The sequence below is a fragment of the Mirounga angustirostris genome, unplaced genomic scaffold (genome assembly GCF_029215605.1).
Source record: "Mirounga angustirostris isolate CCGP_5_RB_7025 unplaced genomic scaffold, mMirAng1.0.hap1 SCAF_4, whole genome shotgun sequence".
NCBI classification, from domain to species: domain Eukaryota; kingdom Metazoa; phylum Chordata; class Mammalia; order Carnivora; family Phocidae; genus Mirounga; species Mirounga angustirostris.
The window spans coordinates 176637266-176707389 of record NW_026991712.1 but is presented as its reverse complement, the minus strand read 5'-3'; the positions used below and the strand labels follow the sequence as shown (position 1 = coordinate 176707389).

General features: G+C 56.9%; 2 protein-coding genes across 2 annotated transcripts; both read right to left on the bottom strand.

The window, feature by feature from the left end:
* Positions 1-14699: 14699 nt before the first annotated feature.
* TAS1R2 (taste 1 receptor member 2) lies at positions 14700-32332 on the bottom strand. The gene is given in 8 exon segments (XM_045895503.2): positions 14700-15206; positions 15208-15614; positions 16922-17045; positions 24925-25134; positions 27531-27757; positions 27760-28303; positions 29778-30060; positions 32151-32332. Coding segments are annotated over 8 exon segments (2484 nt in total).
* Positions 32333-40328: 7996 nt separating this feature from the next.
* Positions 40329-69066, bottom strand: ALDH4A1 (aldehyde dehydrogenase 4 family member A1). Its single transcript, XM_045898578.3, has 15 exons — positions 68908-69066; positions 59633-59726; positions 58962-59054; positions 53766-53813; positions 52839-52994; positions 51301-51450; positions 51141-51215; positions 49877-50064; positions 47542-47615; positions 45280-45476; positions 45058-45105; positions 44078-44230; positions 43266-43387; positions 42429-42547; positions 40329-41787 (listed from the first exon to the last, which is right to left on the bottom strand). Exons 1-15 carry the CDS (start codon positions 68967-68969, stop codon positions 41675-41677), a joined length of 1692 nt encoding a protein of 563 aa, XP_045754534.1. The 5' UTR covers positions 68970-69066; the 3' UTR covers positions 40329-41674.
* Between the last annotated feature and the right edge of the window lie 1058 nt (positions 69067-70124).

The window sequence follows — 70124 nt, the reverse complement described above, 5'->3', positions numbered from 1 at the left end:
AGGCCCAGAGGAAGCAGCCAGAAGGGCTGATGGGGCGGAGGAACCGTTATGGATGGTGCTTGGCGGATTATGCAGGGAGAATCAATTGCACAGGCTGGTGCCTGCCTGGCACAGGGACACAAACACCGAAATGTCAGGCCTGTGATCTGAGAGCATCCCCCAGCAGCCGGCAAGGGAGTGCACGGCCCCACGGGTGCAGGCAAAGATGGGGAAATGAAAAGAAACCCCAACACCCCCTCATAGAAACGGGGCATCCCAGATGGCGCTGGCGTGGAAGGGCCAGGAGGATGTGCTTTCCTGAGCTCTTGTGCACGCAGATAGCTCAGCTCCCGAAGACTTGGGCAGGGAGAGAGGGAGCCTGGGCCAGAGATGCAACATGCGTCTGCAGATACATTTTCAACACGCAAATCAGGAGCAGGGAAGAAAGAGGAGAAACTGCCAGTCGCCAACTCCCTGGGGCATGCTGGAGGGTGAGGGAGGCAGATGGAGGGAAAGCCCGAGGGGCCTGGCCGCACCCCTGCCCCCCCGGATGCCACCTCTCTGCTGAGCTGGCATGGTGCCTGCCTCCCAGAGACAGAAGCCTGAAAGCACATTTTCTGAGCACCTACTCTGCGCTGTGAACTTGCCCAGGTCCCATTTGAATTTCTGGCTATCCCTTCCCAAAGCGAGTGTGATCTGCAGGGGGAGACGCTGCGGCTGGGAGAGAGGAGCGGCCCAGGCAGGCCATCTGGGTGATGAAGGAATCACCACCACAGCAACAGCGAATGCTTCCGAGCCCCGACGCCGGGCCTGGCATCGTCAGGAGCTCCCTCCAGGAGCCAGCACATCGAATCCTCACCCCGTCTGATGCTTCGGGAGGCATCACCGGCCCCACTGCACAGACAGGGAAACTGAGGCTGGCGGGGCAGTAACTTGGCCAAAGCCGCCCTGCCAACAAGAGACGAGCCGAGGGTGGAACTCCGTGCGGGTAGAGGGTCTACACCTGCAGCCCTCAGCCTCCGGATCCACAGCGGCCAAGGAAACACGCCAGGCCTAGGAAAACTGGCTCCGGAAAAGAGCTGGAAATCCCAGGACACACGGACCCACGCGGAAGCAAGAGACCAGGGGGAAGGCTCGCCCACGATCCGGAGCTCTCAGCTGCCGCATCTCCTGCGTGTGAGGCCCGGCGGTTTTCACGGGCCCCCCGCTTCTGGGGAGCTCTCCTCCTAGGTTTGGGTGTCAGAGTTCTGCCTGCTTAGACCTTCCCGTGGCTTCCCCCGAGACCTGCGGCTAAAATCCCCAGAGCTTGGGGCGCCCGGGAGGCCCTGCCCCATCTGCGGCTGCTGCCTGCCCCCCAGCCCTCCCGGGGCACTTGCTGCTTCCTCTGCTCCGGCCTCAGCCCCTGGCCGCCCCCTGAGCCACCCGCCCCGACCCCGCCACTGCCACAGTCCCAGCATTCGGTCTCACGTGTCTCGTGCGTGCTCTCTCTTTTCTCTTCATCGTCTCTCTTGCGTACCGCCATGTGGGCTCAGGCATGCAGGGAGCGCCTGTGTCCGGCTCCCTGCTGTGGCTCCAGCATCTAGAACCGTGCCTGGCACGTAGTAGGTGCTCAATAAACGTCTGTGGAAGAAGGGGGATGGGCAGTGCCCCACCAGTTTCCTGCGTGAGGTCAGGGCTCAGCACAGGGAAACCGAGGCTCCCGGAGGCTGCCCCACGATGGAGGGCAGAGGCTCGGAGGCAGTCTTGCCACAGAGCGGGGATCCTTCTGCTGCCCCGCATGCCTCCTATCCACGCCAAGTGCACGGGCTCCTCTCCCTCATCCCCCTGTGCCCTGACACCTCCCTTCTCACCCACCCCTGCCTCAGGCCGGACGCTCAGCAGCACCACAGCCTGCCGGCTGGGCCAGCTTGAGGCGGAGGTGATTTTGTGACAAAGTTCAGTGCCGGACCTTTGTTCAAGACCCAGCTCCATCACTTCCTCGCCATCTGCTTCCTGGGAAGTACCTCTGCCCCCCTGACCCTCAGTCTCCTCATCTGGAAGAGGCGGAGTTTAGGAGACCGTCAGGGGAGAGCAAGAGTCCAGGGCCCGGCACATCCCCTTAACTCATAAGCACGATGCCGCCTCTGCCACCACTTTCATCCCTCCCAGGTCTGGGCCGGGGTCTTGGGGCACCGGGTCCGCCTGCCTCAGCCCCACTCTCCTAACAAGAGGCTCATTTGTCTTCCCAGCCTGTCTGTCCGCACCCTCTCCATTGCTCAGACGCCGTGTTATTCCTTCTGGGCTGCTCGTCCCTCAGCCCAGCCTGGGGCTTGTGATCCTCACGCTAGCACACGCACACAGGTGCGTGCATGGACAGCCGTGGACGCACACGTCCGCACACACAGCTGCAGAGCTGTGCCCGGGGGACGCAGTGCTGGAGTACTCACACAAACACAACACCCACTCACACGCGTGCACACGCAGACACACCTGTGTGCCCACGCCCGCCCGCCCCACCTCTCACAGGTGCACGCACACACGGACCACAGACGTGAGCATCTGCACACGCGTGCTTATCCACAGGAACGCACACGGCCACCGCCCTCCTTGGAGGCCTCCTCTCCCTCACGCACCCCCAGCCTGGCAGACCCGCACGCACGTCGGTTTCGGAGAAGCGCACGCGTGATCCGTGAACACAGTCCGAGGGGCATTCGGCACCACGCAGATAGGGGTGAACAGCCGCGTGCGCTCCATGTGTCCCTGAAGGCGCGTGTCTGCACATGTCTGCACAGCCATGCTCCCCGCTCAGCAGTGTCCCACCAGGGCCTTTCCCCAGCGCAGGTGATGGGCCACAGAGGGTGTGCCCAGAGTCTGGGCTCGGGGTCTGAGGAGAGGGGACCCCAAGCCCTGCCAAGCCGGACGACCAGTCCACCTGGAGCCAGGAGCCCCAGAGACCAGCCGCTGCGAGCCCTCCGGTTGCCCAGGACTGGGGTCAACAGCACCATCTGCTGTCAGCTTCTGGAACTGTCCTTCAAAGGGCCTCTGCCTGGCCCTCAGCTGACCTGGGCCAGGGTCACAATCCTGAGAACAAGCTGGGTTTGAGGGAACACCCTGGAACCAAGGCCTAGAATAGGGCTCATCATCAGAACCTTCTGGGAAGGTTCGTACCCAAGCTGGGCACCACTCCCCTTTTATGAATGGAGAAACTGAAGCCCCAAGTCAGGGAGTGATGAGATCACTGGTTGTCCCGGGAAGAAGGGCATGGCAATTTCACAAAGGGAATGCTTTCGGGGCGCCTGGGTGGCTCAGTTGGTTAAGCGACTGCCTTCGGCTCAGGTCATGATCCTGGAGTCCCGGGATCGAGTCCCGCATCAGGCTCCCTGCTCGGCAGGGAGTCTGCTTCTCCCTCTGACCCTCCCCCCTCTCATGCTCTCTCTATCTCAGTCTCTCTCTCAAATAAATAAATAAAATCTTTAAAAAAAAAAAAAAAAAAAAAAAACAAAGGGAATGCTTTCTCAAATTCTCAGACTCCTTTGGGGGAGCCACGTGGTGGTGCCGGCAGGCTGGGGTGAGACCGCGGGGGACACTCTGGGCTCTGCCCTCGCAGGGAAGGCCCACGGTGGCCTCACCCAAATGGGTGCACACACAGTTAATCCCCATGAAAGGAACAGCAGAGGTGGGGGAGCCCGGCAGGAAACCATGCAAGGATGAGGGATGTGCGGAGGGCCTGGCCACAGTCCCATGGCGCGGGACACTGGCCCAATGCAGGAGGTAACTTGGTCCCCCGCTCTGCAGATGGGGAGCCTGAGGCCTAGGGGTGGAGTGGTTCCCGAGGTCACAGGAGCCGATGGCTGGCTGGGAATTGGTCCAGGTCCTCTGACTCCCAGCCCAGAGCTCTTGCCTTCTACATGGCTGGCCCCTTCCTTCGCTGGGGCTCAGAATCACCCATTCCGGGGGCGGGGGGCTCTTTCCGCATCCCTGGTGGCCATGGCTGAGTGAGGCCCTGGAAGGCTCTGGCCGGCCTCCCTCCTAGACCAGAGGGCTCTGATGAGCCTCACGGTGCAGGGGCCCGGAGACTCGGCGGCCTCGAGCAGGTTCCTGAGCCCAGCCCTAGGCCAACCCATATCCCTGTCCCTGGCGGCCTCCTATGAAGGGGTCGATGTCACAGGCTCTCGGGGGCTGAGGGATTCCTAACATCAGTGGTCAGATCACGGTAGCTATTTGTTGGGGGTGTGGGGCCGTGTCCCTGCACGTGTACCCTTCTATCCCACTTAGGGACCAGGAAAGCAAGCCGTGGGGAGCTGCAGTAGTCTCCTGCCCGTCCAGCACCCCTAATGTCTGCACCAGGACTCAGAGCTGGGACTCTCGCCCCGAGTCCAAGCCCCCCCGCCCCCGGCCCCCTGTGCCAGACACAGGCCAGGACAGCGCTTGCGTCTTTGAATCCATTCAGCAGGACTGGCACCCCACTGCGACACGGGTACGCAAACACACAGAAGTTCATTAACAAGTATTTATTAAGCACCTGCTGTATACCCAGCACGGTCCCACATGCTGAGGATACAGCAGAGAATTAAACCAACAAAACTCCCTTCTACTGGGAGACAGACAAACAAGATGAATCAGCGAAAGACACACCCCGCCAGATGGTGATACAGGTCGTGGAGCCAAGCACAGCATGGAGGCAGGATAGGGAGCGTGTGTATGGGGTGCAGGTGTGACCCTACATGCGGAAGAGGCTCAGGGAGGTGTAACTAAGGAGGGATTGTTGGAGCAGGGACCCAAAAGAGGTGAAGGAACCAGCCAGGTGGACGCACCTTCCAAGCTGAGGAACTAGCATGTGCAAAGGCCCTGAGGTGGGGAACCATGTGAGGTTAACGTGCTCGAGAAATAGCAAGGAGACCCATGTGGCTGGAGCAGAGCGAGCAGAGGGGAGAGCAGGAGGGAGTGAGTGCAGAGGGTAACAGGGGGATCAGGTAGAGCCTTGTGGGCCCCCATCAGGACTCTGGCTTCCACTCTGATGGAATGGGGAGCCATTCTGAGCAGGGCAAGTGGCAAGCCCTAACTTAAGTCTCAAAGGGCACTTTGCTGTTTTGTGCTTAACAGACTATAGAGGGAGCACAGACAGAAGCTGGGAGACCAGTGAGGGGCTGCCCAGAAATCTGGGGGAGAGCTGAGGGTGGGTCAGTCTGGAAGAGGTCATATTTGTGATCTGTTCTGAAGGTAGGCATGCACACGCACACACACACACTCGTAAGGGAAGCCACAAGTGGACCCACCCACAGCTGTAAAGGGACCAGCTACACCAAACCACTCGCTTTGTCTCACGTGGTCCTCAGGTGATCAAACTGCACCAGGGCAGAGGCCCAGACAGGCAAGCTGACGGCAAGCCCAGGCAGGGTTACCAAGGGAGCCCAGTGCGGACTCCCTGCATAACTGTTGCCCCAGAGGCAGTCCTGTGCCATTTAAACCTTCAGCTCTTGCCCCATCCCCTCATTACCTAAGTGGAGAAACTGAGGCACAGAACGGCAAAGGGATTTGCCAGTCATTCAGGGAGTCAGGTCCAAGACACAGTCTCCTGGCTCCCCACCCAGTGCTCTCTCTCTCTCATGCTGCAAGCCCAAGGCCTGCCCCGAGGACTGTGGTGACAGAGGTCAGGGGTTTGGTCAGGCCTGCCCACCCTTTTCCACAGAAGGAGGTTGAAGTGGTGGCTGGGAAGGAACAGCTTTGTCCACCAGACTTCATCCCTACTCTACTCCATCCACGTCTGCTCTGCCCCAGCCAGAATCTGGATGGATCTTCTAATGACCCAGATCTGACAAAGAGCAAAGTCTACACCCTGCTGGTATAAGCAAAGACAAAAGAAGTGACCTTGGCCTTTGGCCCCTAAATCAGAGGCTTAATGAAGGCATTCAGCCAGAAAGAAAAGGATCAGCATTAACATGCTCGTCACCACCACCACCACCACCACCACTACCACTGCCACCATCACCAACATCACCAGGACAATCACTGACATCGCCAATACAGCTAACCCATCACCGTCACCCACCACCATCACCAACACGACCAGCCCATCACCATCACCACCAACACCAATACAACCACCACCAACAACAACAACATCATCAACACAACCAACCCATCACCATCACCACCACCAACACCAATACAATTACCACCAACAACATCACCAACACAACCAGCCCATCACCATCACCATCACCAATACAATCACCACCAATAACATCACCAACACAACCAGCCCATCACCATCACCAACACCAATACAACCATCACCACCATCACCAATATCACCAGGACAATCACTGACATCACCAACACAACCAGCCCATCACCATCACCACCACCAACACCAATACAATCACCACCAACAACATCACCAACACAACCAGCCCATCACCATCACCACCACCAACACCAATACAATCACCACCAACATCACCAACACAACCAACCCATCACCATCACCACCACCAACACCAATACAACCATCACCACCATCACCAATATCACCAGGACAATCACTGACATCGCCAATACAGCTAACCCGTCACCATCACCACCACTGTTACTACCAATAGCACGACCATAACATAAGCACTGCCACCACTGTCATTACTGCCACCATCACCATCACCCCCAGCATAAACGCCATCATGATAGTCATCTTCATCATCATCACCATCCACACCTTGTCACCCTTTCCACCATCCCGAGTGGACCTGAGTTGGGTTGCACCATGGAGCTGAGGGAGCGCCCCGCAGCTGACACTGAACCCAGAAATCTAGCTGGAGAGAACGAGGGGGCTGAGTCCCAGGCCCTCCCCCCATGGAAGGCCAGATGGCCTGGTTCGTGCAGAGGGAAGTGGAGCTGGCAGGATCGGACAGCCTAGTGCGGGAACTAGAGAGTAGAAGCCGCAGAGAGGACCTCTCCAGTGCAGGGGTCAGGATGACCACAAGGAGGAGGGACTAAGAGTCTGAACAGCTAGAACACAGGGGACAGTGGTTCAAATGGAGAGAGGAGAGCAGCCCCCCAGGCGCCCGCTCATAAGGCAAGGGCTCAGAGTGAGGGGCTCCTCAGCTGGGGTTCAGCAGGCAGGTAAGCCTGCCCCAGGGGAGCGAACACCAACCTTGAACCATCATGGCTTCCCACTCCTGTCACAGCCACGGCCAGCACCATCACAACAAACAGCCTCGTGATAGCACGACACATCCCATTATCTGGCCACGAAGCCAGCCTCCCGAAGCTGGTTGCTGCTGCCCGTCCGTGGCCCCTCTCCCTTCTTCCCTTGATGGCGCGCTCCCTCGTGCACTTGATGGATGCCCTTGCGGGTTCTTCTCCCGGGAAGCAGAGCCCGAGATGGACATTAGTGGGCAGGTTTACTGGGGAAAGGAGCGGGGTTGAGCCCAGAGAGAGACCCGGCTGCAATGCTGGCTCAACAAAGGTCTCGGCAGACCCCACGAGGACCTCTTCACAGCTGTCTTGCACTGTACCTAAGAGCCTTGGCCTTGACGTTCCCTGGTATTCCAGCAGCACCCAGTCCCTTTCAACTTAGACCTGGATCCATCACCAAACAGGGACCCAGGACGCCCTCGAGCCTCAGTCCTCTCATCCGTAAGGTGGGGATAAGAACCCCCCAGTGGGTGGCTATGAGATTAAACGGGATGATGTGTGTGAGATGCTAGACACAGCCCCGGCTCACAGGAAACACTCATAAATGGCACCCACCATCACCGTCGCGGTCGTTCTTCCTCTTCCTAAAACACCTGTGTTGACCAACACAGGAAAGCCGTGCCTCAGCGCCTCCCTGGGCCTCGGAAATGTGCCTGGTGAGGTGGGGGGCCCGAAGTCCCACAGCTAGAGCCTGCGCCTTCATGTCGGGTGACCCCCCCAGCAGGTCCCACAGGGAGCAAGGACCAAGGTCCCCCCCCCACACACACCCAGCATCTCTTTGACTCCTGGATGTCCCAGCCACGGCCACCACCATCAGGAAGCCGCCCACCAGAGAGCTCCTCCCTCCTCCTCAACGTCGGAGCTCGTGTGGGGAGCGCTGGGCCCCCCTCGTCGGTGCGGGGGTCAGAGGCAAAGCCGCATCTGCCCAATGCTTCAAAGCTCTTTGACACTTGTTAATGTCTTCCCGCTTCCGTGCAAGAGGGTCTGGTTCGCATTAGCACCCCAGGCCCCGAGGTGGTCGGACGCAGGGCTTGGGCTCCGTCCAGAAAGTGTCAGACTCCGCTGGGGCTCCTCGGACTACTTATCTAACATGGAACATCGAATGGTTTGATCTGCCAATTAGGCTCCCCCGGAGCTGCTAACTGGAAGCAGATGAGCCTATACGTTATTGTATGGAAACCCTGCATGGCCCTCTCCCCTCCAGAAGCCCTCCTCCGCCCGCCCTCCCTGCACACACCCCCAGATGGCAGCAGGTCTGGGGGCCTCCTCGGGGGGCCTGGGGTGGGACACCTGACCAGGGAGGGTCGGCCCCACCTCCGATTCCCAGAGTTGGAGGACACTGCTGTTGCCGGGATGAGAATCCACCCACGCGGCCCCCAATTCCCAGAATGTCTACAAGCTGCCGCCGCCAGTTTCCTCCATCCCAGGGCTTTACGTAGCAGGTCAGCACTGGCCACGGGGAGGTGTGAACAAAGGGGTCCCTCGGCTGGCCCAAGCCCACCCACAGACCGCTTCTCCAGCCACTCCCACCCGCCCCAGGATTCGTCCCGGGCCCACCTGTCACCAAGGATGGTGCCCCAACTCCATGGCACCACGGGTCCAGGCCACCATCCTTGCTCAGCGGGACCTGGTGGCTGACACCCAGGGGGCCTCCCGCCTCCTCTCGCAGACCCACGTTTCCTGTCTCCTCCCTTCAAAAGCTGTTCAAGCGTCTCTCTTAGGACAAAGTCCAAGTTGCTGACAATGATGGTAGCTAACACCTGACACTTGCTCTGTACCAGGCATCCTGTAAGCATTCTCGTGGGGCAGCTCATGTGCGCCCCTGGGCGGTGGGCGCTGTGGCCATCACCCCAGTCTATAGAGGCGGGGAGGGGTGTCCGTGAACCCCAGAGTCACGCAGCCAGAAGTCACTCCCTCCGTCCTCTGTCTCTTCTCTCTCTGCCCCATCTGTCTTCCTCCCTCCCTCCCTCTCTCTGTCTCTCTTTCCCTCTATATCCCTCTGCCCCTTCCCCTGTCTCCCTTCATCTCCCTCCTTGTGGTGTCCTGAGTCCTCCGCTAGAACACGAGCTGCCTGGGCACAGGGACCGTGCTCTGTATCCTCCATGTGCTACGAGGGCCTGACCCTAGCAGTGCTCACGAACCACTGGTTGAGTAAATGAATTAATGAGTGAGAGAGAATGAATGCACCAGTGAATGGCCCTTCCAACAGCCTTCCCTTGCTTGCGGACCTGAACCACTCACCCTGACCATTACCTCCCTCCCCTCCCGACCTGCGCCTGGTTCTCCTGGCTTCCGTCCCCGTGATCTGTTATAGTTCTGGCCCGTTCATTGACTCATTCACTCAACCAGCATTTGCAGAGAGACTTCTCTGTGCCAGGCACTTTTCTAGGTGCTCGGGATGCATCGGTGAACAAAACAGATGAAACTCCCTGCCCTCAAGGAGCTTACGGTCTACTGGGGGAGAAAAACAACACATAAGCCAAGGAGGTAAAACGTATAGTATGTTAGTGGTAAGTGTTAAGGGAAAAGGCTAAGCAGGAGGAGAAAATAAATGAAGGAACCAGCCACGTGACAATCTGAAGAGGAGCATTTCATGAAGAAGGAGCAGCCAGTGCAAAGGCCCTGAGGCATACACATGGCACGTCTGGGATGGTGAGGAGGCCAACATGGCTGCAGAGGTGTAGAGGGAGGGGTGTCCACAGCAAGGTGGGAGAGGTGGCAGGGAGCCCTGTGGGTCTGATGCCAGCACAAGGACCACGGCTCTTCATCTAAGAGAGATGGGGAGCCCCGCTGGGCAGAGGAGGTATAGGAAGTGACCTAGGTTGTACAAGGAACAGCCTGCACATTGTGGGGACCAAGGCAGAAGCAGGGAGAGCAGCTAGGAGGCTGTTGCTGGAACCGAGGCTTACCCCAGGACTGGGGTCTCTTCTGAAGGTAGTCAGGCGAGACTGAAGTTTCTGGTCTGAGTGGTGGAGGGGCTATCAAGTCCGCTACAGACCTGTCCTTGCCTGGGAGGCCCAGCTCCAGCTTTCTGCCTTCCCTGTCACCCTCTCCCTTCTCCCTGCAGCCCAGCCACAAGGGAAGAGCACACTTGTCCTGGCCTGGCCCCCAAGCCCCAGACTGCAGCCAGCTCCCACCAGCTCCCACCAGCTCCCACCAGCTCCCACCAGCTCCCACCAGCTCCCACCAGCTTGGTGCCCTGCAAAAGGCCCCGGTGTTTCCCTGCCCAGCCAACAAGCGCCCAGCGCCTCGAGCAACAAATGCATCGGAGGGGACATGACAGCTGAGACAAAGGCCACACAGAGAACAGCCTGTCCCTTGACTCAGGTGGTCCCAAACCAGAAAGGTATGTCAGCAGGACCAGCGGAAGTTGAACTCAAGCAGCTCAGGGAGTACCAAAGATTTCCTCTGCCCCAAGGCAGGGAAGCCTTCCTTGGGGAGGAAGCATTTAAACTGGGCCTTAAGGGGTCAAGGTTAAGGCCAGCAGGGAGAAGAGAGAAGGGAGAGCTTGAGCATAGGTGTGAAGCCAGGCCAGTGTTTGGGGAAGAGCCAGGAGCCCTCCGGAGCCACTGGGAGGTGAGGCTGGAGAGGTGAGCGGGAGCCAGATTTCAAAGCACCTGACTGGTACAGGAAGGAGGCCGGGCGGTGTCATGTAGGCACCGGGGAACCACGGAAGGGGTCCAAGCTGGGAAAGCTTGTGACCGGGACAGGGCTAAGGGGACATCACTCAGCTGGACTGGTGTGGGAAGGATGTCAGGGGCCCAGGAGAGGGAGGCTCCAGAGATGCTCTAAGAGAGATGTTTACAGGTCAGCATGTGCCCAAAGGAGAGGACTAGGACGGCGCTCAAAATAGGGTCCGAAGAGCAACTGATGACCTTTAGACCAAAAAGAGATGATCTGAAAACACAATACAATACCCCCCAATTCTCCAAATCCCAGCTCCCTGACTTACAAGCTGGGTGACCCTGAGCAAATTAATCAGCCTCTCTGAGCTTCAGTTTCCTCTTCAGCAGGATAAAGATGTGTTGGGTTGCCAGGGGCAGAGCACACAACTCCAACTACCGTAAACAGTAAAGCACATGAATGGACTCAAGAAGATTTCGGAGGGGGCGCAGCCTTCAAGCTGGATTCGTCAGCTCAAAAGGTTCCAAGGACCCCGTTTTTCCATCCTCCCACTTTATCTTCTGCAAAGTCCAGCTTCCCTCTAAGGCTGACTTGCCCTGTGGTCCCACAGGAGTTGCCGAGTCTCAGCCTTACTAGTTCCTACAGAAAGAATTCCTGTCCCAGGAAACGTCCTGAGAGTCCCTCTGATTAGACCAACCCTCGGCCTGGGTCTCCTGCTCCGCCCCCTGGAGCCAGGACAGAATCAGCTTCCCCAGAACAACATAGATCTCTCCTGGGAGAACAGGGGCTGCCAGGTAGGGCGGGAGAGAAGAGGATGCTGGCAGGCACCAGCACGTGGCCACGGATGCTCACGGGTACCCATCGGGCAGGGGCGTCGTGGGGATTACAGCTCGCAGGTGTGAGGCACCGGTCACAGGGTCAGCACCCCTCGAGAGGCAATTATACTTGTTGCCACTACGTACAAAAGACCATCATGAGAAAGAGGAATGAGATTGAATCTGTGGTCCCCAAAAGATGAAACTAAGTCCATAAATAGAAATCCCAAAGAGCCAGGTTTGATTCAATCTAAGAAAAATTTCACTGGCGTCCTCCGTGAGCCTCCCATCACTGGAGGGGAACAAGAAGGATGAGGCTCTCAGCTCGGGGCAGCTGTAGAGGGAGGTGTGGAGTAGATGCCTCTGAGGTCAGTGGGATTCCAGGATTCTCTCTCTGATGGCGGTCCGGGAGGCAGAACCAGGAAAAGGAGGTCATTATCTCTTAAAAAAAAATTTAAGCCAAGGCGTCAGAAGCATGCAAGAAAAGAGAATTAAGAGCTTAAAACTCCCTGAGCCTGCCAATCTGGTCCCGAGGGCGAGGGGGACGGGGTACAGACACATCCAGGAACAGACGGCAGAGCTGCTTGCTGGAAGCTCAGGGCTGGGGTGAGGTCTCCCCCTGGGACCCAAGAGCAGGGGATGGAGGAGGGATGCACACACACAGCAGTCCATCCTTAGGGTCTTCCCCCACGGTCTCCCGCCGTCGGGCCAGGCTCAGGACTGTGGGAAGAGGACAGAGGCAAGGGACAGCCAGGAACAGCCCCTCGGGGGACCCAGGACTGGACAAGCCAGCATGCACACGGACGCTGGCAGTGGGCACCAGGAGGACAAGCTCAGACCCCCGGTCAGGGTCCCCCACGTCTAGCCCCAGCTAGCCTTCCAAGCCCGGTTCTCACACCGGCCACCCTCAGCCCCGTGCTCCTACTCAGGCTGCCCGGGCCTCCTGGCACCCCACCTTGGCCCCTGCGGTCCCCACCCGCTAACCCCACACTCAGACTCCCTGCCTTCCAGGCACTTCTCTGCCCTTCATTGCTCTTTCCAGATGCCAGCTTCCCCCAGGGTTTTCCCCAGGCACCGCATCCTCCAGCCGTCTCCCTAAAATCTGAGGTCCCCCAGCACACCACAGCACCTGCTGGAGAGACTGCGTCCCCCCCAACTGCGATCACGGCTCCCCCCACACCAGCTCCCCAGGCAGGACGTCTGGGTCCTACTCCACAGAGGGTCGTGGCTCCGGGGACGGGCTGGGAGGGGCTGGGGAAGGCTCATGACCTCTGGGAGGGCCCTTCTTTCCCCATCTGTAAAACAAGGACCCTAACAGTATGGGACTGATGGAGTTTGGTGAGGAAATAGTGAATGATGTAGCAAAGCCCACAGGGAGAGTAATTCATGTTCACTGTTGTTCTCGTCAATGGTGAGCACAAGGGTTTGTTTTCTATTTCTCGATGCCGCTCAGGATCTGGCACCAAAGGCCACGAGACAAGCACAGAATTAAAGATGCTGTGGCTCAAGGAAGCGGACGGGGGTGGGGGGGGGCAGAGTGACTTAGCTGCTCTGTCAATATTCGTGCAGCACCTGCTCTGGGTCAGCTCAGGCAAGAGAAACAGGGACTATCCCCGCCGTGATGAAGAAGCAGCCCCCAAACGTGAAGGCAGTTCTCCCAAACTGCAGGTGATTCAAACCAAGATCCCAGCACCCACCTCCTTGAAGCGTGAGAGGGGTAAGTCCAGGACAAGAAGGAGATAGTCCTGCCCTCTCTCCCTGCTGCAAACAAGCTTCGGGAAGTTGCTCCTGCCAAGGATGGTGTGGGACCAATCTAGAAACCGTTCCCAGGGGGGTTCTGAGACAGTCACAAGGTCACCCCAGTAACTGGGTCGTCAGGGAGCCTGAGCCTCTGACGCTCCTGCCCCCACCTTCCACCTGGCCACCCCGGAGCCGGTCACTCAGCCTCTCCGGGCAGCAGTTCAGAGGCCTCAGTGCTGAAATTCTGGCTCCCCACGGAGCTCTGAGAGGCCAGGTGTGACCCCCGGACAGAAGGGTGGGGGCCCCTCCTGCCATCGAGGGTGATGGGCATAGGCACAGCCTCACCCAGAACAGCCCCGTCTCTGATCTTCCACGGTGCCGAGATGGCCACACACATGAGGCCCAAGCACCCCCAGACAACACCCAGAATTTCCTGGGGGCCAAGTTAGTTTCCAACGGAGGCAATACCCCATCGACTAGAATGTGTACCATGGACATTGGGGCGTAAAAAGGAAACACAGCCTTCTTTTGATCCTGATGGTTCAAGGGACATGTGGATTTGCAGTGGTGGGCATTTATTGAGTACCCACTGTATGCACCCCACACCCATTCTCTCTGATCCTTCAATGTCCCAGCGAAGCAGCTATTGTTCCTATTGTAGAGACAAGGAAGCAGAGACTCAGAAAGAGTAAATAATTGGCCCCAAGTACACAGATCAGAAGCGGCAGTGCTGGGAGAGAAACTGAGGTCACCGATTGAAATTTTCTTTCTCCGAGGACCTCTGGAAACAAGAAGGAAACTCATTCACTTCACCCAAGTGAGGTTTATTCCCATGCATTTATGAAGCAGCCCCAATGCCCAGCCGTTACTCAGAGACGCTGGGTCGCAAGCTCTGGGGGAGTCTGGGAGGTGAGGCACGGACCCGTGGGCAGCTAGTGACTGACCCCGGGCAGACATCCCCACACACCAGCGCCGCCTCCCCCCACCAAGTGAACAGGACTGAAGGGAAGGAGCCCGAACCTGCAGACAAACCAACTGTGGCCACCAGATGGCGACTGTCAGCTGCTTAAATCCATCTCTGCCTTGGAGACCAACAGGTCACCCTGGATGGTTTTCCTAGAATGGGTGGCAGTGCCTGGCAAGCCAAACAGCTATAGGGAAAGTGTGAATATTTTTAGGCATCCGCCACCAGGGGGGTAAACATGGCAAAGAAACCTGGGGGGAAGACCAAATCAGAGCAGGGTGAGGCAAAAACAGTCAGGGATAGCATCCCTTTGCCCAGCTGGGGCTGAATAAGCAAGCCCCCCGCCCCCATCTCCATCCCCCAGGGCGGAGCCTTCCAGCCCCCTGGGCAGCCAGTGGACGGTGCTAGTCCTTCCCCATGGTGTAGCCCTGAATCATGCTGCTGAGCGTGTTGTGCTCTGGATAGAAGAGGACCATGTAGCATTTGGGACCAAAGTAGCCCAGGCTGATGCCCAGAAGGTTGAGCACAGTGACCAAGAGGTCCATGATGGTGACCAGGACCCCCTCGTAGACAGACATGAAGGTGCAGAGGGAGATGGAGGAGGTGAAGTAGAAGGTCATGCAGAAAGTGATGAACTTGGCCTCGTTGTAGTTGGTGGGCAGCTCCTTGCCCATGTAGGCGAAGCTGAAGCCCGCCACGGACAGGAGCAGGTCCAGGCTGGTGTTGAACAGCAGTGCCTTGAGGTAGTTGCAGGACAGAACCATGATCTTGGGGTCATCGGGGTCAGTGCGGGCGGTAGGGTTGGCGCTCATGGCCAGCACATTGCCCACCACGATGACCACCTTGAGCACGGTGAAGGACGCCACGAAGACATAGGGCCCATGGTAGCGCACCCAGTAGCCGTAGGCACGTTGGGAGGCACCTGGCCATCTTGAAGGTCCAGACGATCTGGAAAGAGCGCACGGTGATGCAGGAGATGCAGATGGTGAAGCAGAGGGTGAAGAAGGTCTGGCGGCAGAAGCACGTGAAGAACGTGGGCTGCCCTATGTACATGGGGACCATGGTATATGCGAGCAGCAACAGCATCAGCATCAGGAAGCACATGGGTCCCCCGGCCGAGCGAACCATGGGCATATGCAGGTGCCTCCAAAAGATCACCATGATGGCCAGGGTGCTGAGGAAGCCCAGGACGGACAGCATGGCCACGATGATGGTGGACGCCTCGTGCCATTCAGGGAAAGCCAGCCGCCGCTTGAAGCAGGAGGTGTCATTCCTATGGGACCACTCTTAACTTGGGCAGGACTGACAGTCGAATTCGTCTGCAAGAGCCCACAGCATCTCCCGTCAGCCACACCTGCCTTGCTGGCACCCACATCCTCTGCACCTGTCCCGGGCCAGGCCCCGGGGGCTGGGACGCGGAGCTGAAGGGAAACGCCTACAGTCCTAGCTGCCCCTCGCTGCGTCCCTTACATCCATCGGCCCATCAGCTCCTCACTGCAACCCGATGCTCAGGCTGGCTGCTCGCAGCCCCAGAGTCACATCGTATCTGCCGGGTAACCTCAGGAAGTCAACAGTTGGGTGCTGTTACCTGAAGAAGTCAGATTAGGTGTCAGGCTGGCCAAACTAAGAGGGTCCCTACAAAGGTCTGAGGCTCAGCCAGGCAGTCACAAAACCAGTAAGTTACAGAGGCAAGATTTGAACCGAGGTTTCCTTGACCCAGATCCTAACAATGGTAATCCCTTCCTTCCAAGACCTTACCCTCTGGTGGGATAGACATTCAAGCATTTAATCAAAGAATTCATTCAACAAATGCTTTTTCGAGCATCCTCCACGGTGGTGGGCATCTGAGGTGGGAGACCACAGACATGGATAAAACCTAGCCCCTGCCTTCAGGCTACTGACCAACCAGGAGAGGAAAAGCCTGTGAAATCATTCAACAAACTTTTGTTGAGCACCTACTCTGTGCCCTGGGCTCTGCTGGGCACATAGTAAGTACTATGTAAGTACCAATCTACTGATCGGTAGATGTCTATGTCCACTTAATTTACTAATCAGGGAAGTCATAAAAAAACTAATTTGAGCCCCAACTGTGAACCGTGCTCAACACTAATATGGACAGGGAGAGGACATTGTCCCCACCTTCCTGGAGTTTATAATCTATAGGGGGAGATATTGATTCGTCTAACCAAGGATGTCATTCAATAAATATTCACTGAGCAAACATTCTATGCTCTGAACTACACTAGGCACTGGGAGGTCAGAGAGATAAATCAGATCCTGTCCCCACCTGCCAGAAACATCTCTTCTATGGACAGAGACATTCATTCATTCATTCATTCATCCATCCAGTGGACATTCTCTGGTCTGACACCCCTGGGCCCTCAGCTACATGTGTATGGGGTGAGGATCAGTGACAGCCTTGCCTGGTTGAGAGCTGTTCCTTCTCCCACCCTCCCTAATAGTGTGCACTGAAGATTTTTCTCTACACCAGCTCCTAGGGATATACACTGGAATCAGACCCTGTCCCTGGGGGAGACTCCAGAAACCCTGCCAAAGATGAAGGGCCCTGAGAGCCCAGGGCAGGGCAGGGCAGGGCGGGGCAGGGGAGTGGCTCTGCAAGTCCTACCTGCAGTTCGGTTGAGGAAGGTGCCCGGAAGGCAGTCAAGACACTCGAAGCAGCAGGGATGGATGCCCACGGGCTTCTTCCTTTGCCCAGGCTGGCAGTCCTTGGAACACATGGACACAGGGATCTGGAGGGAGGAGGACAAGAGACCCTGAGCCCAACTAGCAGGATGCTCAGGGGAGGGAAGCCTGGCCCCTGTCTGGGATAAGGAAGGAGCAGGAACTGCCATTAGAACTGGACCTTTGTAGGGACCCTCTTAGTTTGGCCTGCCTGACACCTAATCCAACTTCTTCAGGTAACAGCACCCAACTGCTGAGACAGAGACTTCCTGAGGTTGCCGGGGAGATAGGATGTGACTTTGGGGCTGCAAGCAGCCACCTTGTCTCCATGGAGGGGGAACACGCCCAAGGAAGGAACTGAGATCTGGAGAGAGACCCTGGATCCATCCATGCCTGAAGTCCACGTGGTCTACCCCTGGAGTTTTCAATGATAGGAAGCAACAACTTCACTCTGTGCTTACATCACCTTCTGCCATGTGCATATAAGAGTCTAATTAACACAACCTTTGTGGAGGGGCAGGGGTTTTCAGATGAACAAGAGCAGGTAGGCAGTGGCCATGTCTGTTGTTCTTACTGCTCTATTTCTAGAGAACAGAGGAACCCCACCCCCTGATGGTTTATTGAGCACAAGAATGAATTACAAGCAGAGGGAACAGTAAGGGCAGGGAATAGAAGGGAGTCAGCATGCCCCAGGAGAAGGGTGGAGAGTGGGAGAGTCACATCCTGAAGGCTCGTGTGGGGCACACTAAGAATGAAGGGGCAGTGGGAAACAACGAGGGTCCCTGAGTGGTGGGCAGCCTGATTAGATCCAGGTGGTACAAAAATCGTTCTGATGCACAAATAGAAGGTGTTGTTACAAAAGCACACATATGAAGGGCCAGGGGCCAGACAACGGGAGCCACAGTAGGACCACTTGACCCCAGAGCCCCTCCCTTCTTGCCTCTGACAGGTCACCTGCCTTCCTGCTCCACCCCTGTTGTCTCTCCTGCTCATGGCAGTCAGGTGACACCTCCAGACGTCTTGTCTCCTGCCTGAAGCTCCTTCCTGGAAGAACCTCAGGGGCTCTCCATCAGCCAAAATGAAACATCTGATCCCTCACCAGCCTCTCCAGGCTGTCGGCAGTCTTCTCTGCCTCCCATGGGACCACACACATGTGCACACCAACACACATGCGCGCCTTATCCAGACCTACACCTTACCACCCCCTTGCCATGTATGGTCCCCACCACCACCTTCCAAACTCATCTCTTCACTATTCCCTAAGTAGCTAACTTAATCCTACTCTTAATCATGGACTCTCAATCTGCTATTCACTCATTCATTCATTCATTCAAAAAGGTATTGAGCTCATACCAATGCCAGGCACTGAGAATTCAGCAGTGAACGCAAGGAGGCTAAGTCTCTGTTCTTAAGGAATGAATACTCTCATGGGGAAGAGGCACAATACACATATAAATATGTAACTTGACTGGTGGTGATAAACACCATGAGGGAAAGTAGAGCCATGCAGTGGGGATGGAAAGTGATGGAGGGGCTGATTGCAAATTTGAATGGGGTGGGCAAGGGTGGCCTTGTTGAGCAGCTGACACTGAAGCAGAAACCTAGAGGCTGTGAGGGACCAAGTGACAAAAAGATCTGTACAGGCCGAGGGAACAGCATATGCAAAGGCCTCATGGCGGAGGGCACGCGGCATGGTCGCTGAGCAGCAAGCCCCACATAGCTTGAGCACAATGAACACAAAGGACAGCAGCAGATCAGTTCGAAGAGGTGGCATCCAAATACTTGGGCTTTTACTCTGAGTGAAACGAGAAACTACGAGAGGCTTCCACACAGAGGAATGACAGGATCTGACTTCCTCTGAACAGGTTTGTCCTGGGTTCCATGTTGAGTTTAAACTGTGAGGGACAAGAGCAGAAGTGAGAGAGCAGGTAGGATACTGTCACAAGAGCCTGGGTGAGAAATGGTGGTGGTTCTAGCTAAACAGGCAGCAGCAGAAGAGAGAAGAAGGGGTCAAAACACTTCTGAAAGAAACTAAGACCTAAGTAAATGGAGAGACATTCCACGTTTACGCCTTGGAAGACTTAACATGGTGAAAATGTCAATACCGCCCAAAGTAATCTGCAGATTTAATGCAATCCTTATCAAAAGGGATTATCAAATTGGGATTATCAAAATCCCAATGACTTTTATTTTTTTTGCAAAAATAGAAAAAACCATCCTAAAATTCAGATGGAATCTCAAGGGACACTGAATACCCAAGGTAGTCTTGAAAAAGAACAAAACCAGAGGACTCACATTTCCTGATTTCAACACTTACTACAAAGCTACAGAATCAGGGCGCCTGGGTGGCTCAGTTGGTTAAGCGACTGCCTTCGGCTCAGGTCATGGTCCCGGAGTCCTGGGATCGAGTCCCACATCAGGCTCCCGGCTCAGTGGGGAGCCTGCTTCTCCCTCTGACCCTCTCCCCTCTCATGCTGTTTCTCTCTCTCTCTCTCAAATAAATAAATAAATAAAATCTTTAAAAAAAAAAAAAAGCTACAGAATCAAAGCAATGTGGTGCGGGCATAAAGACAGACATCCAGACCGATAAAATAGAATAGAGTACTGACACAAACCCTCACACATAGGGTGAAATGATTTTTGACAGGAGTTCCAAGACCATTCAGTGGGGGAAAGATCATTTTCCAATGAATAGTGCTGGGAAACCTGGATATCCACATACAAAAGAATAAAGTTGGACCTAACACCATATACAATTACCTCAAAATGGATCCATGACTTCAATAGGAGACTTAAAACCATAAAAACAGCTAGGAGAAAACATAGGGCATAAGTTTCATGACGCCAGATCTGGCAATGATGTCCTGGATAAGACTTCATGAAAATTTAAAACTTCTGTCCATCAAGTGACACTCCAAGAGACAAACCACAGAATGGGAGACAATATTTGTAAATCAGATATCTGACAAGGGATTAATATCCAGAATATAGAGAAAACTCCTAGAACATAATAACTCAATTCAAAAATGGACAAAAGACTTGAATAGAGATTTCTCCAAAGAAGAGATACAAATGACAAATAAGCACTTGAAAAGATGCTCAATCGTTAATCAGTAGAGAAATGCAAATCAAAACCACAGTGAGAGACCACCTCACACCCATTAGGATGGCTACTATGAAAAACAAAAACAAACAAACAAAAAACCAGAACATAAGGGGTGTTGGCGAAGATGTGGAGGTACTGGAACCTCTTGTCCACGGCTGGGTATGTGAAATGGTGCGGCCGCTGTGGAGGAACACGGTTCCACAAAAAATTAAAAAGAATATTGGGGCGCCTGGGTGGCTCAGTTGGTTAAGCGACTGCCTTCAGCTCAGGTCATGATCCTGGAGTCCCGGGATCGAGTCCCGCATCGGGCTCCCTGCTCGGCAGGGAGTCTGCTTCTCCCTCTGACCCTCCTCCCTCTCATGCTCTCTGTCTCTCATTCTCTCTGTCTCAAATAAATAAATAAAAAATCTTTAAAAAAATAAAAAATAAATAAATAAATAAAGAATATTAACACATGATCCAGTTTCCACTTCTGGGTGGATACTCAAAAGAGTTGAAAGCAGGGTCTCAACGAGATATTTGCACATCCATGTTGGTAGTGGCATTATTCACAATAGCTTAAAGGTAGAAGAAACCCGAGTGTGCCCATTGATGGATGAACGGATAAGCGATTGAATGGATTATTCAGTCTTGAAAAGGAAGGCAATTCTGACACACGCTACAAAATGGTTGAGCCTTGAGGACATGATGCTGAGTAAAATAAGCAGGTCACAAGAAGACAAATACTGTGTGATTCCATTTATAGGCAGTTCTTAGTCAAATTCACAGAAACAGAAAGTAGAACAGTGGTTTCCAGGGCTGGGGAGAGGCGGGAATGGGGAGTTAGCATTTAACAGGCATAAAGCTTCCATTCTGAAGATGAAGAGTTCTGGAGGGGGAGGCTGGTGGTGCTAGCACAGAAATGTGAATGCACCTAATACCGCTGAACCGTGCACTTTAAGATGGTTAAGATGGTAAACTATTTATGTATATCTTGCCATAATAGAAAATCTTGGGGAAAAAACAGCTGAAGCGGTAACTGTTATGTTATAGGGTCTTTTTTCCCATAATTTAATTTTTTTTAATTAATATATACCAAAGCTTATAGAATGCAGTGAACACAGTACTTAGAGGGATATATACAGCTCTAAATGCCTACTGAAAAAAGAAAAAGCTCTCAAATCACTAGCGTTTACTCTCACGGCAGAGCTAAGTTTATGCTTCTCTCTGTCAGGGTTTGGTCTATACGGAACTAGAGCACTCTGGAATTCTGCAGAACGTCATGCTGGTCCACTGTATCTACGGCATCGTACTCATTGGATCTGGTGAGTAAGAAGTAGCCCCGCTAGGACGTGAATCCTTAGGGATAAGGGTATATGATAAACCTTCCAAAGATTCAAAGGGGGCCTGCCACACCGGTGATGCTTTTAGCGGTCCCGTGATCTGGGAAATGCCAGGACATCCTCTCTATGCTAAAGGATGAGTCATTACATCTTACATCTCCTACCATTAAAGAAGTATGGCACTTGATGAACCTTTAGAGGTGGGAGACAGCATAAATTGCTCTTGGAGATACTGCTCCAACCCACATTTAGCAGGCGACTCAGATGGCTTCCGGTTTCAAGGTACAGAATGCCAAGCCTAGAAAAAGACTCTGAAGAAGGACCTGGCTGCAGGGCAAGCTCTCCTCATATGGCCAGGCAGATGTGCTGAGGCCAAGGTCACCTGCAGAGGACAAGATGGGCAAGCCCCAGTATGAGAGTTGCACGATGCAGCTACAACATGCCTTCCACAAGATACGACGCACCGTTTGCAAATCAGCTCCTGTGTCCTGTCAGGCCTTCGTGGAAAAAGAGCACGTGGCCTCAGGACATCAAGTGACCCTCAGACGCACGGAGTCGTGGGGCCAGGCAGGAAGAGTGGCAAGTCTCCATGCAACCGAAATGATGTGTTCAGGATCACGCCAAAACAGGCCCAGGGGGAGCAAGTATATTCCTCAAACCAGTGATGATGACTTTCGTGTCTCATGTGAATGCCAATCCAAGTACGCAGGGAGTGAGAAAAAACCAGGCGGAAAGGATGAAGCCTCCAGCACAGGTCAGCTGGCCTCTGCCCTCGCCCCCACCTCCTCCCCGGGGCTCGCACAATGGGCCACGAGCAGAGTGCCCACGGTGTCAGGGATGGAGGCTGTGAGCGTGAGTGCAGCAGCGTGGGCCCCTGTCTCCGTGGTCGACAGAGCTATGGCCACGGCTGAGCACCCAGCCTTCCAGCCCAGAGACCATGCTGAACCCTGGATTTGCTTCCACTCTACGTAGACACTGGCACGTCTACCACGTCGGGTGTCTTCTTCCCTGGAGGAAGCACTGATGCATCCATGTAAGAACTCGCCTCCCCCATCCGCAGTGCAGTGCCACCTTCCAAGGCTGGACGGACTGAATGAGTCACCATCGTGGGTCCCCCCAGAACATCCCCTCAGACAAGAGACCCTTTGTATGGCAAGGGGGTGTGATTGGGCACGTGACCCCCGGATCCACTGATTCCAACATACACCACTTCTCCTGGAAGTACCCAGCTTAACGAGATGATGGTATGGCATCCGAAGGGTTCAGGTAAGGTACCAGCTTGCGGAAAACACCTTGATGGTGGGGCCACTGCCCTTTAGGATGAGGTATAAGCACTGAATGGGAGGCTGGTATATAGCACTGTGGCCCCAACAGCTAGAATACAGGGGTCCAGCAACCATGGGGCGGAAGGATTGGCCACGCTCACCATGGTTCTCGGGGGCTCACAGTGGAGCTGGGGTGTCTCGTCCCCACAAGCCTGGACTCTGCTAGAACACAGGTTCTGGTCTCCAAAGAGGGACTACTTCCACCAGCAGACAAAAGAGGCTGTCTGGTCCCCCCTTGGTCATTTCAGGGGCCTGATGCCAGTGAACAAGATGGCCAAGGAAGGAGGAGGTAACCGATTTGGATTAGTGTAAGCAGCTAGGTGGCTGACACTCAAGGGGGTACGAAGGACTAGGTCTGGAATCCGGGAGGTTGGCCGCCGCGGCCCAGTCCTCACTGCTCGCTGGACACCTGCCACAGCCATAGGCCGGCAAGGACAAGGCAACCACGGGCTCAGACACCTGGGGACGAGTGTCTGGATCACCCCAGCAGCCAAATGGCTGAGGGTTAAGGACACTCCGGGATGGGTGGCAGAGGGAGACATGAGGAGTAGGGGCTCCACCTGGGACCCCGCTGCAGCAGCAGGGGCTGTGGGGGGTCCGCTCAGCTCCCGGTGGAGGGACTGGGCTGGCTTCTGCCCTCAAAACTCCACCCCACAGGCCAGGGGAAAGACAGCATCCCATCGCTTTGGCCTCCCTCATGTCTTCTCCAACCTCCTTTTATTCCTGCCACGGCCACAGCAACTGCATCGTGTGGGCGCTACCTGTCAGCACCTCCCCTGAGTGACACTCTGTCTCTTTCCCTCTCTGCCCTGGGGCCGGGGTGTGAGATGCTGGTGGGAAATTGCTGGGCACTCATACATGTGTGACCCGGAAGCACAAGAGAGTTAATGCCCCATGGGGCGACCCTTGACCACAGCAGATGGGGGTGGTACAGATCCCATGGACCCATCCCATCCTTTTCCCTCCCTTGGGGACAACTCTAAAGTGACCCCCTCAGAAGGTCCTGGTCAGACTGAGCTCACAGCAGCTTGAGAACGTTCCCTTCTACTGTGTCCCTAACGAGCTCTCCCCTATCACCTACTCCTATTCCCGTGGAGCAGATCCTGGAATAAACTATCTGCGCATAAACCCTTGCCTCAGGCTCTGCTTTAGGAGAAACCCAGGCAAAGACACTGTTATTTGTTGAATTGCCTGCCCTCAAAATTCATAGATTAAAGTCTGGACCCCCAGGACCTACAAATGTGACCTCTTTTGGAAATAGGATCATTGCAGATGTAGTCAAGATGAGGTCCTATCGGAGAGGGGTGGGCCCTACTCCAATAGGACCAAAGTCTTTACAAAAGGGGAGATTTGGAGACAGACACACCCACAAGGAGAAGGCCATATGGAGGCGATGGCAGAGGTCAGGGGAGACCACCCCAGCCAAGGAAAGCCAGAAATGGCCAGCAAACTACCAGAAGCTGGGAGCGAGGCCCGGAACATTCTCCCTCACAGACCTCAGAAGGAACCAACTCTGCTGATACCCTGAGTTGGACTGCCAGCCCCCAGAACCAGGAGACAGTACATCTGTGTTGTTTCAGCCCCCAGACTGTGGTCCCCTGGGAGAGCGGCCCTCGCAAGTTAATCAAGACACCCACCCAACTGACTCCATGAAAATCCCCACAAAGCACAGGAACTAGCAGCACTAAGACCCCCAGAAACGAGGATGAACAGTGTGTGGGGGTGGGGAGGATGCCGATGAAGTCTCCTCGAGCTTTTCTACCCCTCCCCCTCCACACAAGCCTGGGTCTCTGCCCCTCCCCACACCACCGCCCTCCCGACAGCTTGTTATCTAAGAGGGTAAAACAAAGGAGCTTTCGAATGACAGGTGGCAGGCACGATGAAGGGGACTGCAAACGTAGCAAAATCGTGAGCATTGGTTGACGTGAGAACTGAAGTCCTTAGCAACCACGGGGCCAGCAAACGTTCACTTGGCACAACCCCTGAGCCCCTGGGTCCTGAGCAGCCAGAAAGCCCTAGACGTCCCCAGTGCTTAGTCACTGGGAGGGACAGGGCCCAGACACTCCCCCCACAAATAGAGCCTCCACCGGCTGTCGATGACGGATCTCGGGCCCGAAGCGCCCGGGGCCGCCCCAGCCCGAGCGGGCCGCCCAGCTCCAGGCCCCGGCCCCCCGGCAGCCATGCGGGAGCTGACCGTGTTGTTGGCGGTGTGCCAGGAGACGTTGTGGGTGGTCTTCAGCCGCCGCAGCGCGGGGTAGTAGGAGGTGATGCTCTGGAACGGGTTCTTGCTCAGGTCCCATCGCCACTGGATGACCTCCAGGCTCATGAGCAGGTCCCCTTGCTTGTCAAAAAAGATTTCGTGGCCCAGGAGGGTGAAGTTGACCTTCCAGATTTCCTGAAGTAGCTGGAGGGGCCAAAGGGAAAGGAAGGGAGGCTGGCACCAGAGGCTGGGCCAGACCTGGGGGAAATTCTCCCGTCCTACTAGCCTTGATTTCCACAGCTGCCCAAGGGGCCGTAGGACTGTGCAGGTGGCCATCCGGGAGGCAGTGGCTGAGAGCACAGCTCTGGAGTCAGATACCTCTGGGTTTAGACACCAGCTCTGCCACCTGCTATGGGGCCTTGGACCTGTCGCTTGATCTCTGCGAGTCCCAGTTTCCTCTTTGGCAAAGTAGGACAACAAAAACCTTGTCTCCTGGGCTCTGAAGCCATCTGTGAGTTTACCTATTTGGGGAACTTAGCACAGTCCCTGAAAACGAGTAAGTACTCACCTCCCACCGCGGTGTTGGTAGTATTCTTTCTCCCTGGAAGTCACCTCCGCCATCCCTCGGGGATCCAATACCTGGGCTCTCACCTGCAAGGGTCAGCTGCACCTGCCCCCGCCCTCTGGGTGCTTCTTGCCTCCCCACCGGTAGAGGCCACTCTCCATTCTCTCCCCATGCCATCCCCCATCACTCTGAGTATGCAGAAGTTGGTACAAGCTGGAACATGCTTTGGACTGGGCATCCTGTGGCCTGAATTCCAATCTGAGCTCTTTCCTTAGTTTGCTGTGTGACTTTGGGCAAGTCACTGAACCTCTCTGGGCTGACCCCCAAAAGAACTTCCAGCGTAGATACTCCATCAATCTGGCTCCTAGATTTTCCCTCCATAATTGGGAGAGTCTATTGGGCTGTATCTCGGGAGCCCGGAGCTCACCTCTCCTCTGGGACCGACAGACAGATAGCCAAGGAATTTGGGGCCCTAGCCTTCTTCCCACTCTGCCCAGGGAGTGAGGTCCTGGCTCTGGAAGCTTCTCTGGAATTTCCACGTGTTGCTAAGACTGAGGGCAATGGTCTTGGGAGCTGAGAGGAGGGAGGCTCCTCCCAGGTGGTAGGCCTATGGATGGGGATCAGGATGGTGGAGTCCCACAGGGAGCCAGGTCCTGGTGTCCAGGTCATATCCCCACACTGACCTGGCCAGGTCGGGCTGAGCAACCTGGGATTCCAGGGCTCCAAGGTAGGGGTCAGAAATGATCCTCCCTGGGACGCCTGGGTGGCTCAGTTGGTTAAACTCCTGCTTTCAGCTCAGGCCATGATCCCAGGGTCCTGGGATGGAGCCCCACATCATGCTCCCTGCTCAGCGGGAAGCCTGCTTCTCTCTCTGCCTGCCGCCCGCCCTGCTTGTGCTCTCTTTCCCTCTCTCTCTCTTTCTCTCTCTCTGACAAATAAATAAATAAAATATTTTTAAAAGGAAGGAAGGAAGGAAGGAAGGAGGGAAGGAAGGATCGTCCTTGCAACTCCCCTGAGTGGGAGGAGGCCTGGACTATCATAGTCCAGACACTGGTGTCAGAAATGGATGCGAACAAAGAGGAAGACATTCAGCTTCTCTCTGCACCAGGTCCCAGACACACAGCATGGTCAGTCCTCCCCAGAACTCAGCACGGTGCCTGTTATTCCTTCTATTTCACACATGAGAAATCCGAGGCTCAGAGATACTCAATAACTTGCCCAAGGTCTCACAGCTAGTGGTGGCAAAGCTGGGATTCAAACCCAGGTCAGCCTGAGTACAAAGCTCTGCCTCCCAACAGATGGACAGAGGGGCTGTAGCTGAGATGTTGGGGGTGGACAGAGGCAGAGAGAAGGATGCAGTGGAGAGTGAGTGGTGAGCAAATGACCCAGCGTGCGGTCCTGGCTGGCTGGTCCCTGTGAGAGCTCAGAGATGCTGGATAACAAGGTATGAAGTGTACATCTCTGATGTAAATCCCTCCGCTCCTCCAGATCCTCAGGAAAATCTTCTACCCCTGTGAAGATTTCATGGTTTGGGGTGTGTGGGTGTGTGGGTGGGTGGGTGTGTGTGCGCACAAATCAGAAAAACATAGATTTAAACTCCAAGTCTGAATCCAGACGACACAAACCTGGGACAAGAGAAGATGCATAAACCCCAAGCAGGGCCTCAGAGAGTGGACAGAATACATAAGCCCGCCCCCAAGGCCTCCAGCCCAGAGAGAGACGGCAGGGGACCTGGGGCGCCCACTGCCTGCCAGGCTTCTTTCCAGGGAATGTCACCCAAATCTCCTCCTAGGACAAGCCATCTTGGATGGCAATGATTACATTAATACAAAAAGGAGTTTTGTCACCATGAAGGACTTCTGTCTGGTCTATGTGTCTGGAGGCAGGGCATGGTCCCATGGCCTCTCCACCAGTTTGCCCCGAAGCCAGCAAGCGAGGGGAAGGCTAGCGCAGAGCAGGTGCACCCAGCGGTCTCCATGGCGACCACTCCATGCCTGCCCTGTGGGGCCCTGACTTTCCATGGGCGGGGCCTCACCTGCCAGGGGTAGACCACCCTCTTGGAGCAGGTGGTCTGGGTGCAGCGCAGGAGGCTGGGTAATGCATGGGCCACGGCATAGACAGCTGAGTACACGCTGTAGACCACGCACTCACCAGAGAGCGTGAGGATGGTGTTGAAGGACGTGGGGGTGTCCTGGCAAGTGTCTCAATCCTGGTTGCAGGTGGCCCCCAGGCTGGTCCTGTTGGGCGCAGGTTGCCCAGCCTGGGCGGGCACACGCGGAACTCACTGAAGCCCGGGATGGGCACGCTCTGGGTGGTGATGCCCAGGAAGGTGCCCGTGTTACGCAGCTCGGTGAGGTTGTGCAGGACCGGGTCGATGGCCCAGGACTCAGAGGCGATCCACACGGCGCCCGTGAAGTTCTGGCGGAGCATCTCGTGGAAGAAGTTGTGCAGGACCAGGTCGGGCGAGAACAGGACCACAGTGCGCGCCGAGCTCTGCTGTAGCTTGTCCACGATGGCCTCCAGGCGCTGGCGCTCCCACTGGGTCACGTCCTGGCTGGGCTGTGGCGTGGGCAGCGTCTCCTGGAAGGCGATGCAGATGTCGCGGGTGGTCAGGCACTCGTTGAGCAGTTGGCTGTTGTAGCGTCCATAGTCGTCGCCGCTCACCAGCACGATGATCCAGTTCCAGCGGAAATGGAGCATGACCTGCACCATGGCCTCGATCTGGTGATCCGCGCCCGGCACCATGTGCAGCAGGGCGGGTAAGCGCTGCTTGTCCCGCAGCTCATCACTGATGGTGCTGTAGGTGATCTGCCAGAGGGGACCGCCATCAGCGTGAGCGAGGGCCTCCCCAGGCCCCCTTCGCCCCGCCTGGGTCCCCACAGCATCCCCCGCATCCTTCCCCCTGTGGTCTCTGCTGAACGTGGCAGCCAGGGGATCCAGCACGCACGTGTCAGTCACCTTACTTACTCCTCTGCTCAAAACCCTCCAACAGCTCCAAAAGTCACTCAGGGGCAGCCAGAGTCCTTAGTGGCCCCCAAGAGGCTCCATCACTGACCCCAGCCCTCACCTCTCTGACCTCATCTCCTCCTACTCTCCCGGGGTCCCAGTTCTGCTCACGGGTTCTGTGAATGCACCAGGCACCTGCCGGCCTCTGCGTTCGCTGCCCCCTCGTCCCGGGGGGCTCTTCTACACACCTGCATGCCTCCCTCACCCCTTTGCCTCCCTCGGGTCTTCATCCAATTGTCAGCGAGACCCGCCTGACCACCTGCTGGGAACTGCAGTCCCTCTCTACCCGTTCCACCTGTCCACCGACCTGTCCAGCCTCCCTCACCCTGCTTGCCTTTTACTTCTTGCTTACTTTACTTGCTTTACTTGCACTGCACTTCTCACTTTCCAGCAGCCTTATCACGTGGTTCCTGACATGGCCTGTCTCTCCCGCTAGGAGATGGGCTCTTATGTTTTGTCCCCTCCTGTATCCTCAGCCCTACAACAGCACCTAGCACCAGAGGAGCTCGATAAATATTGGTTAAGTGAATGAAAGAATGAGTTCAGTCCCAGACTGGATGCCTCACATAAGTATTCTAACATTTACTAAGCACCTACTATGTGTCAGACCCTTGGTGCTTTACATAATAAAAACGACGGCAGAAATTATAGTATTTGTAACTCCCAACTGTGGGCTATCTTCTTGTGCTACTGCTCGTTAATGCATGAAAATTTCGGGCCAATTCTGGTCGAGGCATTTTCAATCATGATGACAATGACACTTATAATAATAGTACTAATACTAATGGCCCTTTTTGAGGACCTACTGTGTGGCAGACCCTGTGCTAGGCAACTGTACAGGATAATAGTGAGCACTTTGAGTCTTCGTTTTTGTGCAAAGTGCTTTACATAATGGCCATTGCATCACTGAAGAGATACCGTACCCCACAAACTCCTACAGAGGTTAAATCCTTTAACCTTCAGACAGTCCTGGGATGGAACTCTTATCATCCTGTTTTACAGGTGGGGAAGTTGAGGCTCAGAAGGGTTAAGAGATCTGCGCAAGGCCTCACGATGGCCAAGACTCAGAGACAAGATGCACGCCCAGGTCTGTCTGCCTCCAAAGTCTGAGCTCTTAACCCATCAGCCAGGCTGCCTTCCCAGGGCTGGGGTTGACATCCCTACCCTGCTTCCCGCCTCCTCCTACCCCCATGACTGGTGGGGAGAAGTGAGCCCTCTGGACAACCACTCCTCTGCGCCCTCCCCAGCTACTTCTCCCAGGAGCCTGGGGCCTCACCTGTGGAAGGAGGAAGAGGGAGAGGAAGTGGGCCACAGTTGCAGTGGACTCGGAGTTGTTAGGGCCAATGACGGCCACTACCCAAGGCACATAGTGGCTGTAGTCCTCCTGGATGGGCAGGGAATAGTCCCCCTGAGCCAAGAAGTAGAGCACAGGCTGGACATTGTTGGAGATGTAGCAGACATCCACCACGCCGGGCAGCAGGCTGCTATGGTTGTTGATTTCCTCCACCGCAAAGCGCATGGCCTGCAGGAGGTTGTAGCCCAGCACCTTCATTTCGTACCTGGGGGGCCGCGTGGGGTGGGGTGGGAAGCAGGTCCAGAGTGAGAAGGGGAAGGGATGGGAGAGCCAACTTGTCCCCTCTGCCTCCCATAGGAAAACCCAGGAGTTGTCCAAGGAGGTGCTCCAGAAGATTCTGGCATTTTTATCACACCATGGTCCCCATACCATGCCACATCTCTAGAATCACCATCATCCCTATGACCACCTCTGACGTTATGATCTCTGTGGCTACCCTCAATCACTACCATTGTTACCACTACCGCCTTCCCTATGATCTCTACCACCACTCTAGAGATCACCATTACCCACTACAGTCTCTGTCGTCACTGTTACACTGCCACACCCTCTATTCCTATGAACAATATCATCACCAATGCCATCACTAAAACTACATGTCTGTGACCACCACAACCAATGCCACCATCACCGCCAACATCATCGTCTTCATCACCATCATCATCTCTACCACCATCATTACCATCATCTTCATCACCATCGCCACCATCACCACCATCATCGTCTTCATCACCATCATTACCATCATCATCTTCGTCACCACCCTCACCTCCACTGCCACCACCACCATCACCATCATCATCTTCACCACCATCATTACCGTCATCTTCATCACCATCGCCACCATCACCACCATCGCCACCATCACCACCATCATCGTCTTCATCACCATCATTACCATCATCATCTTCGTCACCACCCTCACCTCCACTGCCACCACCACCATCACCATCATCATCTTCACCACCATCATTACCGTCATCTTCATCACCATCGCCACCATCACCACCATCATCATCATCACCATCATTACCATCATCATCTTCGTCACCACCTTCACCACCACTGCCACCACCATCATCACCATCATCATCTTCACCACCATCATTACCGTCATCTTCATCACCATCGCCACCATCACCATCATCATCTTCATCACCATCATTACCATCATCATCTTCGTCACCACCCTCACCTCCACTGCCACCACCACCATCACCATCATCATCTTCACCACCATCATTACCGTCATCTTCATCACCATCGCCACCATCACCACCATCATCATCTTCATCACCATCATTACCATCATCATCTTCGTCACCACCCTCACCTCCACTGCCACCACCACCATCACCATCATCATCTTCACCACCATCATTACCGTCATCTTCACCACCATCACCATCACATACTCTTTGCCATTTGCATTATCACCAGTATTACTGCTATCAACATTATCAATATCACCACCCTCACCACCATCACTTCACTGGACTCCCCACCATCATCACAGGCATCAGAACATTCAACAATGAGCCCAGTACCATCACGGGCACCATCACCCTCACCATTCTCAAACCAGCCTATAACTTTTCCCAACATCACATAAAGGGTGCATTTCTTAGAGTCAGCCCTTCATCATCTTTTGCGCACTCCTTCCTTTATCCCTCTCTCTCAGAATGCCTTCACCCTCTCTGTACCAGGTCACTAATTCATAATCCCATGCTTGCATGAAGATGGCCCACCTAATCTCGAGTGATGCCGCCACCCTATGGGGCTCACAGGGGAAGGGTGAGCAAAGGAAATCCCTTCCAGTCCTGGAAGCACCTCCCCACCACAACCTAACCACAGCCCTAGGGAAATGCAAACCTTCCCCTCTAGTCTGAGAACCTGCTGCAAAAATACCACATTTATGCCTTCCAAAGGCATAACCCTTGGTTTCTACACTGGGTCTTGGCATGGACTCCCTTGCCAAAGTGGGTGGGGGTGGTTTTGATAGTCTCTGCAACCTCTCCAGGCTCAAATATCCTGTAACTCTTTATTAAGAGATGTGACATTGGGACAACCAGGTCTCCATGTTTCAGAACACAATTGCCGAAGATCCTGGTAACATGAACTATGTGGGTTCTCCCTCCGAGCCAGTGGGGATAATCCAGGATGAGGAGTTGGCAATGAATGAGGAGGAGCATTTTGAGCCCTGGGTCCTGGCCTGGTCCCCTGAGGACCGCGGGGCCAGTGCAGGCTTCCCACCCCACCCCCATTGCCGCTTCCAGCCTCACACTGGAGACTCACTCCTTGCACTGGGGCACCTGCAGGAAGTTGAGGTGGACGATGCCCTTCACATTGGCGTGGAGGGTGAAGAGGCCACCCAGGAGGTAATCCCCAGCCAGGTAGAAGTCTGAGTTATCAGCCGGCACAGCCAGGACCTGCAGCAGGATGAACATGGAGCAGACCGCCCTGGCCCGGGGTCCCATGGCTGGGAAGTGGGGGTCCCCGGAGGTGGCCCTACCTCATCAGAGAGCTGGCAGCTTGACACCAGGGGATTTGCACAGACATTTACATGTGCATGGCCCATGGGGTGGGGAAAGCACCTGGGACAGGTGGAGAGGTTTGAGAACTCTGGGGAAAAGGAGGAGGCTAGAACCAAGATGATCCCTTCCTCGGGCACGGTGGGACCTGGGTGGTCTGGGAGAGCCCCATGTGGAAGTAGAGAAAGCATGTCCTGCTAACTTGGACACTCCCTAGCCTTCTGCCACTTGATTGAGAACAGGTTCCATGCCCCTAATCCTTCCAACATTTGGGAGTCCAGGACACAGATACTCACCCAGGAGACAGAGTAGGCTGGCAAATGGATCCCAAGCTTTAGAGCCTGATCAAGTGGAGCCTGGCGTATAGTAATTCATATACGGCATCTGATAGCAGGAGTTCCAGAAGTAGCAGCCATTGTCAATAAGAACCAGGCATCATGCTACGTGCTTGCCATTCACCATCTCGTTTAATGCTCACGATGACCAGGACTATTACCAGCCCCATTTCACAGATGAAGAAACTGAGGCACAGAGAAGTTAAGAAACCCGCCCCTGGTTGCCCAGCCAGCGAAGCTGGGATTCAAATCCCACAGTCAGATTTTAAGGCCTGGCTCTTAATCTCCATGATATATTACATCATGAAGTGATTTCCTTTGAGAAAAAAAAAAAAACAGGAAAGTAGCTGCATAGAGAATGGGGGTCAGGGGATGGGGAGGCAGAGACCATCTGTCAGCCCAACAATCCATCAATCAGCTCTGCTGAGTGAGCCCCCTCGGGGCACCCCCTTTGCACCCAGCACCAAGGGGCAGGGGTCCTGTCAAAAAGGAAAGCTGAAAATTTCCAAAGTCAAAGGCGACTACCCCCAAGGAGTGGGATGGAGAGGGGATGGTTCCCACAAACCAGGCACCCATCTGAATCAGAGACCCAGTCCACGTAATGTCGTGTTGGTCCTTGCCAGCCCTAATGATGCATGCCTAGTGAGAGCCTCGGGGCCCCTGTTGTGGAACACCCAAAGCAGACAGCTCCCATCAGGGCCCCTGGGGTCCAGGGCTATGGCGAGAGGAGGCTTCAGGGCACAAAAAGTTGACCCAAGACCCCACGGTCTCACCCTGTCCCGCTCCAGCCAAGCCCGGCTCCTCCTTCAAGGGCTCGTCGGAGCCTTGCCTCCTCCAGGAGACCGTCCCTGGCCCCTGTGAAGTCATCCCACAGACATTTAGAATGACACAAAAAGCCTCCTTGTGTTGTGGAAACACGCAGGATTTGCTGTGTGATCTTGGGCCTGTCGCTGCCCCTCTCTGTACCGATGTCAACCAGCGCTTGGGAGAGGAGACCCAACCCATAACACAAAAGGAAGAGCTGTGCCTAGCTGTCTGGAGAGATGGGTTCTGGGCTTGGCTCTCAATTCTACGGGCCTCAGTTTCCTCATCTGTACAAGGGGAGGCCCTCTTCGGATTGCCCTTATCCTCCCCCTTCAGCAACGTGAGTTCACCCTCTGCCCCCGGGGTTCTCTCCAGACCCCTCCCCCTCTTGCTACACCCAAGTTCAGACCCTCCTCCTTTCCAGACCTCTCTGTCAGTTCAGAGCACAGCTCTATCCCTCCTTGCTCTACCACCTCCTAGGACTCCCCATTGCCTGCAGGGTCATGGCTGGGCTCCTGGCCTTGGGGTCTGAGGCCTCCCAGCCTGGCCCCAGCTCATCCGTCCTCCCTGACCCTGCCTTTGCAGCCTGCTGTCTCCGGCATCACGTGCCCCAAACCACAGCCACACTGGCCTCCCTGGAATGGGGTCCCTGGAGGCTGTCCCCAGGATGGCCTGCTGGAGCCTCGGAGACCAGTCACCTGCCATGCCGGACACTTGGGCAGTTGGGAGGGTAACAAAAGAGCACATTTCTAGGGTGGTATAGGCCAGGCATTGTGTCAAGCACTTTGTATGCATTATATTATTTAATTCTCTCACTCTGCAAAGCAGCCATTTTTACTCCCATTTTAAAAACAAGGAAACTGAGGGGCATCTGGGTGGCTCAGTCGGTTAAGCATCTGCCTTCAGCTCAGGTCATGATCCCAGGGTTCTGGGATCGAGCCCCACATCGGGCTCCCTGCTCAGCAGGGTGTCTGCTTCTCCCTCTGCGCCTCCCCCTGCTCATGATCTCTTTCTCTCTCAAATAAATAAAGTCTTAAAAAAAAAAAAAAAAACAAGGAAACTGAGTCTGAAAGGTTAAGCAACTTGCCAAGAGTCACACAGCTAATAGGATTTAGACCCAGGCTGTCCTAGCTCTTAACCCCCGAGCTGTCTGACGTTGGCATGGTCTTCCCACAGCAGCTGTCACCATGATGCCCACCATGGGGGAGGAGGGTGCACTGCCCTCCCCTCTGCAGGTGCCACCTGGAGGCCAACGTGCTAGAGAAGGACCAATCATTCCAGGGCATGATGACCACACACTGCAGTTCTGAAGAGAGAGAACCAAGATGCCGGTTGCGGAGAGGCTCTGGGACATCCTGGAGACTCCTAGCAAAATCAGCCAAGCCGGGGGGTAAGCAGATGGTAGAGAAAGAAAGCATCGAAATTAACTGGAGCCCCTGGGTGCGGACCCGACCCCAGGGTGCGGGGTGGGGGTGGAAGACAGGGATGGCCGGGAAAGCCATTCACCCAGTGGGCACTGGTGAGCCCCCCATGTGGCAGGGCCAGGTGGGGTCCAAGGGCCACAGCCAGGACACAGGGATATGGCCTCCGTGGAGGAGGTGGGTCTGTGCCACGTGGCCTGGGAGGACGATGGTGGCCATGCACACGGTCACTTCCATTGCTAACGTGTTCTGCGGGCTCACGATATGCCAGGCACAAAGTAGAGTCCTCTCCATCTCCGTCATTCTTCCAATGTGCTACTGTTACGTCTCCATTTGGTAGATAAGGAGGATGAGGTTCAGAGAGGGACAGTAACTTATCCAAAGCCACACAGCGAATATGTGGATTAGAGAAATCCGGGACCCTAATAGGGGCTGCAGGGAATGGTGGTGCCTGAGGGGCTCCAATGAGAAAGGAATAAGGGGCCCCCTTGACAGGGATGATCCCTCTGAAGACCAAAATCTCTTGAAGAAGGAGCACTGGACAGAGAGTCAGGGGTCCTGGCTTCCGGGCCTGCTCTGCCCCAACTACCCTTGGGCAAGTCACTGCCATTCTCTGGGCTACAGTCTCCTTACCTGTAAAACCGACTCAGTGCTTCTTAACATTTCAGGGCCGAGGGTCCCTTTGAGAGTCTGACGAAAGCCCCGGACATGGATGCACACAGAGGGGCAAGTGAGTGAGGCTGGGGCGCTGGCCGCGCTGAGGACAGGCACCTGGGAACCCGCGGCGCTGTGACTCTCGTTCAGGGCTGCACGCACAGCACGTGCTCCAAGGTGGCCGGGACCCGGCACAACTGTCACCCTCACGGCCCAGTCCAGGCCCGAGTCCCCATGTTCACACCTGTGTGACCATCGGCGGCCAAGGTGGCAGAGAGCCATGACAGGCTTATGCAAAGTACACGGGGGAGAGGGGACAAGGACACGGGGATCAGGAAAAGCTGCCCATTTGCCTTGCATCTGCTTCCCCCCCTGTGCTCACGGAAAGAAACTGGCCACATTTGCTTTGGGCTGGAGGAGCTGCCCTGAACCTTCCTCCTCCCCCTGCCATGGTGGTTGGAGGGGGGATGGAACCCAGGGGGCGCCCCGAAGAGAGGCCTGACCCAGGGACTGGGGGCTGCGTCAGCTCCTCTCCTCCACCCGACCCTCCAGTCTCTCTACCGACTTGCACATCGTTCCCTTTCCTGCTCTGCACCCCCCAAACCCCCCTCCCACCCACCCCAGCATTTTCCTTCTCTTTCTTCCCTGCCTGTGCCGCCTCCTCCAGAACGAAATTGGGCACCTGGAAACCTAGCTCCAATCTGGCCCCAGGGCGGCGGGGGGCGTGGGGGGGGCCAGGGGCAGCAGGACCTCCGCCCCCGGGAAGATCTGACAGACAAACAGCGCCCTGGTTCAGAGACACCCCAGAGGAGAGGGTCCCTGGGGAGGCCTCAGAGCCAGTTCTCAGGGACCCCAGCCTCATCAGTCACTCCTCTGAGAGAAGTTTCAAAGTCAAAAGTGAAGCGGATGGTGTGGGCCCTGGGGGAGGCCACAGGGTGGAGCAAGAAGCAGAAACCGTGTCCTACAGGGAGCAGATGAAGGAATGAGGGACGTTCAGCCCAGGGAGGAAGACTCAGCGAGCTCTTGCCAGGAGCGGAAAGGGCCGAGACAGGGAAGGGGGTGGTCCTGTTCCCTGCGGCTCTAAGGGTCCAGCCCAGCCCGGGGGCCGGGGGCCAGGCAGCAGGCCCTGACTCCTCTCCGCTTCCTCGCCTCTAAAATGGCCACAGGCACCCTTGATGAGGGTGAGTCAATGAGATGAATGCGTCAGGAATCTGCTCGGTGAATGATCGCAAACGTCATACGCCACAGTGTCGAGGGCTTGTTCCTGGCCTGGCGCTCTCGATTTTAACCCTGATAAAACGCTGGGCTCTAGGACTCTGTACGGCCCTTCTGAGGCTCCGATCTGCCCAGCCTGGTTTCCGATCCTGGCTCTGCCACTTACAGGCTGTGTGAGCTCCCCCAGGCCTGTCCCTCTCTGAGCCCCGCTCTGATCCTGAGGCCTGCTGGATGCACGTCAAGGAGCAGGTGCCCGACGGCACCTCGGCTCCCTCACTCTGCCCCGGCCCCCCGTGCCAAGCGCTCCAGGGGCTGAGGGCGACTGCCGGGCCACAGGGGGCCTGGAGGGAGGATACGGCAGAGCCCTTGGGCAGAATTCCAATGTACGTCGGGCACCTGGGGGTGTATGGCACCCATTCCACCACCCAGGGAGGCTGCCAACAACCTGAGTGAGAGTGAAGACAGGCTGCTTGTGTCTGGAGCCATGGTGACAGCCACGCCTCATGCCGCCCACTCGCTGGGTGGCTCCCACCCAGAAGCTGCTGGGTTCCTGCAAGGGACCAGGGCGAAGGGACCAGGGGCTGCTGGTATGGTCCCCAGGAAAAGTTCTGTCCCTGCCCCTTACTGAGCGGGTCTTCCTTCCCTGGGCCTGTTTCCTCATCTGGGAAATGGGGCAAAAAGAATACCGCCTCCTGTATGGCCCCAGATAACTGGCGGGAGCCACTGGCCCAGTGACAGGTGCTTGGTGACGCCCGGGGCATCCAGGATGAAGGTGTGGGGGAGGGTGGAACATAACAGGTTCTTATTCACCGAGCACCTCGGTCTGCAGGGACCGTGTCATGTGATCCTCAGCTCACCAAGAAATGCCAAGTCTGAGGGTGGGAGTGGGGGCCAAGGCTCAGGGAAGGGGGTGGTGGTTAAGACGGGACTGGAGCCCAGGCCTGCCTGACACCAGGCCTGGCAGGCGGAGATGGGGACCATCGGCTGGTGTACGGGTTACTTCAGCCACCCATGCCTCAGTCTCCCCATCTGTAAGAAGGGAGTAGCAGAGGGGCCTCCAGGGGCTGCGGTGAGGCTCTGAAGACGTGGCACAAGGCCTGGCCCACGGCTGCAGCCACGGAATGTGGCTCCTGACAGACCACACGCAGGAACTGCGCCCGCCGTGGTTTCAGGAAAACGAAGTCACAAGCTTGTGAAGAGGGTGGGTCTCCACCCTGCCTCTTCCTTGAGTCCCCCCCAAACCACTCCCCACGGAGGCTCTGGGTCAGCCTGGAGGCCAGGAGCCGGCCCAGGCGGCCCCTCATTTCCCTGGAGCACTCGCCCGACTGGTGGCCCGCGGGACACTGGTGGCAGGGACATCCGGCCCCAGTCAAATGGTTCACGCTCCGAGCCCGACTGGTGGCCGGGCCGCCGACCACTGCAGGGAAACGAGGAGGCTCCTAGGCCCCTGCGGACACGTGCACTGACAGGGGCGGCCATGCAAAGGGGGCGGGCACCGGGCCCTCAGGAGCCACCAGCCGCAAGTCAGGGCGCCAGAGCGGAGGAAGGGAAGGAAGGGCTTGGGGCCGCCTCCCCGCCTCCCCCTCCTCCCCCGGCCCTATAGTTGAAAGGAGGCAAAGGCACCAGGTGGGGGCGGTGCAGTGGAAAAGAAACAGCTAGAAATCATGGACCTGACAGAGCGGCTGGCAAGGAGCACGGGCTGTGGGCACCCAGCCCCGGGTTCAAACCCCGGCCCCCCTACGAACCAGCCGCGTGACGTCTACTAGTCCTTCCACAGAAGGCAGGTAACAGCCAGTAAGGTCAGTGTCGGCTAGATGAGACCAGATAGATAAAGCTAACTCTGCTGTGTCAATGTGAGCCTGAGCAAGCCACTCCATTTGCTCAAAGACACTAACCGGCCCCACGCACCCCCTACAAATGCAGCCACCACCTTTCCCGCCCGGGAGCTCCAGCCGGGGCCCTCTGGGGGCGGCCCTTTGTCCCCGAGTGAAGAAGCCCCCTCTGGCACAAATCCCTGGTAGCCCCTGGGGAAGCCAGTTGGGGGCACTCCAAAGGGCAGAGTCTCCATCCCCTCCCCACAGCTCTGGGATCCTGCCCACCAACAGCCCCGATCAATGAACCCCGGGACAGGGAGGTGTCACGCGGCTAGGATCCCTTTTTACGTCCTTTGGAGGCAGGCCAGGCCAGTTTCCCCTCCACGTTGGCCGGCCCACGTGGACTTTGACCCACAGACTGTGGGCTCAGGCTAACTGGCCGGGGTTGCTCGCCAGCCCCCACCCCCGTCATTTGGCCAGTTGAGGTCTTTCCAAGGCAGGTCAGTGCTGTGTATGGACATCTGGGTGGGAGGACAGCAAATGGGTTTGGGAACCAGAGGCGTGGCTTTATGTCCCAGTGATAGACCATACCCTTGGCAAGCCCCTTCATCCCCTGCACCCGTTTCCTCTTCTGTGAAATGGGAGCACGGCAGCGTGTGACTGTGTGAGAAAACACAGTCCTCCAGAGAAACAGAACCAACAGCATACACAGATTTATTGTAAGGACACTGCTTGCACCATCTTCTAGGCTTGGTTAAGTGCAGAATCAGCAGAGTAGGCCAGCGGGCTGTCAAGACCCAGGGAAGAGTCACAGCTGAGTCCAAAGGCTGTCCATCGGCAGAATCCCTTTTTGCTTGAAGGAGGTCAGTCTTTGCTCAATTGAGGCCTTCAACTGATTGGATGAGGCCCACCCACAGTATGGAGGACAATGGGTTTTACTCGGAGTCCACTGATTTAAATGTCAATCTCATCCAAAAACCACCTTCATAGAAACATCCAGGGGCGCCTGGGTGGCTCAGTTGGTTAAGCGACTGCCTTCGGCTCAGGTCATGATCCTGGAGTCCTGGGATCGAGTCCCGCATCGGGCTCCCTGCTCGGCGGGGAGTCTGCTTCTCCCTCTGACCCTCCTCCCTCTCCTGCTTTCTGTCTCTCATTCTCTCTCTCTCAAATAAATAAATAAAATCTTAAAAAAAAAAAAAAAAAAAAGAAAGAAACATCCAGAATGTTTAACTAAATACCTGGGCACCAGCTAAGTTAGCTTAGCCAAGTTTTCACATCAACTTAACCATCACAACACAGTAACAGTGGCTGTTGCAATGTGTACGTGGTTAACAAGGTTGAATCATTAATTCTGTACCTGGCATTGTTCTGAACAATTGTATGAACTCATTCAGTCATCACAACAATCAGCGTGCATGTGCATGTGTTTGTGTATTAGTCCCCATCTCACAGATAAAGAGAGAGAAGATCAGGGAGGCTGCACAACTTTCTGAAGGCAGAGAGCCAGGATCTGAACCCATCTGACTCCCGAATTCCCATACCTCCAGCCCATATTCCCCAACATCAGCGTCCACCCTTCCTTCCAACACACCGCGGGCTGTGCACTCTTGACATGAAGGACGTATGAGCAACATATCAGCCTTTGTTTGAAGAAGCTGGCCAGCCCCCACCACCCCCACCAGAAAGACCAGCAATCTGATTAAGTCACAAGTATTTATTAGGACGGCAGCAGAGCGAATCACACCACCACCTCACAGTGTCACACCAGTAGAACAAGGCCCACCTCCAGCGCCTCTCCCCAGCCGACCGCCCTGGCCTCTCCAGGCAGAACTAACGCTCTGCCCCGGCAGCCTGACCCCGGGTCGCGGGCCACAGTGTGCAACCATGGTGCTCGGGGCCAGCCCCACGGGGACCCCTGCTAGTTGTCCTTGATGAAGGGCCAGGACTCTTGGGGCCCCGTAAAAACTGTCCTCCAACGTCACCCCTTATTGATCCTCAGCCCCCTGCAGTCCAATTCGCAGGGGTTCTGAGTGTCCACCAGCTGGCTACGTCGAATAACAGGCCGCCTAGGGGCAGTCCACACAGAGCCACCTCTGTGCAAAGGAGGGAAGGTTCTGTGGGCCATCCTCAGCCCAGGCCAGACGGGAACCCAAGGCCAGCTCTCGGGGCTGGGAGAAGGTGGGAGCAGTCTCCCCGGGCCTGTTCTACCACAGCCTGTGAGGGCCGAGCCCCTGCAGGAAAGCCTGGGCCAACACAGGCAGGGAGGTGCGAGCTGATGGCAAGCTGAGATAGATGGCACAAAGGCCCACCCAGGGTTTTCCAAAACCATAGCCCAAACGGGAAGGCCTACCAAATCCTGCACCTCGGCAGGTAGCTTCTGCCGGCCCCCCAAGCCCACCACACGAAGACTGCCAGGAATCACGTGGGCCTCAGGAGAACACAGGTGCCCTGGGGAAAGGCGCACGAGTGTCTAAGGCATATGGTCAGGCCCAGGTACCTGCTGGCCCAGGTGGGCGTGGGCCAACTGCTGGTGAGGAAGGTGGGCAGCCCAGACCAAAGAAGGCCAGGCCAGCTGGTGCCCCCATGCCCCGCAGCCACCCCAGGTCACATCTCATCCTGGAGCCCTGGAGGAGCCAAGGCCAAGGCCAGGAGACTCTGTGGATGCTCAGGTTCGCCAAGGGGCCCAGAGCTGCTTCCCTGTCCTGTAAGGGATCCTGGGAGGCACTCTATTGCCATTCCCCAGGTCCCTAAGCCTCTGGGCCACAGCGCAGAAGAAGACAGGCGGAGAACCTGCCAGATAGAAATCTCTAGGACAGCCGCGATAAAGGGGTGGCAGCCCTGTTCCTCCCCAGCATGGTCTCAAATCAGAGCCCGTACCTGCCCCCGAGGGGTGGGACAGGCCAGGATGTAGCCCAGTCAGGGAGAGCGGGCAGTCTCGGCCCTGGAGAGGCGGCCGTCCCACGGGGAGCAGGTCAAAGGGGCTGGAGCAGGACCAGGGCACTGAGGTCAGCCGTCCGGACAGACAGCAGAGGCACCGAGCGGGGTTCACTGCATATAGGCATAGCGCCAATCCCCCAGAGGCTCGTGGGTCTCCTTGATGACCTGGGGCGACGTCCACCGCAGGATGTAGTGGGGCCCCCCTGGCTTGTCATTGGTTCCTGTGGAAAAGACAGCTCTGCTTTTCTCTGAAAAGATAGGGCAGTCCAGGCAGAAGGGAAGGGGTGGGAAGAGCTGACAGACTAACCAGGACACCAGCACAGGCAATAAGCAGCTCAACAAAAACCGAGTGTGTCCACGAGGCCAGGGTTTCCTGAGCGTGCTCAGGCGGAGGTCAGGTGAGGCAGGACCCACGCTCCCCGGGTCCATGCGCCCCACCTGCCAAGGGGTGTCTGGGAGCACTGTGGAGAGAGCACTGCACTGGGAGCCAGGAGCCCTGGGTTCTGGCCCTGGCTTTGCACCAAGGCAGCTGGGATCCAGGGTGAGTCACTGCCCCATTCTGAGCCTGTTTCCCCATTTGTAAATAGGAGGAGTTGCACTGAGGTGACCCAGAGCACGGTGGTAAAAGGCATGAGTGCTGGAACCAAAATGCCAGCTCTACTACTTCCTAGCCATGTGCCCTTGAGCAAGTCACTCCAGCTCCCTGTGCCTCAGTTTACCCCTCTGTAAAATGGGAAGAAGAATTCTACCTTCCTTAACTCCGGCCCACAGTGTTTGCTATTACTCTTAACACCCTTGACGTGAGGGGTTGAGAGTCTCCTGACAGAACCTGCCTCCCCTCTGGAAAGGAGGACCCACTCACCAGAGGCTCGGGCCCCCCCAAAGGGCTGCTGGCCCACCACGGAGCCAGTGGACTTGTCGTTGACGTAGAAGTTGCCGGCCGTGTTCCTCAGCATCCTTGTGGCCTCCTGGACAACATCCCTACACGGCAGGGCAGCGGTAAGAGGGCAGCCGGCTCACCTGCCCCCAGCCCAGCCCACACCGGCTGCCCGGCTGACGGGGGCCGGGCCACAGGGGCGCTAGACCCCTCGGGCGGGGTCTGAGAGCCTCTGAGCCCCTCCTCCTCTGGGAAGTGGCTAGCATGCCTCCCTCACAGGGCTGCTACAAGAGCGGAACGGGAGGGTGAGGGTCAGGCTGCGTGCACTCAGTGGCCCATCCTGTCCAGTATTCCTGGCCCCCCAGGAGCTGGGGGAACCCCCAGGCCCCCACCCTGCCCCCAGGTTCCAATCTCATCTCCACCCTCTTAGAGGCAGACGGGGCAGCAGCTAGTCCACCGAGGAAGGAAAAGAAAAGGGTTTAGGATCATGGCGTCCTGGCTCAAATGTGGCCTCTGCAAGATGAGCAGTGAGCCCCTGGCCCCTGAGCCCACTTTTTCTGCTCTGCAGCATGAGGCAATGACCTTGCTGAGCGGGGCTCCATCGGACCCAGGGGAGCTGGTCAAAAGCTCGTAGGCTGCGGCCCCGCCCCTAGAGATCTAGTTCCGCTGCCTCTGTGTCCCCGTGCTTGGGATGCCTCCCTGCCAGTCAGGGCTGAAGAGGGGCAGGGGCGGCATTAGTACTAGGATCCCCGTCCAGGGGGTGGTTGCGGGACAGGGTGGGGCAGGACACCGGGCCAGAGCGCAAGGGCAGCGGCCGCTCACTTATCCTGGGCGAACACTGCCCCCGTGAGGCCGTAGCTGGTGGTGCTGTCGACCAGCCACAGCGTCTCCTTGTACTTGTCGTCCGGGTAGACATAGACGGTCAGCACGGGCCCGAAGATCTCCTGAGACAGAAGCCCCAGGGTCAGACCCCACCTGGACCGGAGCCCCAAGGCCTCCCAGTCCCCCTGCTCCGGCCTCTGCCTCTCGCTGTCCCCCCGCCTCGGTCCCCAGCTCAGCACCTGCGAGAAGGCCAGGCACCTCCCGCCGGGCTCCCTCAGGAGGGAGCCACACCCGGTTCCTGCCCCGCAGACCCCATCCCAACCTGGCAGAAGATCCCAGGAGGCTTTCTGGCCCTCGGTGCCAGCCAAACCCACACCCGAGAGCAAGACTCCTGGCAGCAACTGGCACAGGAACTGCCCGGCAATATCACGGTCCCCTTGGCCACCCCTGCACCGTCATCCTGGGCAAGAGCTTCGACCCCTCGGAGCCTCAGTTTCTCATCTGTAAGATGGGAATGCTAACACCCTCTCCTCTCAGTCAAGGGCCCAGCTGTTGCCACAGGCCGTGGAAGTGCTAGGACACCGCCAGGCTCAGCAGTGTCAAGGACAAAGCCCTGGATTTGGGGTCAGGAGGCCTGAGTTCAAGGCCTGGCTCTGCTCTCACTGGGAACGAGACGCTCCCTTTCCAGAACCTCACACTCCCATCTGTGAAACGGGATAGCACCACAAGAAGGAAGCCACACAAGGGTCCCGTGTGCGCTGTGCTCGGGGGAGAGACTGACGTCTGTGTCCCAGGCTGCCCGCCCCGCTCACCTCCTTCATGATAGGCTCCTGAGGGTCCTTGCTCTCGACGATGCAGGGCTCCACGAAGTAGCCCACAGAGTCGTCACACTTGCCCCCGGCCAGAATGGTGAGGCTGGGTGAGGAGCGGGCGTGCTCCAGCCACTTCTTGATGCGACCGAACGACTGGGATGGGTGGGAAGGAGGGGGTGTCACAGACCGGCTGGGACGCCATTCCCAACAGCGGTGCCCCCAACACACTTGTCCTTGAAGGGCTCAAATTCTGGAACAGGGAGTGGGGAGAGGGCAAAGCCAGGGTCCGGCTAAGCCATGGCAGAAACAAGGGCAGACACGCACGCCCATGTGAGAGACAGAGAGAAAGAAAGAGAGAGAGAGAGAGAGAGAGTGTGTGTGTGTGTGTGTGTGTGTGTGTGGAGAACCACAATTAAACTTACAGGAACAACACACAGGCATGTGCACGGCCACGAGCCTTCGTGCATAACATGTTTATATGCACGTCTGTTGCACATACATGTGTGAATGCAGACGGCCATCTATACGCATACGAACATACACATGAACACGTGTGCACGCACGAGGTGTATCTGTTCATGGCGGAGAAGGCACGGAGGCGTGTGTGTGGGTGTGTCTGCTTCCACGGGTGACCCACACACCTGCCTACACACCCAATCAGTGTGTTCGTGGGCACACGCATGCACACGTGTTTGGGAGCATGCCGCAGCCCTGCAGGCCCGTCTGCGTGCGCGTGTGGACCTACACTTAGTGGGGGCTTGTCCGGCCTGGGTGCGGGATGCGCGGGAAGCAAGTTGTCTGGTTACAGAGGGTTCTGCTGGTTTCAAAGCACGGGGTGGGGGCGTCCGTGTGGCCATCGGGCTGCCTTGCCGGAAGCAGTGGGGCCGCGTCGGCCCCAGTCAAGGCCCCCACATCTCCTCCTCCCTCGCCCACCCGGGGCAGGGCCCGGCCCCCCAGGAACGCCTGCTTCTTGCCTGTACCTTGGCATCAATCACGGCGGAGAAGAAGGTCCCAAAATCCTCTGCTGGCTGGAGGCGAGGGAGGCACCAGAAGAACTGGAGTCACCGCAGGCCAGAGACAAAGGGAGCCCCCGCCCCGCACAGCTCCCCCCGGCCCCTGCCGCCCCGGCCCGCACACTGCCCAGGAGCCTCCAATCCCATCAGCCACCCGCTGGGCCGCGGCGGGGAGGCCGCGCCACTCACGTCGCCCACTTTGATCCTGCCGTGCTCCTGCAGCAGCCGCCCTTTGATCTGCGGCCACAGCGACCGCGGCACGTACAGGCGGGAGCAGGCTGAGCACTTCTGGCCGCCGTACTCGAAGGCCGAGCGCAGGGTCCCGCTCACCACGCTGTCCACGTCGGCCGAGCGGTGCACGAAGTGGAAGTTCTTCCCCCCACACTCTGCAGGGGAGGGGGGCGTGAGGGGAGCCGGCTTCCCGGCCCGCCCGCCGCCCCACCTGCACCTGTGTGCGGGTGTGCGCAGCCCCATCCCCGGAAGCCAGCGAGCCAGGCCCATCTCCCACCCCACAGCTGGGGAAACTGAGGCTGGGGCAGGGGTGCTCCCATCAAGACAGAAGGACCAGAACCCAAGGCTCCCAGGAGCCAATCCATTCCCAGAAGCAGGCATAGCTTTCTTGGCGCCTTCCTGACCCCCCAACCCGGTGAGAGGAGAGGGAGGGGCTCCACTCCGTGTCGGCTACCAGGGCTGGTCCCTCTTCCTACTCATGGCAGTGAACCACCCCCCTCATTTTCTCAGCCCCTGGGCCCTGGTTTCCTCCCTCCGTGAAACACGAGTGACCAGCAGCTCCCGGTCACAAAGCACTAACCACCTGCCAAGCTCTACTCAAAGCACTTCCTGCTTTGTCTCATGAAAGCCCCAAAGCAACCCTGTTATCATCCGCATTTTTAAAGACAAGAAAACAGTGCATGGCTGGCTCAGTCAGAAGAGCGTGCGACTCTTGATCTCTGGATTCTGAGTTCGAGCCCCAGGTGGGCATAGAAATTACTTAAATAAATAAAAACTTAAAAAAAGAAAAGAAAAGAAAACACAGAGAGATTAATTCTGGAGGCTGGGAGGTGGTAGAGAAGTGGTGGTCTCCCTCCCTCAGAGCACAGCAGGAAGGGGGCAGAGAACAGAAACCCAGAGACAGCTCGCTGCTCCCACCTTGTAAAGGGTGGACTGGGGTAGAGATGCCACAGTGGCTGAGGGCGCACCTTCCCTGACCCCAAATCAGAGCGCCCACCAGCTCAGGAGTGGATCCAGTCTCCCCGCGGGCCCCACATCATCCACAGGAGCAAGAACCCTGAGCCACCAGCCCCCGCTCTGCAGTTGCTGTGTGACCCTGGACGGCCCTCTCTCTTATGTGCTCAGCCCTCTCCCAAAAAATCTTGGTCCATGGGGGCCTCCGCAAAAATGGGGTTCTATGAGCCACAGAGTTTGGGAAACACTCATCAGTCCTTGCTCCTGAAGATACCTCATGCCTTTAAAAGCATTAAAGGCTCTGGGAAGTCCTGCAGACACGGAATCTGTTTTGCTTCAACACAGCAAATCTCCTTGACCTTGCAGGTGTTTCTTTGTGGGAAACTTAGTAATATTTCAGTAAGCTCCAGCCTTGCTGAACTCTCGGGCCCCCGGCCGTCCGGCCCCCGCCCCCTACACCACCTACACTGGCCTCATTCCCACCTCGTGGCCTCCGCACCTGCAGGTCCCTCTGCCTCCATCTCGGTAAATAGCTGCCGCCAGTCACACGTGGCTATTTACATTCACACTGATTTAAACGAAGCAAAACAAGCCATTCACTTCCTCGGTCACACCAGCTGCCTGTCAAGTGCTCAACAGGCACCCGTGGCCACCGACCACCGGCCACCGGCCCGGACAGCAGACACGGAGCATTTCCATCACCACACAAAGCTCTACAGCACAGCACCGGGGCCTGCACGGTTCTGCCTCCCAGGTCTTTGCGAGGCTGACTGGCTTCCACCCTGCATCCAGGTCTCAGCTCAAAGGCTCCTTCCTTGAGGAGAGAGCCACTCAGCCGGCCACCCTAGATCACCCACTGCGCCCGGTCCCGGGGCCTCTGCATGCCTCCTTTCTCTCGTGGATTCTGCACATCATCCGTGTGCCCACTGTCTGCCTCCTTCTACTGAACACAAGTTCCTGAGGGCTGGGTCTGCGTCTCTCGCCATCAAGGCATCCCTGGTGCCCAGAAAGTGCCTACGTAGCTGTTTAATATTTTATTTGCTGAATGAAGAATGAATGAATGAATGAACGAACAACTGCACATTCTAGGGCACAAGCCCCAGGATCTAGCAGAGCTGAGACTCCGCCCCTAAGGCCTCTCACTGCTCAGCTCCTGCAGGGCTACCCCCCTCTATGGGGGCATCACCTCTGCCTCTTCCTCTTCCATGACAGTCAGGAAGGGGTCCCCAGGGGCCACAGGGAGGGCGCCGGGAGAGGGACCCTTACCTCCGGCCAGGCGTGGGAAGGTGCGGAACCGGTCCAGGTTCTGGGCCACCTGCTTCCACAGGTGTTTGAAGGTGCTGAAAGCAGAGGACAGGGCAAGGATTAGGAAGTGAGGCTCAGGCCCCTGGGACAGTGAGGGTCCTGGGGGGTGGGGAGGAGGCCCTACTAGAGGAAGGGGCCCCAAAGCCCAGCAGGTGGGGGCAGAGGTCAGAGCGAGGCCTGGAGGGCGGGAATGGAGTAGGTGGGGGCAGCTGGAGACAGGCTACATTCGGGACCCGTGGGGAGGGAGCAAAGGTAGGCTTGGTGGCAAGATGATGCAGACAAGGCCAGGGGTCCCGACTCCGACACTCACGGCCATGTGACCTTGCACTCATCACTCAACCTCAAATTGTGCACCTCATCTGGGAACTGCAGAGAACATTCCCACCTGGCAGAGCTGTTCTGTGATCGCTCTAATGGGAGTCAAGTGCTTAGGTCGGTGCCAGACACGCTGCAGGTGCCTGGTAGGGGACAGACGCGGCCATGTCTGAGAGGGGCGCCCCCAGCCCAGCGCCCCGGCTCCGGCGGCCAAACCAAGGAGGGTCCTGGGAGAGGGAGTGCAGGCCCCCACCTCCTTCCCAAGCTCCGAGTGTGACCAACCTCAGCACCACAAAACAATAAAAATGCTAATCACCAGGGAGCCTGCGACACAGTAGCTAATACTAATTTATGACTTTCCTACCTTTAAGCCCGCTGCTCATCAGAGCATGGCAAATGGGGGCCAGGCCCGCTCCGCCCGCTAATAGGCAGGGACCCATGGGGCCTGAACTGGCAGAGTGGGCCTTTCTGGAAAATGGTCCTCCTCAGCAATTCTAATGCCTCCATCACACCCGGCAAATCCTGGGAAGGGGGGTAGGAGAGCCTGAGGCCAGGCGAGGGAGACTGGAAGCCACCACAGGTGTCCCCAGGGACACCAGGAAGGACCCCCCCTAGTGCAGACCCCGGACCTTTCCACTCAGATGACCGTGAGGCACCTCACAAAGTGACCAGCAGGTGACTTGTCATGTTCACCCACGCTTTCCAGGTACCCCTCTGCCCAGAGCCTAGACTTTCCCACGGACCCCCGCCCCATCCACTGATCCAATCCCACGGACACGTGATCACGCCTCCCTGCCACCTGCTCACTTGAATCCACTCCCACCGTCGACCCTGGTTCAGGCCTCTGCTGTCCCCTCCTGGACGTGGACAGCCTCCTCACCACTCTCCTGCTTCTGGCCACTGGTGACTTGTCCACAAAGCAGCCAGAGTGGCCATCCGGGACAGAGGCTGAGAATGCAGAGGCCCCCACGGCGCCAGACCAGGAAAGAAGGACCAGGTACGCAGAGGCCCAGCGCCTGTGAGGCTGCCAAGGATCGAAGAGCACTCCATCCCCACCTCTAGCCAGGGGTGCCCCGTGGACACGCAGGCCCAGAGGGGCAGGTTCTCAAAAGCAGCCTGAGATCTCAAAAAGATTTTTGCATGAAACCGTCCCAACTGTACAAGGAGCCAAAGTAGAGCCACTTGCCAGGTTCAACTAGAGAACGACCATCTGCAGCCTCTGTTTGAAATAAAGCTGCTTCATGCACACCCTGGGTATAAAACCTTCTGTGGCTCCCAGTCACCTTCCGGATAAAGTCTAGACACCTCTGTGGGCTCATAGGGTCTTATAGTCACGGGACTAAACTCCCCAAGAACCAGGACTTGTCCACACGTTCACTGGACACATACACCTGCTCATTACTGAATAAACGAGCAGTCACGATCGAACCGTTTCCTGCCCACATGCTTACCTCGGTCCCAGCACCCCACACTCCAGCCCCACGGAACCACCCCCGGCTCCCCGAGCACAGAGCTTTAGCCTCGAGGCCCTGCACGTGTTGCTCCCTCTCCCACAGCACTCTCCCTACCCCCTCTTTGCTTGGCTATCTCCTCTGCCTAGATACCACCTCTTGCAAGAAGCCTTCCTGACTCTCCTCCAATTCATTCCAGGCTCCCTTGTGCCCTTCCCAGTGACAGAGGTGGCACCAACATTGACATCACCGAATGTCTGTAGGCTGCTTCCAGCCTGTGAAGTTCTTCCTCTTAACCCACTGGAGCCTCACAATTACTCTGCGAGGCAGGGACCATATTCCTGTTGAGCAGGTCAAGAAATGAAGGCTCAGAGAGGTGAAGTGGGCCACCCATGGACACACAGTGAGTCAGTGGGTATGCTCAGTGCCTGACCTCCGGCTCCTACAGAGGTCATGAGGCGGTTGCCTGGGGAATGTCCCCATGCCGCCTGGCCCACCCCACCCCACCCCACCCCACCCCAGGGGCTTACGGCACGCTGCCTGTGAAGTTGATACCGCAGAGGTGTTCCGAGCTGGTGACAGTGTCGCCAAATGTGGGCCCATCGGCTGGCACAAACTGGATGATGTTGGGGGGCAGGCCCGCCTCCCGGAGGATGCGGTAGACGGCATAGCTGGCCAGCATGGCCGTGTCGCTGGGCTTCCACAGGACCACGTTGCCCTGCCCAGGAGGCACGGTGATGACTCACAAGGCCAGGGGTCACCACCCGACTGCCCCCCTCCCTCATCCTGAAGCACAGCCATCCCTCACGTGGAGCCACCAGGCCCCCCAGGAGGCCGGGATGTCCCCACTACTCCAGGTGTCGGGCACTGTGCTCTAAAAACCCTCGCCAGTGGGACCACACCCTGCCCCCACTGCTCCCACACTCTGGCCACGGCCCCCTTCTTCTGGAAGCCTGTACCAACTGGTCCTGCCAGCGCCCCTCGGGCAGGTCTGTTCTGGGTGTTTCCACGTCGCTGCGCACTCACTGAGCATGGCCGGCAAGGGCTCACGGGCCTGTCTCTACACATGTCCTGGCTGAGGACACGTGGGCACCTGGGTATGTGCGTGTCTATCTGTGCACAGATGCATAAGGACAGCCCTGGGCAGGAGCATCCCTGAGATCAGCCAGCCGCCCCATGTGGGGCCCAGGCCCCCACCACCTGCCAGCCTTCCTCCTGGTGCCCCACGAGCCACCCAGGCCCTCTAAGGGCAGGGCTGCATCACCCCCTTCGGCGGGAGCTCATGAGGATGGCGGCCACCCTCTCCCTGACAAGGGCAGAGGAGCCAGGGACTTGGAAGCTAAGCCCGAACCCTTACTGTGTGGTCGTTTCCTAGACCTGACAGATCTCTGGCAGGGCACACAGTAGGCGCTGGAAAGCGATCTGCCATCACCATCAACATTCCCTGCACACGAAGCCCGCACCAGGCCAGACGTGTCCCATGCACGTGTCCCACACACAGCTTCACTTGCTCCCCACAACCCTGTACCCTGGGCTTTCCTAGATTTCCACTTCGAGGAGGAGGAAGAAACCGCCTCAGAAGTTTGGGGGCTTTCCTGGGGATCCTCCAGCACGGGGCAGAGCTGGGATCCAAACCAGTCTCGGATCCCAAAGCCTTTCTGGCGGGGGGAGCCCACACTGCCTCTGCCTTTCGGGGTGGCTGTCGTCTGCGGAGGCAGGAATGAGAGGCCCCGCCCGCCCCCGCCTGATCTCACCACCAAGGTCATCCTCTTACCATCAAGGTCATCATCTTACCATCAAGGCCGGTGCCCCCGCCAGGTTGCCGCCGATCGCCGTGAAGTTAAAGGGGGAGATGGCCGCCACGAAGCCCTGGGGAAGGGGGAGGGGGAGGTAGTGAGGCCAAGCTCGAGGCTTCCTCCTGCAGGCTCCTGGCCACCCCACCGCCAGTGGGTACCTCCAGTCCCCGGTACACGACGCTGTTGGTGCTCGGCGGCACGCTGAGGGGCTGCTGCCCCTCTAGCTCCACGGCAAACTTGGCATTGAACCGGAAGAAGTCGATGAGCTCAGCCGCCGCGTCGATCTCCGCCTGGATCACCGTCTTACCCTGTGCCGACAGCCAGACGGTCAGCGGCGACAGACGCGCCTCCCGCCGGCACTTTTCCAATACTGACCGTGTGCCCACGGTGACATGGTGCCCACGGTGCTGGTGGCTCCGTCCCCCTGGGTGAGCAGGTGCCCCCACTAGGACATTTGGAGCAAGAAGCAGGAGGCCTGACAACAGCAAACCCGTTCCTCCCGACAGACTTAAGGGTCGGGGAGGGCCTCTGGGCTGCAAGAATGGGGCTTCTCCGGATCAGGGCAGCCCCTCCTTGGCACACAGGGTCACTGGTGGTGGTCACCCTGCTTGGGACCTGGAGCCATAGCAGCTAAGATGCTCTGGCCCTGGCTCTGTGAGGCCACCACGCCTCCTACAAGCTCCTGACTCTTTAGTGCAATAAGGCATCTTAATCTGGCCGTCAAGTGTGTGTGGCTCCCCCAGCACGTGCGGAGCCTACAACCACCCCAAGGGCCGCTGAGAATCAGGAGACCCTTGGCCAGTAAGGAGGTGTCATACCACCTCCGTGCAGCAGAGGGGGCCCTCACTACAGGACAGGGAGCTGGCCTGGCCCAGGACGAGGGCCTAAGGCTCCCTCCCCAGGGAGGGCGAAATTAACCCTTTCTCCCTGGGCTCCCTTCCCCACTTGGGGCTGCTGGTGCCACTCCCTGACTCCTCATGCACTCAGTCGAAAAAGCTTCTCTGACTCCAGGGAGATGTACTGCAAGGCCCAGTAAGACGGAGAACAGCTAACTCGATTATTTTCTCCAAAAAGCTTGTAGAGAGGTGACAAACACACAGGAACTCATTATACCCAATACGATCTGAGCTGTAACTGGCAAACGAACAGCATGCTACAGGAGCATAGGGGCGGGACGAATCCTCTTGGACAGAGAAGATTCTGGAAGCCTCACAGAGGAGGTGATATCTGGGCTGGAGCTCGAAGGGAAGAGTTCACAGGACAGAGAAGAGAGAGTGAGCATTCCAGGCAGGGCCACCAGGCAGAAGCCGGGCAGGGAGATGGGATGCCTGCACTGTCCAGGGATCCTGCTAAATCCAGACTGGTGACCTCATGGGCAGAGCAGCCGGCGAGCTGGACACGGGCCGGAAACAGAGGGCCCTGAGTGCTGGGCACAGGACTTGGGACATGACTGTCGGTGAGAGAGAGACCCTGGCGGTTTGTAAGCCTGGAGTGACCTGCTGGAGGTGTCAGAGAGCCCACCCTGAGGGCTGCGGAGGTCTGACTGAGCCTGGAGGACGGCACGGGGCCTAAGTCTCCAGCACACAGAGCACCTCCTGGCACCCAGAAGCAGCCCAGCTGATGGCTGCCATTTTGGATGGAGTGGGACAGCCTCCCTCCCCCAACTCCCACCCCACTGCGCCCACGGGTACCTCACCTGTCCCACCATGGTCTTGGCAAGGACCTCTGCCCTGCGTGGCCCGCTCAGCATGTCTGCTGCCTTCAGGAAGATCTGGGCCCGGTCTGCAACAGGCTTCAGGTCCCACTCTTTCCTGGCGGCCAACGCGGCCTCGATGGCTTTGTTGAGTAGGGCCTAATGAAGAGGAAAAGGTTCAGGGCTGTCTCCCACAGTGGGAAAGGCCCCAAGGGAATGGGCAAGGGAGACTGGAGACCACCCTCCATCCAGGGACCCGGGGCTCCCTTAGCTCCAGTGCTCTCCCCCCACACACAGTGGCAAATACAGTGTCCCATCACCTGCCGGCCCAACCCAGGCCCCGAGCCTGTGTAAGGGACATGCCAGGTAGGTCTGCATGCCAGGGACTTGGCACCAAGTCCCTCAGCTGTTAAACCAGCTCTGCTTTTTCTTTTGGTCTCATCAGAGCCTCACCTTCCTCCTGGGGCCCCCAAACCCACCCGCTAGAGCCGCCAGCCCTCAAGGTCAAGTGCCTGGCCAGAACCACAGCCTGAGTCATTCACCTGCTGCCAGCATGCCCTCGCTGCCCCATGAGCCAGCTCCTAGACCCCCTGCCACAGGGCACCCCAACCCCTCTCGCTGCCCCTCCATGAAGCCGATCCTCTGTTTGCCTTCTTATCCATGGTGTTTCCAATGTCCCTGACTCAGCCTTGCAGAATCTACTCCCCTTGGAAACCTGGCTGCCTCGCGGCCATAGGCATGTCGGGGGATGTCAGCCTTGGCCCACGCAGCTCTCATCTGCCTCAAATGAAGCCCCGGCCGGCCCAGCCTCGTGAAAGACTCCACCCCCCACGGCCAGGGAGGGAAGCAGCGACTGACATCTGCCTCCATGCCAGCAGCCAGTGGGGAACAGAGGGCCAGCGCCCCTACCCGAAGTCGCCAGGGCCTCACCTTGTCTGCATAGCAGAACTTGGCCACCTTGTGTCCATGGTTGAAGGGCTGCAAGATGAGAGAAGAGCGAGGTCACTGCCAGCAGGGAGGTGCCAGGACAGGTGGGGACGTGGCCAGGCTCAGAGCTCGCCTTCCAGACAAGAGTCCTCAGCACACTCGCCCTCTCCCCTCCAATCCCCACATCCATCTGTCTGATCAAGGGTTACGGAGCACTTGCTGTTCGGTGAGTAAGACCACTCCTGCTCTGGAAGGTTCACGGTCCCGGAGAAAAGCATGGATCGCAGTCTTTGAGGGAAAGTGTGGACTTTGTGGTCAGACACGGCTTCACATCCCAGCCCCGCCCCCTACTAGCTGGGGGCCGGAGGGAAGTAAGCTCCCCTTTCCAAGTCCCCCCCTGTGGGAAATGGGGACGCCCTGCCTCACAGCACGTGGACAAGGCCCAAGTGGGCTCACAGGGGAACATGCTGCCAGAGCCCGTGTGGCACGCGGCCGTGGCTGAGGCCTGGGCGCTGTCCCCCCGCGAGGCCCCCAACGATGCACTGCAGTTGAGACCCGCTCAGGATTTCCACTGTCCCTAGTGCCTGGGGGACAGACCAACCGCTTCTCCAGCCCCCGGCTCGGGACCCACACAGACTCATGGGAAAGGGAAGACCCTCCACAAACATTTGCAAAAAGAACCCGGCAGCGCCAGATGCCAACGTGAGCTTTAATAAAGCGGGGAGAAACTTCACGTCTTTCGAGCACACTTGTTGGTACTCTTGCCACCTAGTAGTCTGCCAACGGGCTGTGTGGGGCTTTCCTGTGGAACGTGGCAGCCACTAGCCACACGTGCCCGCTGACATGTCAACCCCGTTCCTCGGCTGCACCGGCACAGTCCATGTGCTGGATGACCGCGCGTGGCCCGTGGCTGCCATAGTGGGACAGCGTGTGGATACTGATCAGCATAACTGCAGAAAGTTCTACTGGGCAGTGCTGGTCTAGGGTTCAGGAGAAAGTGGCCCTCTCCCCCCTCATTTCAACCCCCAGCAGAGTCACCTGTATCCTGTCCACACCTGAGACTGGCCTGTGATGCTCAGGGGCTGAGGCGGCACCCCGGGGCCAGGCCCTTCGACTCAGCCCCCGTGGACCGCAGCTCCCCCATGCCAGCAGCCACGTGCCGGCCACGGCCTCCCACGCCTGGGCTCCCCCAGTTACCACGTGACCAAGTCAGAGAGGCACCGCGGGCCATGAGAACGGGAAGTGCCTGCCCAGAGGGTGACCAGAACCCTAGCTGGCAGCTGGGACAGCGCTGAGGGGCCGAGTGAACTGAGTGATCATAGGCTGTGCTCCCAGGACTGCGGGTGTCAGGCCCTCTGGTCGCTGATCCAGTAGTGGGGGCTCCAGGACACCCCCTGTGGGCAACTCCTTCCCGGGGCATCCTCAGAACCCTCGGAGCTGGGGGTTGAGGGTCCTCACCCTTACCCTGCATGCACCTGCTCAGGGTTCCATCTGGACAGAGCCTGAATGTGCCTCCCCCATCTGCAAAAGGGCCAACCCTTTACTCTCCCCCAAATTACAGATCTAGGAGTTTGCTAGTCCAGCCAAAGTGTAGGTCAGTTCCTGGCTCAATGACCCTGAGCACGTGGCTTCTTAGGCTAATGTCATCACGGGGCTTAGCCCACTGTTAACCCCTAAACCCCCTTCTGGAGAAATCCATCAGGAATCACGGAAGATGCTGTGTGAACTCCTCAGGACCTTCCTTGCCTGTGGGCAGGACTCAGTTATGGGCTGGGCAGTGCGGCCATCTGGCGAGTGAGGGACACCACAGAAAACCCACCCTACACCTGCAGGAGAAAGCCTCCTGCCATCACGGTCAATGGCTTCCAGAGGTTTGAAACACAGATGGGTCTGCCCCTCGTGCTTTTTTGGATGAACCAGCTGCAGGCTCTGAGGGAAACAGGACTGTTTCTGTCACAGCTGACGTCTGCTCAGCGGCGTGCATGCGGGCACCGAGTACTTGGCACGGATCAATCCGTTCACCCCGACAACAACCCTATGCACCACGACTGCTACCCCCATTTTACAAACGAGAAGACTGAGGCACAGGGAGGTCAGCCAGCGGGCAAGAAGGGGAACCTTTTACACACAGGGGCCTCCGTAATGGAGACTCGGGTGGCCTGCAGCTGGGCCTCAGGAAGACTCAAGGAGCCCGGCCTAAAAACTGAGGCTTCTCTCGTCCTCTCTCCTCCTCTGTGAGGCGGCGCCCTGCACCTTTCAAGAGACCCACTGTGGTCGTGTGTCTCAGAGGTGGAAGGTATCCTCCCCGTAGCTTCGAGATGTCTGTTGCCAGTTCTAAGTTCTAGGGCCGTAAATCCAACCAGCCCAGCTGCGGTCAGGTGCCCACTTCGGGGCCAAGGAGTGGAGGCCCACGGTTTCGAAGGCGGCCACCACCCACCACCATGGGGGCAGGTGGGGAGCTCACAGATGTGGGCAGACCCTCCAGAGAGGTGCGCTGCGCTTCCCCACCTGGGGCTGCCATTCCCCGGGCTTTGTTCCGGCTCTTTCACGGCCCCCTGCATCGCGGCTCCTCGCCTGGCTCTCTCCCCACCTTCCCGCCCAACTCCCCAGCCACCCAGGAGTCCCATACCCCCACGGGTCTAAGTCTGGACTCATAGGTGCTGCCAAGCCCTCACCTCTTCACTCTGCTGTCCTGAAATTAGAAAGCATTCTCTTGTAACGAGCAACAGGGCTCTTCTGCAAAGTCTGGCCCTCCTTAACCCCCCCTCCAGTGACTCCCCAGAACTCATGGAATAGGTTCCCTAAGCACAGGTGGTAAGAACCTCAGGAAGTCACGTCTGCCCACCCCTCTGCCCTGAATCCTCCACCCCACTGGCTTCCTCTCTGCTGTGCAGCTCACTGAGCCTCTTCCCAGCTCGAGACTCAGCCCGAGGACCGAGCAGCCCTCTGCCTGGCAGCGAACCCCCCCCCCACCCTCATCCTCGGGCTTTGACTCAGAGGTCACCCCTCCATGGAGCCCTCCAACCACCCTACCTGATGTGGCCCCCGCGTCCCCCGCACAGTGCCCGTGCCTTCCCCTGTCCCTCACCTGCTGGAACTCCAGTTTCTTTCTTTGTCGACCCAGGACCACCTGCTCTCCAGCAGAGCACCTCCAAGAGGGCAGAGCCCGCCGTCCGCCCTGGGCCTGGGCCCGAGAGGCGTGGCTGGCTGGCCGCGTTTTATTATCCTGACTTACACATGCCCTGCTAGAAAGAAGAGCTGGCGTCTCTTCGAGCTTCAAACAGGTTTCTGGGTGATGCTGCCACAGAGGAAAGCACCTGGCTCACACACCATGGCTTTCATTTTGCAACTGGTTGCTGGATACAAAGCTAGAAGCTGCACGTAAATGCATCTGCACGGGGTCTCAAAACGTGCGTGTGTGCGCGCACACACACGCACACACTTTTCTCTTCCCACAGCTGAGGTGGGTATTTGCTTTAAGCCTTCCTGGGCTACAAGTGTCGTGGCCACGCCGGGGACAAGAAGGGCTGGGGTGAGTCCTCTGCCTGGGGCTCAGGCTCCCTGACGGGCCAGCTGCGAATGTCCACTCAGCCACGAGTCCTGGTCAAGATCCCCAACTCTCACAAAAGCAGGTCCCTCCCACCCTCGAACTGACGGGGGCGGGGGGGCACAGGAGCAGGTGACAACCTCTTAACTGGCACAGACCACCGGCCTCTGGCTCACTGTCCCGGGTCCAGCAAAAGCCCGGCCAAGGGGAAAGCGCGGGCGGGGTGCCCGAGGGACACGCAGGCCGGCCACTGCCCAGCTGGGGCCAGAGAGGCAAGAGCCGTGAGTGCACAGAGCTGGCGTCATGCGCTAGGGGTGGTGGGGACCACTGCCCCCACCCCCGAGCTGCCCACGGACGTGTTCCAGCCACACGGTGCCTTGTGGCCGTGCCAGCCTGGTGCGGCCGCGTCACCCCACCTTCCAGACGAGCCAGACGTTTGAATGTGTAGGGGAAATCTCCCCCTCGTTAGGTTTGGAAACAAAGCTGCCGGTGTCCGTTCGTACCCTGAACTCCAGAGGGAAAAGCTCCCCCAGCAGCAGACACGGACCTGCAGGGTGACCCCCGGCATCCCCAGGCGTTGGGCTTTGCGGATGTCCTTGGCCTGCATGCGGTGACAGTGCACAAAAGGTGCCCTCTGTGCATGAGCCGAGACTCCTGTGTGGACGCTGCTCATCACATCACTGCGTCCTTCTGACACCCTCGGGAGACGTTTCTCTCTGGGGCCGCTATGGGGAAGGGCTGTGCTTCTCCCATCATGCAGCTGGAATTTATTTCCAGAACACTCTGACTAGTGTAAGTAATATGTTCGCTTCCCTGCGGTCACTGGGAGGCATGAAGGCAAGTCTGGGCTGTCTCCAGCACGTAGAGCTCCACGGTTCTCATCCCGGGACCAGGAGGCCACAGCAAGACGATCCTACTGCACTGTATGAGTTAATATGCTGTTTCCAAATCCTTCCTAGAAAATCCACTGAATCAAAATCAATGGGATGTGGTTCTGGAGAACCAGGATTAATCATCCCTAGTCCAGATCTAACTGTGCCATCCTGGGCGGGCCATTTAATATCTCTGAGCCTGTCCCTTGATCTGTAAAATGGGCAGCGAACTCCCCGCTCTTCCTCCCTCAAAGAGGAGTGGCAAGGACCGAAAGAGGAGCCCATGCAGACGGCACAGGGCCTCTCAGATGTATCTGCGGATGGAGCATGGCTCCAGCTGGAGGGCTTCTAGGAGGAGGCCCGGCCACGTCCTAGGTGCTCACCTCAGATGAGCTTATCTTCCACTAGAGCAGCCGTTCCAAAATAGAGGCCAGGGCTTTGGAGACTGTCCTCTCTTTGGAAGGATTATCTTTAATTCTGACATTCTGTCCTTTCTTCCCACCCTCTAGGTGGCCAGTGGGTCCATTTTCTAAAGAAAAGGCAAAGCTGTGGCAGTCCCTGTTTTAATTCCCTCCTGGCAGGCGTGAAGTCGGCATCTTTTATGATGGTACCCCTAAGACTACTTCTGGAAGTTTTATATTGGCGCACAGAATTCAAAAGCAGGGAACAGACTATAAACCCCTTTGGAGGCAGAGACCCGTGTGACAAGCTGATCTGTTGCCTGAGAGATGGACCCCAGGTTCGGGGAGAAACCGAGCCCCGCCGGCCCACTGGACTCACCGACACCTGGTACTGCACGTCTGACGTCCACACCTCTTCGTCCCCCACCACACATGGAACGGCTTCCGTCCGGCCCTTTAGGTCCTTCAAGGCCTACGGAGGGGACAACAGGGTGGATGGGTACTTCCTCCCGCCTCTCTGCTCCCCCTAAAACCCCGGTGCGGGGCCTGCAAACACAGATGCCCAGGCGGGAACAGAAATACGAAGGGGCCGGGCTCTGAGGTCAGAGAGCATCTGCTCTGCCCAGGGGGCAGCAGGACTCAGCCCCTGTCCGCTGTCACTTCCTGTCTTGACGGAAGGGGAGGCCAGGGTTGCCAGGTCCTCCCATCGTAGACAGAAAACTGTATCTGAAATGTATGTGACATCTCACAATTTTTAAAATACTGGCAATTAACAGGACAATGTTTTTAAGCAGAAAACGTCTGTGGGTTTACAACCCCCGACCTGGACGGAGCCCCAGAGTGGCCCGGCTTGCCCCCCTGCTGCCCCCAGCCTCTCCGTCCTCCAGACACATGCCTGTCCCAGACCCGGTTTCCTTCCAAGGCTGGGGGCAGGCGCAACAGGGGGTGATGGCTGTAGGCACGGAGAGGCATCCGGGGGGGTGGAGGGCTGCTGAAGGCTGTCCTCGCTCCGTGCCCTACCCCCACTGGGTGCCCCCACCGGCCCATTACCTTCTGCAGCGCATCTCGCTCGGGGCTGCCCTGCGTGAATGCTAAGACCGGCTCATTGACCACCTTCAGGGAGGCCGTGTGCTTCCACCACAGCCTGGGGTACAAGGGCAGGGAAGAGAGGCAGACAGGTCAGTGGTGGCCGCAACCAGATCCGGCCCCTCTATCTCCACCAGGGTGGGGAGGGGGTGGGGGGGGTGTTCTGTGTTGGCCCAGAATCCTGAAATCCAGAGCAAGTATAGAACTGGGGGGCAAGAACTGGCCCTGGGGTCCAAAATCCAAGTTCCAGGCCCAGACCTGACACTGTGCATCCTCGGGCATGTGACCTGCCTCCGCTGGGCCAGTCTCTACATCTACTAAGTGAGAACCACCATACAAACCCACAGGGCCATTTTAAGTTTAAATTCAATCAATGCAAAACCACTTCTAAGCGTTTTGTACATGGAGAGGGTGACTCTCCCTTTCCTTCCCCACAATGCAGCCCTTATCCCAAGGGCCCTGAGTTACTGCTTTCTCTGGGCTGAAAGGGCAACCTGTTCCAGAATTCAGTCTCATCAGAATGGGACCCAGCTGGGATTCCCTTGGCACCAAGAGCTGAGCTCCGGGTGGGCAAGAACATCCAGGATATGGGCCAGGACCTTGGAGGAGTGCCCTGAGCTCAGCTCGCAGCCACGGGGAGGGCGGCTTTCAGCGTTCAGGGTCCGATTCCAGGGTCCTGAGTTTCAAGAACTCCTCGTCCCAGAGACCTTGCTCAGTCTTGAACCTATGACCTCACTGACTGGTGACCACTGGTGACCACCGACCCTAACATGTCTGAGGATGGCGAGGTGGGGGGACAGGTGGGTAAGAGCCAAGACTTGAGATCATTCATTCCTGAACTGGGGCCCCAGCTGGGGGGGTCCTCCAGGCCTCAGTGTCACTTGGGCTGTGAGTGTTGGGGGTCCTTTTTATTCTTTGTCCCTGGGCATGGGTCTGGAGGCTCACGGACCAAAGGCCTGGAGGAAGGACATGAAACCAGGGGCCATGAGGACTGGTCCTTCATTCATTCTACAAGGTTCCTGGGCACCCTCTATGCCTGACACTGCTCTAAACACTGGAGACAGCAGTGACCATGGCAGCAAGGCCTCGGATGCATGGGCTGCAGGATTTCCTTCTCCTTCCGGTGCCCGTGGTTCTGGGTCAGGCCACTTGGAAGAATGAAGAGGTAGACCAGCGTGGTAGGCAGCAAAGCAAAGTTAATTGAGTGATAGCAAAGTGATAGTACAAAGCTCCCGAGGAGGGAGGGGACTGAGAGGGTTGCCACCAGTTTCTAAGTCTAGGGGTGTTTATGGGCTTGTGCGTGGGCTGTTTTACTGTGATCAATCCTCCCTGAGCCTATCATCCAATCGGTTTTTGGTCATCTACCTATCACAGTGGGAAAGGATGGAGGACTCCCTCTAGGGTGGTGCAAAATCCTTTTAAGGGTGGGGCGCCTTGTTCCTACCTGCCTTTCTTCCAACTGTACTTCATCACAAGCAGCTCACCTCCAATGGGGACCATGGGCAAGAAACAGGTGAGGACAGAGGGGATGTGAGAACGAGTTAGGGGAAGGGTAGGGCTGCTCAAGCCTAGGTGATCAGGGAGGGCCTCTCAGGGGAGGCGTCCTCTGAACGCCATCTGGGATCTCAGAAGGACTGGAAAGAACATTCCGGGCACAGAGGAGAGCAAGTACAAAGGCCCAGAGCAGGAAGCGTGACAGGAAGCGCTGAAAGGGGCCCGGGCAGTCCAGGAGGGAGGAGGGCAGGGCCTGGTTGCCCAAGATTTTGCCTAACGGCTCTAAGTGAGCTGGGCCTTCTCCCTCCTCCCCCACCCCACCCCCCAGGCAGCACCCACCCCACGCTAAGAGGCAGGTCACATTCCTCAGGCCCCGCCCTTCCCCTAACCAAGGGCAGAAACGTGGGGTGAGGCCAGCCTCCCACCAGCCCTTCCCTTGGGTTACTCTGAAGAGCCTCCCTTGGGTTACTCTCAAGAGCCGAGGAGACAGTCACACAAAGCTACAGGTACATCCCATAAATTCAAGTCTACACTGACCCCACACACACACCTATAGTGGGGGAGGAACAGAGAGGCTGGAAAACTCCAGCCGCCACAAGCCTCCACACGTCAGGAAAACGGGGGTGGCGTGTGCCCTCAGGGCCCTCTGGAAGGTTCCAGCAGCAGCACCCACCACCAATCAATCAGCTATAGCCAGGAGGGTGCCGCTGAGGAGGAGTGTGGGCTGGGAGCCTGGAGGTGCGTGCCCCAACCCCAGCCTGGACCCCGGCTCGAAGGGCGTGCAGAAAGCCCAGCTCCAGAAGCAGACATCTGTGGGACCGAAACCCCCACGCTCTCCGAGAGACATCAGCCCATTATTAGAAACTCGGCAGGTCTCAGATTCCCCACCTGAAAAATGGGGGCGGTACTGTGTGCCCTGCAGGGGCACTGTGAGGTTAAAAGTGCTTGCCCTTCCTCACCCCTCCTGCTCTGTACTTCTAAGAAAATTGTCTTCGGGGCGCCTGGGTGGCTCAGTTGGTTAAGCGACTGCCTTCGGCTCAGGTCATGATCCTGGAGTCCCGGGATGGAGTCCCGCATCGGGCTCCCTGCTCAGCAGGGAGTCTGCTTCTCTCTCTGACCCTCCTCCCTCTCATGCTCTCTGTCTCTCATTCTCTCTCTCTCAAATAAATAAATAAAATCTTAAAAAAAAAAAAATGATTTAAAAAAAAAGAAAATTGTCTTCGTAGATTGTCTCATATATGTGTATATATATGTACACGTATATATGCAAACACACATGCAGAATGTTACCGCACCAGGCCAGGTGTTCAGCGGCAAAATGGTTCTCAGACACCCCCAAGGTCACAACAATCAGGGGCTAGCCTGGACACTCAACAGATAGTGCTGGAATAAACTTAGCACCACATTCCACCCAGCTTAAAATGCAGTAGCTACCAGCCCTCCTGAACCTGTTCCCTCCCAGGCAGTGTCAGAAGCAGAAATCCTGCAGGCCTCTCTCTACCCTTCCCAGGGCAGAGGCCCACTGTGATCACAGGATCACATTCCCCCCTGGCTTCCCCTCTGCCTGGAAAGTCTCCAAGCCCCGGCCCAGCTGCCCATCAGTCCAAATGTGGGGAACAGAATTCAAAGATCAGCCTCAGTCAAAACTGGAGCCAAAAATAATCCAAGGACACTTGACAAAACCAATCCCCCCCCGCCTTTTATTTTGGCTCATGGGCCATTCAGGATTAACATGAGCACTCTTCCCTTGGCTCTGGGGAAGGCAGAGAAGAATCACTCACAGAACCTGGAGCCTCTGTGAGGATCTGCGAGGCCCTTCCAGGCAGGACTGCATTCCTCACTCATCAGCAGCAATCTCAAGGGCACAGAGACAACTCAGATACGGGCAATGAAACCTGCCTACTCAGGGGCTTCTCCTCTCTTCTACAACAAAAAATTGGAATCCTTACTGAGGCCTCCAGGCTCATTTCCCATCATCCCTCCACACTGCCCACTTCGTCTGCCGCCATCCAGCCACCTGGGTCTTTCTGGAGCCCTCTGTGCTGGGGACGCTACCCTCCAGCGCCTGGACGGGCCATATCGGGTCATCTCAGAGCCCACGCTCTGGTCACAGCACCACCAACAGTGCTCTGGCTGTCCGTGGCTCCAGCCAGGCCATCAGCCACCCCCCCGTCGCCCCCCATCCCGCCACTCCCCATGGACACCCGCCTGGCACACAGGATTTTGGAGAAATACCTTTTAAAACAAAGAATATACTGATAAACCTTTTATCAGACTCATCAAGAAAAAAAAAGAGGGGGGGGCAGGAGAGAAAAACAATGAACACCCAAAGTGTTGTGGAAACAGCACCAGGCCCCCTAGTGCCTGGGGTCAGGGGTGACCAAGGCCAAGGAGAGGAGGAGAAAGGAAACTACCCTTGCTTCACTGAGCTTCCACACTTTCCCAGCTGTTATTTGGGACCTGATAAGGCCAATCCTCCTTATCCCTGAGATAAGGGGCGGTGAGCGGTGAGCAGAGAGAAAGTGCAGGGGGGGCCAGGGCAGGTCCAGAAGGGTGGGGCATCAGGCCCAGGCTGAGCTGTTTCCACTTTATTGCCCTCGAAACATCAAGGAATATTTATTAAGCACTTACAACATGCCTGGCACTGCGCGAAGTGATTATCTCCCGAATCCAGCTACGAATGCATGAGGAAGGGGCCAGGATTACTACTGTTATGATTATTATTACAGATGAGAAAACTACTTCTGAGACCCGGTGCTCACGCATGGCTCCGGGGCACCACTCCCCACAGGGCAGCACAGAAACCCAGGGCTTCCTCACTCAGGAGCCTCCCACAAGGGCAGAAGCACCTGTCACCTGTCAGAGACCCCTGAGCAACAGGGCTGAGGGGACAGGCTCGTCCTCCTCTCGGCCCAGCTAGGGCCTCCTCCTTCCCAGCATTTCCCAGCTCACGAAAGAGGTGGGCAGCGGCTTGCTGTCCATGGGCACTGACAGCTCGTGCCAGGAAAGGAAAGGTGGGGGCGGGGTAAGAAACTGCAAAGATGGGGCGCCTGGGTGGCTCGGTTGGTTAAGCGGCTGCCTTCGGCTCAGGTCATGATCCTGGAGTCCCGGGATCGAGTCCTGCATCAGGCTCCCTGCTCGGCAGGGAGTCTGTTTCTCCCTCTGACCCTCCCCCCTCTCTCTCATTCTCTCTCTCTCAAATAAATGGATAGAGTCTTAAAAAAAAAAAAAAAGAAACTGCCAAGATGGGCGGGTGTCTGCCCCCTCCCCTGGGGTGAGCAGGCTCAACCCCAACACCAAGCGTTTTGCCTCGGCGTCACTAATGAGGATAACGGGAAAGCACCAAGGGCATCCGAGCTCCACACCTGCCTCCATCCTTGAGCTGCTGGGACCCTCTTGTCTGAATACGCCTGATCCAGGGCGATCACTCGGGACAGCCCATGCCTGGGGGAAGGGATCAAAATAATACTTAAAGCAACATCGTCCAGGCGCCTGGGTGGCTCAGTCGGTCAAGCGTCTGCCCTTGGCTCGGGTCATGACCTCAGGGTCCTGGGATCGAGCCCTGAGTCGGGCTCTCTGCTCAGCTCTGCTTCTCCCTCTCCCTCTGCCGCTCCCCCTGCTTGTGCTCTCCCTCTCTCTCTCTGTGAAGTAAATGAGTAAAATTTAAAAAAAAAAAAAAAAAAGCAACACTGTCCAGGTGCAGATACTCTTCAAAGTGGTTTTGTGTATGAACGTATTTCCTCTCCAAGGCGATCCCTATGAGGCGGCTACTACTGTCCCTACCACGTGGGAACACAGGCAGCATAGGGAGGTGGAATAACCTGCCCAGGGCCACAGAGCTGCTAAGAGGTGGAGCCAGAATCCACCCCAGGCTGTCCTCTGGGCCATTCCAACAGCAAGGGTGCGGCCCCTACTATGTGCTGGGCCAGGGGGTGGGTACCAGAAGCAGGCGCTCGGGGTACGCCAGTGACAACTGCAGCCCAAGTGGGGGTTCTAACAACCTCTGAAGCCAGTATTAGGATCACTGTAGATTCTAGTTATTCCGTCACTCAGTTACATAATGGGTACCTGTCACATCGTCTCTAATCGTTCTGCTACGCGGCTGATGGGATTCTCCCCATTATACAGACAGGACACTAAAGGGCCAGAGGAGAGCCACCTTGCCAAGGCCACAAAGGGCTGGGTGAGTGTGGGTTCACCAACGTGGCAGGGGAGACTATTCCAGGAAAGAGGCACTGCATGAGTATGTCCAGGGAGCAATGGGATGTGCCAGCCCCCTGCCCAGCCCATTGCAGGGGCAGGCAGGCTGGGACAAGCATTGGGGAGTTCTGAAATGCTGAAAATTAAGCAGGCAGGTGGGGTGCGAGGAGTCCAAAGTGACCCTGGATTCTTGCAGGGAACAGGACAGTAGCCAATTCCAGCCTGCCCACTCTGTGATGGTGGGGGGAACCCTGGCACCCAGCAGGGTCTGGTACAAAAGCAAGTAATAGAGAAAAATTCACATTCAGTATAAGCCTACTATGTGCCTGGGCTAGTTCTTTTACTTATTAAATTTATATATAAATATAAATATGTATCTTGCCTCTTTCCAACAAGAATTTGCAGAGACGTAACTGAAGACAGCCCTGATAAAGTCAATGAAATAGAGAAAAAAGCTGGAAGTCAGGGCCAAAGGAGACAGGAGGCAGTCAACTGGGGCCTGGTGTTTATTGGCTTAAAGCCTTAGACACATCTTCCTTAATTTCCAAGGGCCTTAGTTGTTTAATTCGTGAAATGGGAATAGTAACGCCTATAAAACTCTCATAGGCTGCTGAGGAGCTCAGTAAAATAATCCACTTAATTAACTGAAGTGAGGACAGTGGTTACCTCTGTGTGGTGAGATTCCAGGCCATTTTTGGATTCTTTTTTGCTTTATCTATACTTTTTTACAATTAAAGAAATTGCATTAAAGAAAATGCACGGGGGTGCCTGGGCCTGCGTGACTCAGTCCCTTAAGCGTCCAACTCTTGATCTCAGCTCAGGTCATGATCTCAGGGTTGTGAGATGAGCCCCGTGTTGGGCATGGAGCCTGCTTGGGATTCTCTCTCTCCCTCTGCCCTTCCCCCTACTCATGCACATGCTTGCTTGTGTGTGTTCACACGCGCGCGCTCTCTCTCTCTCTCAAATAAATAAATTAATCTTTAAAAAAAAAGAAAATGCACAATCAAAAGTATTTTTAGGGGCACCTGGGTGGCTCAGGTTTAAGTATCCAACTCTTGATTTCAGCTCAGGTCATGATCTCAGGGTTGTAAGGTGGAGCCTGCTTAAGATTCTCCCTGGGACGCCTGGGTGGCTCAGTCGGTTAAGCCCTTCTCGGCTCAGGTCTTGACCCCAGGGTCCCGGGATCGAGCCCCGCATCAGGCTCCTTGCTCAGCAGGAAGCCTGCTTCTCCCTCTGCCTGCCACTCCCCCTGCTTGTGCATTCACTCTCGCACACATGGACTCTCTATTTCTGGCAAATAAATAAATAAAATCTTAAAAAAAAAAAAAAAGATTCTCCCTCTCCCTCTGCACCTCCCCCCACCCCTTTAAATAAATAAATAAATAAATAAATAAATAAATAAATAAAAGTAAATTTGGGGAGAAAAAAAGTTATTTTTAAAAACTGGTTGAGATCCCCAGCACTCCACGCAAAAAGGGAAACACTATGAACATTACCCACACCAGGTCCTCAAAAGAGGTGGTTTTCCTCAGCACTAGTTTTACAAACAGGACACTGAGAGATACTATTAAACATGTTCTAAAACTGTTTCTCCACAAATGGCCCCAGGTGCATCCTAAATATTAGTTGAATAAATTAAAAAGTGGCCAAACATAAGACCTGTTTTTCTAGAGCAGGGGCTATCAGCTAGGAGCAATTCTGGCCCCGGGGACAGTCAGCAGTGCCTGACATTTTTATTTTGTCCCAACTGCGGGGTGCTCACGGGCGTCTCATGGGCAGAAGCCAGGAAAGCTGTGAAACATTCTCCAAGGCACAGGACAGCCCCCACAATGCAGATTACCCAGCTCAAAATGTTCATAGTGCCAAGGTTGAGAAACCCTGTCTAGGGCGCTGGGCCAGCTGCTCCATCGAAAGAGGTAACGTGAGCCTTCAGATCGGGTTGCAAAACGCTTCAGCTCCACTCCGGAGGCTCTGTAATTAAGAGCACGAAGCTGGAGTCTGACTGCTATGTTCACTCTCCATTGGCCTTAACTGGCAGATAAGTTTCCCATCTGTAAAAATGGGAATAATACAGTGCTTATCAGCACAGTGCCAGGTCCGCGGTTCTTGATCGCTTGATGTTATTGCTATCATAAGTTTTTTTTTTTTTAAGAATATGGATTGCTTTCTACCAGGTATTAGAGGTTTTTATGGCTAAGGCCTCCCCCCCAACATTAAACTGAAAACTCTCTGGAAGGCCCCATCCACGTGGGAAGTCCCCTGGGTACCCTCTCTTCCAGGGTTTAGCACAACATCGCACACAATAGGCGCTCAGTAAATATATGAATCTATGGGCTTCCTCCCCCTATGGTGGGGGGGGGGGGTTGTCCCGAGTGCAGGGAGAAGTTTGCCAAAGAGACTGCGCTGAAGGTGTGGCAAGTGTGGCCCCCAACCTTGGTTTGGGAGAGAAGTCCTTCTCCCCCATGTGTTCTTCCTGTCCTTCCTTGCCTTTACCTATCAAGCCCCCACCCACAAAGGACACCCAGCAGTGTTGAAAGTGACCCATGCCCAGGGCACCCTCCCCCCCCCACCCCCACCATCCCTTGGGAAACTGATTAACTTAGAAAAGGCACAGCTCAGCATGGGAGACAGAGCTGGTCACAGTCCTAGTGGTCAGGCAAACAAAACTCAAAACTGGGGGCGGGGGCTGCCCTGCCCTGAAAGGCCCATAGAAACACCCGTCCATCAGACTGAGCCCTCTGGGACAGGATCTGTGTCCCACCTACCCACCCCCCCCACCCCACCATCTAGCCCAGAGCAGTTCTATTAACATGTGTCACTGAGTGGGCAAGGGTGAAGGAACCCAACTCCACCACACAGGTGTTTGCAGGGCAGATCCACCCGGAAACTACACCTTGGTTTCTTCACCTGTAATTTGGAAAATCGGCAGAGTTTAAATGAGAGTGATAAACGATGATCTGACTAATAATAACTGGGCACCAAGTGCCAGGCACTGTTCAATGCACTTCGCATGCAGTGTCTCTCCCTTAGCCATCACAGTGAGGCATGCACCAAGTGCCTAGCCCAGCGTCTGGCACATTATAAGCACTCCCTAAGTATTACTCTCCCACCTACCAAAAGGAAGGGTCCCTTTGCTGCCCAGTACTTAATTTGGAAAAGGGAGAAGAGGAAAGAGGAGTCCCGGTAGAAAGGAGACAGGAGACTCAGGGAATCCCAGAGGCGAGTCCTGAACGTGAGACCCAGGGTGGGGAGCTGAGAAGCGCTGTGCGAAAAATCGAGATGCATTCTGTCGGTGGGTTCCCATTAGGAGGAAAACGAGCGCGAAGGAGGTGACTTTCCGAGCGTGGGATCCGGGAGGGGTCCCCCTCGCGGAAGGAAAGAGACGGGGGGGGGTGTCGCAGCGGGAGGACGGCCTGGGTGAGGGGCAGACGGCTAGAGGAAGGGACCCCCGGCGGGGGGAACCCTCGGGATCGCGGCGGGGATCTGGCAGGGAGAAGCCCCCGGGCACCCCCCTCCCGCCCGCCGCGGGCCCGGGGCGCACTCACCCGGGTTCCCTCCAGGGGCGGGCCAGCAGGGCACCGCGGAGCGCTGGTCGGACTAGCAGCATCCCCAGCTCGCGGCGGAACTGTTCGCCGACGGTGAGCCCCCGGGGTTGTTCACAGACCTTGAGCCTGGGGCGCGACCAGAAGGCGGAGCCCCGCCCGGAGCGCACCACCTCGGCGGGCGGGGGGAATGGGTCACACGCCGTCCTCCGTGTCGGGCTCACCCGAAATGACCCCGTATTTCCTCCTGTTAATACGATAACTCTGATTTCGAGGGAACTTCAGAGGCAAGTATGCGACACAGGACAAGGCAGCCCCAAAGAGAAGCTTTGACATTTACACGTTTCCCCCTCGCCTGTTATGGTATGCCCAGCCGCCCTCCGGGGGGCGGGGAGAGGGGGCGTGAGCCTCCTCGACCAATCAGAATGACACACCGAAGATTGTGGGCCAATCGGATGGGCGGTCTTGGGGCAGCCTCCTTGGGCCGGCGAGGGGCGGAAAGAGCCAATGAGAGAGCCGGAATGGGACACGTGGGAGGAGCCGCGGGAGGACCGCTGGTCGGTGCGCCGGGCGTCGCGAGCATCCCGGCCTGATCAGTCGGTCTGCCCTTGGCCGGGTGGCCATCCCCGCAGCCAGCCCCGTGCCTCCACCTGGGGGGCTGCAGCCCCTGGGATGAGCCTACCGACCCTGCCTCCAGCCTCCCCCTGGTCGGCACCCAGCCACCCCGCACCTTGGGGCCTGGCGCTTAGATAAATCGGCCGGCTTCCTGGCGGACTAGAATCAGTGAGAGATAAAACCCAGCCGGTCCGGGCGCCTGGGTGGCTCAGTTGGTTAAGTGACTGCCTTCGGCTCAGGTCATGATACTGGAGTCCCAGGATCGAGTCCCGCATCGGGCTCCCTGCTCGGCAGGGAGTCTGCTTCTCCCTCTGACCCTCCCCCCCTCATGCTCTCGCTCTCATTCTCTCTCTCTCTCTCTCTCAGATAAATAAATAAAATCTTTAAAAAAACCCCAGCCGGTCCACGATTAGCTTTCCCTTCAAAGCCCCTGACCTCATGATGAAGGATAGTTGGAAGAAAGGCAGGTAGGGTCAAGGGGCCCCACCCTAAGAGGAAACCACCCTTAAAAGGATTTTATACCACCTTGGAAGGAGCCCTCCATCCCTTCCCATTATGACAAATAGATGACAAAAAACTGATTGGATGACAGGCACATGGAGGGT

Bases quoted from the DNA above. Each gene is read 5' to 3' on its own strand.
- ALDH4A1 (XM_045898578.3), bottom strand. From the start codon at position 68,969: ATGCTGCTAGTCCGACCAGCGCTCCGCGGTGCCCTGCTGGCCCGCCCC. The intron at 47,616-49,876 runs GTAAGCCCCTGG...CTCTGCTTTCAG, and splicing joins AACTTCACAGGCAGCGTGCC to CACCTTCAAACACCTGTGGA. The intron at 43,388-44,077 runs GTGAGCGGGGCG...CTTCTGTCTCAG, and splicing joins AGGAGCCTATCATGAAGGAG to GAGATCTTCGGGCCCGTGCT.